The sequence below is a fragment of the Hordeum vulgare genome, chromosome 6H (assembly GCF_904849725.1).
Source record: "Hordeum vulgare subsp. vulgare chromosome 6H, MorexV3_pseudomolecules_assembly, whole genome shotgun sequence".
Taxonomy (NCBI): Eukaryota; Viridiplantae; Streptophyta; class Magnoliopsida; order Poales; family Poaceae; genus Hordeum; species Hordeum vulgare.
Genome location: NC_058523.1, coordinates 19,730,957 through 19,803,045, shown reverse-complemented (window position 1 = coordinate 19,803,045; position 72,089 = coordinate 19,730,957). Strand labels below are relative to the sequence as shown.

The following is a 72,089-nucleotide window of genomic DNA, read 5'->3' as shown; positions in this document are numbered from 1 at the left end:
CAGGCAGGCACACAACCGGCTACAGACAACAACTGGACGATGGCGGGCACGCGGGGATGGAAGGGATCGGCACCTACAGGGGGGCTTGGCACGGGGCTGGGCTCCAGCGTGCCGCGGTGACCCCCGGCGAGGCAGCGGACTGCGCAGGGTCGGCAGATACAGGGGGGCGGCTCCAGCGACGATGGCCGTCGGGGAACTGACAGGGGCCCGGGGGGAGCGGCATCGCGCCGGCGGCCATGGCCGGCAGGCACCGAGGCTGGGCCGCCTGAGGCTGCGGTGGCTGGATCCGGCGAGGGGTTGGGCTGAGACCGGGTTCAGGGGCGGCACCAGCGACGACGGGAGGCCGGCGGGCAGCGGCCCATCGCCGGTATCTGGTCAGGGTTGGCCGGAGCGCGCGGAGGCGGCGAGCGGCAGCGCGGCGAGGGGAACCTCCCTGGTGGCGAGCGAGGGGAGGCTACACGCGCGGGGCTGCTCGGCCTGGGCACCTCGGGCAGGGCATGGGCGCGCGGGGGAGAGGAGGCGCGCGAGGAAGAGGAGGCCAGGGTGAGCGCCGACGAGAGCGATGCAGGCGGCGACGGCGGGGCGCGACGCACCGGCGAGGAAGAGGGCGAGACGGCGCGCGGGGCGGCACGGCGGCGGCGCAGCACGCGGGAGGAGGAGGCGGCGGTAGGAGGGGCGAGCGCGTGAACAGCGGCGGCGGCTCGGGGAAGCTGCTGCGGCAGCTCGGGCGCCTCGGGGCTGCAGCAGGCGGCCATGGCGATCGGGGCGACGGGAGGCTGCGCGAGGAGGAGAAGGGGAACGAGGAGAGGAGGAGAAGGCGCACGGGGGGAGCGGGCTAGGTCAGGGAGGGGAGGCTGGGCCTTGGGCCGGCTGGCCTGGGGTGGCTCCTGCCCCATTTGGGTTTTTTTTTAAACTTGATTTTTTCCTTTTTTGAAAAAAATAGAAAAAATAGAAACTCACAAGAAAAGGTTTTAACAGAAAAATTAAAATAAAGAAAATGTCTTTTAACTACTTAAAAACATACCCCACTATAAGAAATAGTTTTGGGCATCTTTTAAAAACGAATAAAATAAAACCTTTTGAAGAATTAAAATAAAACCCTTTTTTTACAAAAGAATAAAATCAAACCCCTTTTATTTACAGAATAAAATAAAACGCCTTTTGTAAATAAAAAATGAGGTCCTATTTTGAAAATAGACAAAAGGAGAATTGAAGGAAACCCAAGGGGTTGCCCCCACATTTAATAAAAGGAGTTTTAAAAGAAGACAATTTTTAAAAAGGGGTTAAAACGGAAACTTTTACACAACCCCAAAACAAAATCAACAAGAAGAGAGGAGGGGAGAGAAGGTTTAGGTCTGCGGTGCAACGGGGTTAAAACGGTGGCTCTCACGCACGCACTCTCATCATGCCAACAACCGACGCCACTCACGAAGCACTAACACCCAACAACACGGAGCAACAGGCAACACCGACAAAACACGGTTTACATGATGCCATGCATGGTGCGATGATGCAAACTACATGACGATGCAACGAATAAATCTAATCACACGAAGGAAACGGAATAGAAGGGGAAATCTTCTGGAACGTCGGCGTCGGGCTGTCACAACTCTCCTACACTATAAGAAGATCTCGCCCCGAGATCCAAGAATGAAAGGGGGAGAGGATGAGAAAGAACGAGAGGTAAAAATTTAGTCGCTTCTTGACAAAGAAGTGAAACCAACGATCCTTGAAGGTAGCAAAGCGATGAGGAAAGATATGAGAAGAAGCAAGAATTTACGGAAAATTTCGGCAGCACTTCTGTAGGAAAAAGGGACAAAAAATTCGACAAGAAGAGAGAATTAGACAATATTCACAACAAACAAGTAAATAGAACAAGGGAACACCATGATCTTGATAGAACAACAAGATTGGCCCAAAAGAGCAATATCACAAAGCCTCCGGAACAAGAGAATAGGAACTAGCTCAAGCGGAAGAAGAGAAAGAAGAAAAGAATGGCAACTATCATCACAATAGAATTGAAGAGCCTCCGGTCATAGAATTGACGTAGTAGATGGAAAATCAACAACGAAGAAGAAGACAGTAGTGGGCTTATGAAGATCATCTCAACATATATGAGGTGACAACCAACCACTAAAAGAAACAAGGATAGATTGGGAGAAACAAGATATGAACAAATCTTACACCAAGAGGATACATCAAGAACTTGGATTAATGACAAGCACCATGATAGCAACAATCCATAGGAAAGGCTTTAGGTGAAATCCAAACCAAGATAGCTCAATGAAGAAATCATGGGTTGAAATATCTCATGATCATAGAATTGGTGGGTTTAATTATCTCATTCTTGAGAGGAAAACTCTTCGAGGCTCCTACACTAACAAGAATGCTATAATACCACCTCAAAGGATAAAGGAGAACAAACGCATTGGAAATGCAAGAGAAGAATACTTGAGGTACTCCAACAGGAATCTTGAAGAACACTTGAGAATGGATTGAAACCTTGATGCACCACCAAGAAGGACCTCCGTATACAAATGAACGATGCAAAGATATGAAGGTAGAAAAGAATAAGATTATGACCTTGTCAAGATTTAGATGAAGCTTCACAAAGAGATACTGATAGACTTGAAACTTTGGAAAAGAAAGATAAACACTTGAGAAAAGAATTGATATCATGAGCCACTCCGGAAGAAGAATTGAAATCTCTTGGAAGAAGGAAGGATAATAATAAGAATTATGTTATGCTTATCCTTCATCAAGTTAAATTGATGACAAGCAACGGATCTAGCATACCACTTATTCCTCTTGAAATGATTAAGGAGAGATATAAGCACAAACTAGAAGAAATCTTGAAAGAGGCACCGGTGAGAATTGAAATGAATGAGGCAACCATGAATGACTGGAGATACATGAGAATGAAAAGATCTTGAGCCACCTAACAGAAAACTTGAATAAGGCACCGGAATAATCAAGAGACGAACGAAGAGGCAACAATTGAGAAGATTTGAGGATGAAAGCTGAAAGCTGAAAACGAAGAATCTTCTGAAATGATGGCCTTCGGAGGAACGAGAAAGATAACAACTCAGCACTGCACAGGATAGCAAGAAAGGAATACACATGATTGACAACAATTAAGATGATGTCACAAAGCTAAAATGACGAATATCCAAGAGAATGAACCAAGATTCGAGAGAAACACTCCTTCGAATTGCAAGCTGAGAATGATGACGAGAACAACACCACCAAGAATTAATGAGACACCCCGGAATAAAGAAGAATGAAATGTTGAGCCAAATATGAGAATTAATTCCGATTGATCTTGACGAAGGAATATGACTGATGAAAATCATACTTACGTCATAGTTGAAAAGAATTAATGAACTTCGGGAAAAGATTAGAAGAGACATATAAGATCCTGGGAAAACCTGTGGGTTATGGGCCCACTCAAATAAACCACCATTAGAAAAGATTGCTAGAAAGAGAGATATTGCACCGGTATAAGAGAACTAGATGAGGTTAGCACCTCGAAATAACTGAAGGATCGAGAATCAGGACTTCTGAAATATCTTCAACACTCCGGATAGAAAAAGAGAGGAATTAATAATCAAGATAGGCTGAATAATTTCCAACATGGGAAAGAATTACAAGGACGAAAAGGATATGATGAACACGGAAAACTGAATTGAATTCACCGGGAAGGAACAAAATGAAGAAATGATGAACTTGACTCCTGAGAATCTTCACAATGAATCACCGGTTACGAAAAAGAAGAAAAGATATCGGAAGCACAATGAAAAGAAAATTGAACCACTAAAGAAAAGGGTGGGAGGGCGGGAAAAACAAAGACAACTTGCAACAGACGAGATGAACTCCGGATGGGATAAGAGAATGATCTGCAAAAATTAGAGAGGATTGAATTCACTCAAGAGAAGCGCGCCGGTTGGAAAATAATTAACATGACGACTCCGGTTGACAAGAATTGATAAGACGATCTGATTGAGCAAAAGAATTAGCACTCTCATAAAAATATAAGAACACCACTTAGAAAAGATCTGAAATCACCACTTGCCATCGAAGCAACTTGAATTACCATATTCAACAAAACAAAGGGAGAGGCTTATGAAACAAGCCAGAACAAACTCATGAGAGAGATTTCGTCCGATATTTTCGTGGACAGGATCGCATGGGCTCGATTTTACAGTAGCCATCAAGTGCAAGGCAGTGCACCCGACATACGAAGCGTCCCCGAGTCGTAGCAAGCTACAAGGACTCTTTAAGACACAACGTGTACCGCTGTAAGTCGACCGTGAACAAACGAATCCACTAGATGTCGAACCCCAACCTAACATCATGCGTTTGTTGGAAGATAGTCCTATAAGCAACTACTTGCACTCCCACCTAAGAATTCCCGAAATATCTGGTCATGCAATCTGGTACACAGATACAAGGAGTAATAACACACAACTCCTATAGTAACCCGTCACCTGTATCACATCGTCAACACACAACCAGAATCTCGGACCTTCATCTACAACAGACCCTCGTGATCACAATGATACAAAGTATGGTAGTACTCCCGAACAATCTGCACCAGTACTGGGGACATCGGGGTTATCTCGCCACTACTAGTATTGAAGCAATTACGAACATCCTTCGTTCTGAGATACTAAGAAATCTGAATGATAACGATGTGCTCAAGAATCCCCTGGAGCTCAACTCCCCTGAGACTTAGAGCAGATAGGAGGCACCAAGACAGAACTCCGTCACATCGGCATCATATAGATACCAAAATATCCGCGTGATCCTAAAAAAAAATTTTGAGTGAGAAGAGGAGTAGAATAAATTATTACGTCAAGATTCCTCACCAGAGCATAGAAGAGGAGAAAAAAGAATCCTACTCTCCGATATATAACTAGACTCAAATAGTTTTTCACTAGACTCGACTCGGCCAAGTTCGATCAATCAAGGGGCCTCCTAGGTCGGTCCTTGCTCTGATACCAACTTGTCATGCCCAAGATGCGACCCTATCCTCAATTTGGCACGAAGGCCTCGTCAGGGATAGAAGCGCATCTCGTCATGTCGCAAGAATGGATATCATCACAAGTACCTGTACTGAAAAGAAGAGATATATAATAGAATTGGCTTACAGTCGCCACAAGCTACATCAGAGTCACATCAGTGCATTACATAATCATCAAGAGTAAGAGCAGGGTCCGACTACGGATGAAAACAAACGACAAAACAAGAACGACGTCCATCCTTGCTATCCCAGGCTACCGGCCTGGAGCCCATCCTAGATCGATGAAGAAGAAGAAGCAGCAACTCCAAATGAACAATCAACGCGCTCGCGTCGAGTAACCTTTACCTGTACCTGCAACTGGTGTTGTAGTAATCTGTGAGCCACAGGGGACTCAGCAATCTCATTTCCGAAGGTATCAAGACTAGCAAAGCTTACTAGGTGAGGTAAGGTTAAGTGGTGAGGTTGCAGCAGCGGCTAAGCATATATTTGGTGGCTAAACTTACGAGTACCAGAATTAAGAGGGGGAAGATCTACGCATAACGGACGTGAACTACTGATGACCAAAAGAATGATCCTGAACACCTACCTACGTCAGACATAACCCCACCGTGTCCTCGATCGGAGAAGGAACTCACGAAAGAGACAATCACGGTTACCCACACAGTTGGCATATTTTAATTAATTAACTTCAAGTTATCTAGAACCAGTGTTAAACAAAGTTTCCACGTTGCCACATAACCGCGGGCACGGCTTTCCGAAAGATTTAACCCTGCAGGGGTGCTCCAACTAGTCCATCACAAATTACCACAAGACGCATAGAAATCCTCAATCACGAAGCTCGCGATCTCATCGGATTCCCTAGTGGAAAACCTCAACTCTGAGATTACCCAAAGCATCACCGGAATCCCGATGCACAAGATATTTCGCCAAAGGTAAAACTAATCTAGCAAGGACGCCCGACGTGTCGACGATCCCGATAGGAGTCGCGTACCTCGTTCTCAGGACACGACGGATGAGCTAGACGCCGGGATCGCTAAACCTCCGGGTGACCAGAGGGGCGCCGGACATCGCTCAGGTGGGGCCAACACTCATGAGGAGCACTGGCCCGGGAGTTGATTAAATTTCCTCGGGTTAATTACTCCCTATGTAGTTCATTAGTTATTAGGCAAATGTAGTACCAAAGTTGGGCCCTGCCAAACCAGCTTTAATCTAAAACGAATTATCAAGGGGGTCCCCATAACAACCCTGATCGTGTTAGGAGCGCTCGTTTATGGAACATAACACCGGTAGCCGAAACTAAGGGGGCAAAGGTGGAACAAAACACAAGGCTAGAAAAGGCCGAGCCTTCCACCTTTTACCAAGTATATAGGTGCATTAAATTAAATAGCATTTTAAATATGGTGATATGACAAGGAACCCATGTTATCACATGGAAGCATCTGCACCTGCAACTAGCAACGCTAACAACATGGTTAAGCAAGCAGTAACATAGCCAAACAGTGGTTTGCTAGGTTGAACAGTTGGAGGTTATCATGGCATTGTTGAGAGGCTGATATTTAACATGTGGTAGGCAACGAGACATAAACGATAGAAGCGGTAAACTAGCATGGCGATGATAGTAATGGTATCTGGGGAAATGATCATCTTGCCTGAGATCCCGCGTGGAAGAAGAACAACTCCGTGAAGTCGGCGAACCAACGTAGTCGAACGGGTCCTCACATTCCGACACGCTTGCGGAACTCTATCGAGACGGAGGGAAATGGAAACAAGCATCAACACACGATATTCACCACACGATGCACAACATGAGGCATAACCTACTATGATGCATGTTCAGTTCACGCATACTCTACACATTAAGTGAAGCTCGATATGCAACGGGTTGCATATCGATGAAACTCCACGTTTAATTATTTAATTCACTCCCGTTAATTATCACGGCAAATATTACATTGTGGTTATCATGGCAAGGGTGAAGCTATGATCCTACAAGTCATCCTAGTCGGTTACCACGCGAAACATAGATCGGAGCTACGGCACAAGAGACATGCAACACAATATATCATGCCATGAATGCGTCATGCATGCAAGATACAACAACACGGGCAAGGAGAGAAACAATCAAGTGTCGCCACGGCGAGCGAGAGGGAACCATGGCGGCAAAATGGAAACGATGCCACGGCAACGTTCCTATTCCGGTAACTCGTCGAGATATCGTGCCAACGTATATGAAGCGTGTGCGGGAACGTTAATTAAAGAATGGGGTGATCCCGTATCTCGGGTTCCCATGTGTTGAGCACAACATAGAGGGACAACGTGCAATGGTCAAATATACGGTGCAAACATACGGTGCAACATACATACAACTCATACATCACATGCATACGGTTCTCGGCCAAGTCTCATCGTTATACCTTCGACGCGTGTGAATCGGAGGGGATCGGGTCGTAGCGGATCAACGGTCGTCGTGGAAGTCGTGGTCGTCGTGGAAGTAGTCGTACACGCGCCAGTAGTTGAAGTAGTGGTGCGTCCTGGTTCTCAGATGTTCGGCATCGGTAGTCGATCACGTCTCCGTCGATGCTCGGGGTTCGTCGAGGTTGTCGTTGTACTCGCCGATCTCGTCGACGACTCACGGTAGGCGGGGATGGTCTATGCGGCGACGCAAGCGGCAGCAACACGGCTAGCGTAAGCGGACAAACCGCAAGCCACTAGCAACCTAGACTAGCATCTAACAACAAAAGCTTCAGCTAGCAAAGCAGCAGCATCTACGGCAGCTAGCAACACCATGCAGCAACCTACAACTAGCAGCAAAGCAAAGCAGCAGCAAACAACAACTAAGCAGAAGCAAGCTAGCAGCAGCATAAGCAGCAGCTAACTATAGCAGCAAGCAATGACATCAGCGGTAGCTATAGCAATAGCAACAGCAAGCACAGCAATAGCATGCAACGGCCAGGCTAGCTACAACTAGCAGCAACAACGAGCTATGGCATGCATCTAGCAAAGCAGCAGCGATACGGCACGCATCAGGCAGCAGCTAGCTACAGAAAGAAACGACAGCGACACCTCGCAATGGCAAAAGGCAGCAGCACAGCGACGCGAGCAGGAGTGCAGCATCAAACTAGCAGCAGGCAGCAGAGCAACAGCGGCGGCAAGCAAGCAAGGCACGCAACGGCAGCAACACAGGCAGGCACACAACCGGTTACAGGCAGCAACTGGACGATGGCGGGCACGCGGGGATGGAAGGGATCGGCACCTGCAGGGGGGCTTGGCACGGGGCTGGGCTCCAGCGTGCCGCGGTGACCCCCGGCGAGGCAGCGGACTGCGCAGGGTCGGCAGATACAGGGGGGCGGCTCCAGCGACGATGGCCGTCGGGGAACTGACAGGGGCCCGGGGGGAGCGGCATCGCGCCGGCAGGCACCGAGGCTGGGCCGCCTGAGGCTGCGGTGGCCGGCTCCGGCGAGGGGCTGGGCTGAGACCGGGTTCAGGGGCGGCACCAGCGAGGACGGGAGGCCGGCGGGCAGCGGCCCGTCGCCGGTATCTGGTCAGGGCTGGCCGGAGCGCACGGAGGCGGCGAGCGGCGGCGCGGCGAGGGGAACCTCCCTGGTGGCGAGCAAGGGGAGGCTACACGCGCGGAGCTGCTTGGCCTGGGCACCTCGGGCAGGGCATGGGCGCGCGGGGGAGAGGAGGCACGCGAGGAAGAGGAGGCCAGGGCGAGCGCCGACGAGAGCGAAGCAGGCGGCGACGGCGGGGCGCGGCGCACCGGCGAGGAAGACGGGCGAGGCGGCGCGCGGGACGACACGGCGGCGGCGCAGCACGCGGGAGGAGGAGGCGGTGGCAGGAGGGGCGAGCACGGGAACGGCGACGGCGGCTCGGGGAAGCTGCTGATGCGGCTCGGGCGCCTCGGGGCTGCAGCACGAGGCCATGGCGATCGGGGCGACGGGAGGCTGCGCGAGGAGGAGAAGGGGAACGAGGAGAGGAGGAGAAGGCGCACGGGGGGAGCGGGCTAGGTCAGGAAGGGGAGGCTGGGCCTTGGGCCTGCTGGCCTGGGCTGGCTCCTCCCCCATTTGGGTTTTTTTATATACTTGATTTTTTCCTTTTTTAAAAAAAAATAGAAACTCACAAGAAAAGGTTTTAACAGAAAAATTAAAATAAAGAAAATGTCTTTTAACTACTTAAAAACATACCCCACTATAAGAAATAGTTTTGGGCATCTTTTAAAAACGAATAAAATAAAACCTTTTTGAAGAATTAAAATAAAACCCTTTTTTACAAAAGAATAAAATCAAACCCCTTTTATTTACAGAATAAAATAAAACTCCTTTTGTAAATAAAAACTGAGGTCCTATTTTGAAAATAGACAAAAGGAGAATTGAAGGAAACCCAAGGGGTTGCCCCCACATTTAATAAAAGGAGTTTTAAAAGAAGACGATTTTTAAAAAAGGGTTAAAACGGAAACTTTTACATAACCCCAAAACAAAATCAACGAGAAGAGAGGAGGGGAGAGAAGGTTTAGGTATGCGGTGCAACGGGGTTAAAACGGTGGCTCTCACGCACGCACTCTCATCATGCCAACAACCGACGCCACTCACGAAGCACTAACACCCAACAACACGGAGCAACAGGCAACACCGACAAAACACGGTTGACATGATGCCATGCATGGTGCGATGATGCAAACTACATGACGATGCAACGAATAAATCTAATCACACGACGGAAACGGAATAGAAGGGGGAATCTTCTGGAACGTCGGCGTCGGGCTGTGACACCCCTCCTCGAGATCCGTCGGCTTTGACGCCGACAGAGGCCCCATGCTCTTTCAATGCCGATGCAACAGATAGAGATGGATATTGTAGTCAAATTAGAAGAGAGAGAGAGAGAGAGAGAGAGAGAGAAAGAGAGAGAGAGAGAAGGGCCATAGATTAGAAAAAGTGATTTTCCACGGGCATTTTTGCAAAATGTTGATTACATGCGGTAGTCAAAGTGTCACGCTAAAAGCATCTACACTCGCGTGCCCAAACCCGCCTCAAATGCCCGAGCGGACGACCCATCACTCACCGGTCACAAAAAGTACCCAAATTTTCTCCTCAAATGCCCGGGCTGACCCACACTCCTCATATCCAGCCCGAATTCGGGGGGGATATGGGGGCGCCCGGGTGCATGCGCCACGTCAGACTAACGATGGGGGACCACACAGGATCTCTCGGAAACCCGACTGTCCAACACCCGTCTCGTTTGTCCCTGCGTGGTGCCGCTTCGGCAGACCATGTACTTCCCTAGCCAAGCTATTTAAGTCGACCACCAACAACAGACACTAACCATTTGCATTTCCCCCCTCCTGTCCACTGTCGCCACCACTTTCCTTTTGTCGTCCGCCACTTAAGGCTCATCGTCCGCCAATTTCCGCTAGTATCTATGCCCCCACACCACCGGGCAACTTATCTAACGTTAGAGCGCCGACTGAAGCTCCTTGAGCGGGTCCTCGCAAGGCGCGAAGCCCTGATAGTCGCGGGCTACCTTCGGATGCCATAAATCCGGAGGAGGAGGAGGAGCACGAGAACAGTGAGAGAAGGAGAAGGATGAAGCAGAGGAGCGGGAGGAGGACGCGAGGGACGCTAAGGCCACGGATCTGCACGCGATACTTTATTACCTTTGTTGTATGCACCGGTGGAGGCGAAACAATGTCGTCTCCAGGAGGCGAAGGTGAAGCACGACGCAGACAGTGTCGAGGTGCCCGTGGCAATGGATGAGGAGTAGGAGGAAGCGGAGGAGGGGGAGGAGGACGCGAGGGACGCTAAGGCCGCATATGTGCACGTGATACTTGATTCCCTCCATCGGAAGCGATGTTGAACACGAAACGACATCATTTACAAGAGGTGAAGGTGGAGCATGCTGCACACGGGGTCGAGGTGGCTATGGCTATGGATGGTAAGGAGGAATAGGAGGAGGAGGATGTGAGGGACGCTAAGGCCGCATATGTGCACGTGATACTTGATTCCCTCCATCGGAAGCGACGTTGAACACGAAACGACATCATCTACAAAAGGCGAAGGTGGAGCATGCCGCACACGGCGTCGAGGTGGCTATGACTATGGGTGGTAAGGAGGAATAGGAGGAGGAGCCGGAGCCCTCCTAGGCGCCCATCTACTCGGACGTCCGACACAAACGTCGTGGACTTCTCCAATGATGAAGCTTAGTTTAGGCTAACGTAGTACGTATGCTATATTTTATATGATTTATATGGATCTAGAGGATGGAATATGAATTATTCAGATGCACAACACCAAATATAAAGTGCGACCGATCGTGCGGACGCACCCAAACGCATCCGCTGACGATCGAGTTCCACACGAGTTTCAGCAGACTGCTTCCGAACCGTTGGATTGGTATCCAGTGGCTGGGACATCGTCTTCCTCCTCTAGTAGATGGTCTTCCACCAATTCGGTTTCCTGCGCAAATTCGGTTTCCTGCGCAAGTTCGGTGTTCGGCTAGTTCGGTTTCCGATCGATGGCCACCACTCCACTCTTTTCCCTTGGCCACGCCGCGCCCCCAAATCGGCCATTACACATTTGCCCTAACCTAACCCCCACGAGACGGGAAGCCCTCGACCAGCAGTGGCGGCGCGGCGGCTGCCTCCCCCGCTCCCCCCACTGCCACGGCCGCCCCCGCCATCTTCCTTCCTCCTTCCTCTTCAGCTCTCCCGGTGCTCCCACCCGGGCCCGCTCCGTGACCCCAGAGAAGAAAAAGGGGGCGCGCCGCCCCGCTGCGCCGGCCTGGGTCGTCACGCCACCGCGCCACGCCGGTCGCCGGAGCTGACAGCACCACCGCCATGGCAACGAGCCACGGATCCTGCAATGTAAGTCCCCTGATCCGCAGTTTCCACTGCATTTCCGCAGCAGATTGAAACTTCCCTGAATGGATGATTCAAAGCGCTACCAACTTCCCCTGATTCTTTGCTACTCTGCCACCTCTGTTCCATCACTCGAAACTTCCCCTGATTCTTGCTTGCTCATGAATACACCCGAAAACCATCGATTTACGTATATCATTTGCATAAGTTCAAAGTTCGGATACGACATTTGTTCCCCTGCACGTTCTGGAATCAAAATTTTACGTGACCTTAGCTCGCTATAACACAACAGATACGACATTTGTTCTTCCAGCTATGGTGTACAGCTCTGCACAACTATGGTTTCGTTGGCTCATTTGTTGCCTTGTTTGCTCTTTGTAGATGCTTGAACCAGAACAAAACGGTGGCAATGTCATACTAGGTTCTCAGCTGTCATTAACAATGAGCTCTGAGGATACAGAGAAGGGCAATAATGTCAAGGAGGAGGTCGAAGGAGAAGAAAAGAAGCACCAGTCCCAGAAGGAGGCCAAGAAAAGGAAGGAAATGGAGCCAAGGTAAGATGTTTCGGAATCTTTTACAAATATCTTTGAGGTATATGTTCTGAAGAAGAGCTTTGCTGCGAATCAAAAATAATAATGGTAAATCATCCTTGCTGAAGCATTTGACCACCTGCAGGAGTAACAAGCTGCTAACTGTTGAAGCTTCAACAGATGAGGAGGACAGCACTAAGTGTGCACTCACTGCTTGGGCGTTTGAACCTGAGAAGATGAGATATGCTCTTGCTAAAATGATAATTCTGGATGGTCTCCCATTTGCATTTTCTGAGAAACCAGGATTCAGAAAGTTGTTGTCAGAGGCATGTCCTTGGTTTAACGTTCCATCTAGGAGAACCACTATTAGAGATTGTGTCTCCATTTATTATCGTGAGAAACAGAAACTGAAGAAGTTCTTTAAAGAAAATTGTGAAAGAGTCAGCCTAACAACCAACACCTGGACATCTATGCAACAGCAGAGCTATATGTGTGTTACGGCTCATTTCCTTGACACTGACTGGAAGCTACATAAGAGGATCATTGGGTTCTTCTTGATTAGTTGTCGTAAGGGGGAAGAGATTGGGAAGGACGTCAAGAGGTGTTTGGTGTATTGGGGCTTAGAGAAAGTGTTCTCAATAACTGTTGACGATGCATCGGCAAACGATGGCACTATAAGTTACTTGAAGATGGTTATGAACAATGCTAAAACCAGCATAGCAAAAGGACAATATATTCACATGAGATGTGCAGCCCATGCCATAAACTTGATAGTTTCAGATTGCCTAAGGGAGTTGGATATCCCAGTGAAGCGAGTCCGTGCTGCTGTCCGTTTTATCAGAAACTGTCCATCTAGAATTACTCAATTTAAGAGGTGCGCTGACTTGGAGAAGGTGGACAGCAAAGCATTCTTACCACTTGATGTATGCACAAAATGGAACTCCACATACCTGATGTTGAAAACTGCAGCCACATATGAGAAGGTGTTCGATAGGTATGGCGATGATGACCCTTACTTTGCAACTGAGTTAAATAGCGAGGAAGAGCCAGGAGTTCCTGAAGCCTTAGATTGGGAGTATGCAAGGAAGATCTCAGAGTTTCTTGAGCCTTTCTATAACCTCACTGTTCGTGTTTCAGCCTATAATCATTGCACATCTCACATTTTTTTCCATGAAATTGCCGATGTTTATATCTTGTTGACAGAGTGGTGTGAGAGTACCGATGCCTTGCGGAAGGAAATGGCTGAAAGGATGATTGCTAAGTACAACAAGTATTGGGGTGATCATGAGAGCTTCAACATTCTGATCTTTGTGGCTGTTGCTCTTGATCCAAGGTATAAGTTGTCCGATTACACAAGGTTTGCTACTTATGAGATGTTTGGTGAGATCAAAGGAGAAGAAGTTTGGAAAAAGATGAGGGAAACACTTAATGACCTGTTTAAGGAGTATGTCAAGATGTATGCTTCAAGTGAGAAGAAGGAAATGGAATCCGATGTGGTGCAAGGCATGAGCTTGATGAGGTCCCTAATTGCCAAGAGGATGAGAATGAACAACACTGCGGTCGATCTTACCAAGTCTGAACTTGAGAAATATCTTGCTGAGGAGACTGAAGCAGACACCACCAAATTTGATATTCTCGAGTGGTGGAAGGTCAAATCTTCTAGATTCCCAGTGTTATCACGGCTAGCTCGTGATGTCTTGGCTGTCCCAATATCTGCAGTTGCCACTGAGTTCGCCTTCAGCACTGGTGGACGTATCCTCGATGAGTTTAGGAGCTCCCTTACTCCATTCATTCTCCAAGCACTCATTTGTGCTCAGGACTGGATGCTGGGATCAGCTCCTGTCAATGATGAAGAGGATACAGAGCAGTTGACGGAAGTAGTCGAAGGTATGAAAATATGTCCATTCGGTGCTTCCTTGGTTTTCCCTAGTTCCTTGCTGAATTTAACTGTTTTCTGGTTGCTTTACTTTAATCTCAGAATTACTTGAAGAAATGGTTGGCCTCAACTTATCTGAGACTAGCTCTAGTTATGATAATTCCATCTCCGATGATGCATGATTCCGCGTCATAAATCTGGGTGAGTAATACTTACTTCCCTTGATAAGTACATGAATGACTTGCAACTTGGAGAGTATAAGTGTAACCTCATGCTACATTATTTGCTAACCTGCAGTTTGTAGATTTCGGAGCCTTGGGAAATCTTGCTGCCTCGCTGATATGGAGAGACGGAGTTGGAGTGATGGTGCAAAACTACATATCTTGTTGTCGGCTGAAGTCGTTCTGTCATTGTTTCATTTTGGTCTATGCTTCATGTTGGAACATCTATCTGTTTTATTTTGGTCTATGTTTCATGTTGGCACATCTATCTGTTTTATTTTGGTCAGTTGTATGAACTTAATCTGTGTCGTGTATGAGACTGATGTGCTGCTGCTAGTATGAACTCTAGCTATTATCTACTCCTCCGTTTTTACGGGCCTGTTTGGGACCGCTCTGCTTCATCAGTATGGACTACATACTTTAGAGTGCTTTTTAGAGATTCTAGTATGGATTACATACGGATGTATATAGACATCCTTTAGAGTGTAGATTTATTCATTTTGTTCCGTATATGGTCTCTAATGGAATCTCTAAAAAGACTTGTATTTAGGGCCTGATGCATTGTCTGGTTATTATCTCTGTCAACTTCAGTGTTACACATATTTGGGTGCATTATGTGGCCTGATGACTGTTCGGACACCGGCAAACCTTCCCTGGTTTGGTACCGGTATATGTGGATTTGGTATATTTAGGGTTGTTTTGATGAAGCGCGTTAGAGTTGCCCTAACAGCCGTATGCGCCTGACTAAGATGAGGATTTTGCTGATGGGACGGAAGGACCTGTGAGGAGCTCCGACTGTCCGTCCAGTACCATTCTCACATCAGAATGGGGTGCTGTTGCTGCGGCATATGAATGGGGTGCTGTTGGCTTTACACTTATATTTGTATTTGCACACCATAAACAGCACATCAGAGATTACATTACCATTTTCTGACTACCCAATAAATAAAACCATATAATAGATAAAACCGCAACTCCCATTGCTGCTATTGCTGGTCCAAAGGCTTGCTATGCAGTGATAGGTAGCATCAGGCAGGTAAGTGTAATCTAACATTCATCAGCCAAAATCAGATAAAAAAGTCAACACGTGCACACAATGGACATAAGCAAGAATAATCTCCCGACCTATTACAACACGAAACATAATCAAACGGAAACGGAGAGATGATGAACACACACATGACGTAAGCCAAGATCATTAGGCAGGCAAGCTTTCTTGGAAACCATAAAGCAAATGTAGCCCAAATGCTAATTAACCAAAGCAAGTGTGTATCTTCAACAAGCCAGTTGGCTAATTGTGCCAAGAATTTATATAACAGAGGGATGTTAGCAATGAAGGATTAATCCTACAATTCCACTTCCCAGTTGACCATGCATGCGGCATAGGGGGTTGATATCTCCGTGTGAAGCATACAAAATGGATGAACCCACAGCAAGAAGTCAATTCCTGCATCTTCCCAACCAGAATACAATTATAGGTACCTGTGGAGAAACCAATGCCATTAGCCAAACCATTTTGTACTACTAATCCATGGAAAAGGGTTCATATCTACCCAGACAATCGTCTTATGTACTGTGCAAAAGTTCAGCTCCATCATGTCCACCACCAATGCTCCTCCCTACAAGCATATAAGAAGTCAAACACCGAAACAACCAATGACATTCCGAAGTGGAATAATCCTACTGTCTAATATCGGTTGTACCAAGGTCATAAAGGATTCTAATGGCATATAAACGCTTTGGAAACAATTTCGTACTCGGAAGCATTCATGGGTCCTGATGCTCCAATCATCACTGAAGCCACTCTCTTAACTATGGAGTTCTCTGACATTACTTTTGTCCGCTGTGTCAGGGAAGGAAACTAGTAGCGAATAGTTTAACTAAGCATTGTTTTAGTTTAAATGTGTCAGAATTTTGGGACGGGGATGCCCCTCACTTTATTCTTCCTCGGATTGTAAATGACATGGCTATTATTTGAGGAATAAAGTTTGATTTGCTCAAAAAATAAAACCAATGGCATTCCTATGGGAAGCCAAATAGATACGAGAAGGCATCATTGAAGATATTTAGTTAAACTCGCATGTGAAACATCAGAAAAAATAACTAATGGCCTCTTCAGTTCAGAGGACCTTTGAAGGATTCTCCTAAAAAAAAAACTCATGCGAAGTTCGTAGGAATAGCAAGTTGGAATACATAGCCCCCTTCAACATGATCTACTTCACATGCAATTCCAAAGGAAAATCTACATTGAGTCCAACCTCTTGGAATTTATTTTTTTGTTTCGGACTTCGGATGACAAATACGGCACCCACCTAGCCCTTGAAAAATGGTCTTGGGTTTTTCCCTATGGCACAACCAAACGTCATCTATTACACATTTATGTGCTCTCTATTTCTATAGGATTGTTAGCAAGATCAGCAGAGATAGCAATATATTGTATTACACAAGTAAGCCTCCAAATGTACGTTTTGAGCAATGTATTTGATGTGTTAGTCGCATCACGTCAGTTTTCATGTATCACACAGTTTAATGATAATGAAAACTAACAATGTCAGAGTATTCGAAACAACACCATCCATCTCGAAATTAGGTACCACGAACAAATATTTTTCCAGTTCATAACCATTATATATAAAACACCGAGACACAAGCATCTGGACCAGACAACACAACATCACGACTTCATTATACGTTAAAGGCATGCTATTTACCTGCAGAATAGACACTTTCGAATTGATGATGATAAAAGGAGTTGGTAGTCTCGTAAAATTTCTTGAACTGCAATGACTCAAGCTGCAGCATGATGATACCATCACCACCTGTCGTGAGGAGAACCACATTATTGTACTCGGCAAGCCCTACTATCAGGGGTCGCACTCTCTCTTTCTCTGGATTCATGGAAAGTAGCTTGTCCAGTTCAATAGTTCTTCCCATCGCCCACGACGCAACGCCATGAGAATCAGTCTTTCTCTTCCATAATTGGGCGGTGAAGCCTAATATGGAGAGTAAACCCAGTCCACCACCCTCAGCCCGAATAGCCGCGAACTGGAGAAGATCCTCTTCAGACAGACACGCCGGTACTTGGATCACAGCTAGGGTCTGCCTCTCCAAATCAAACTCGAGAATTGCATCCGAACGACCGCCGAGACACCAGTAAAGGGAATTCCCAACCAGCAGAGACGACAAGCCCTTGAAATATCCTTCGAACTGAATCAGCGGTGAGATGAGACTACCCCAGACGCCTTTCTCCGACGAGTAAACGCAGGCGAGCAATGGCATATTTGTCTTGTCTTCTCCACCAACCCATACCAAGATCACCTGAAAGTGGCGGGCCTCGGCAGGGCGAAGCACCGCCCCGTGGACCGAGTTTGCGGCACCGACGAATCCTGGCGGGAAAGCAATGTGGTGCTGCTCGCCGGTGACGGGGTCCCAGACCAGGACCCGCTTCCGAGAATCGGGGGAGATGAGCACGAGGCCGTGGCGGCAGCCGAGGACCCAGGAGTGGCAGGTCTCGTTGAGCTGCAACGAGAAGCGCTCGGCGGGGATGCGGTCGGGGGAGTGCATGATGGGCGTGTAGGGGACGCATCGGTCGCCTTCCACGAAGCAGCCGAGGAGGGGAGGGCTGTGGCGGTGGTGCTCCCGGAAGCGGCGGAAAAACCCGATGTCGGAGACGAGGTGGCGCCAGCGCTTGCAGACGAGGGAGACGCGGGGTAGGGTGGATGGCAGCGCGGGGAGGCGGAGGAGGATCTCGGAGAGTAGGTTTTCGTCGTCGAGCGGCGCCGGCGCCGCCGGAGACATCTCGCCCTCCTTCCTCAGAGGTCGTGCGGTGCTGGACTGGAGGACGATGGGAGTTTGTGAGATTGAAAGCCCAATGGAATTGGAGGAAGCCCACGATAAGTAAAGTACACGGAACCGGCCTACCTCTTCTCAAAGAAAGAAAACATACACGGGCGACCCAAAAAGGGGAGCTCCTATAATAAGACGCTCTCTGCGAAAAACAGACACTGTTTCGCATAGAGTATCCCACCGGCGGGCCGTTTTTTCTTCACTACTGCTTCTATTTTCGGTAATACTCTGTTCTTTGGAAATTAAATAAGTTCCCAAAGATTAGCTGTACGGAATAGAAGCCCGGTTTATATGAACTGTGTACAGAATTTCGAACGTGGTTTTATTTTTGATACTTACCAACAAATTTAAAAGCTCTTAAATCTTGTGAGAACACGTTTTTTCAGGATCTCAAACATATTTACAAAAAAGGAACAAATTAGAAATATTTTGGAACGGGGACAGCTTTTGTATTTATGAACAAAATTTTAAAATGGAAATATTATATGAATTTCTGACGAATTATTTTATAAATGCAATTTATCTTTTCTAAACTTGGATTTCTGAATAATTTTACAAATACAAAATCATTTTTTCTAAATTCCAGAGAATTTTTTCAAATTCCAAAATATTTTTCAAATTCCGGAACATTTTTTGGAGAATCCTAAACATTTAGATAAAATTTCCAGAACATTTTATCAAATTCCGAGTTTACAGAACCTTCTAGTAGTTTCCCAAAACAAAAAAACCGGCTGGAACCTCTAAAAGATTCCCAAAACCGAAACGCTAGAGCAGTTTATATGGGCCGGCCTGTTGCGTCGCTGCTCGGTCGCTCGCCTGTGCGAAGCGCCGACTGCTTGACGCAACGAACGGCAAATAGGATATTCTCCTAAAAAGACCTACATAGAGTATTCCTAATCTACAAAACTAGACTAAAAAAATTTCCTAGATTTCCCTATTCGGGATTGTTAAATCTTAGTCGACTGAGATTTAGCCAAGTCTCGATCGATGCTATATTCATGAGATCACATATGGAGATACATGTATTTTTTTCTTTCTTCTTTATATTTTATATATCCTGTCATTTGACTTCGACTTGATTAAGTCCCAGCCGATTGAGATCTAGCCATACCTAACTCTGGCGGTGCAGGCTTGAGTCAAAATAAATCAGAAATCTTCACGTCGGATGATGAAAGATGAACTTGTGAGGTGATCTAGGGTCGCGAAAGATGGCGGAAACAACAAACAACGACAGGATACTGATGGCGAACAGTGCTTGTGATAGTGGTGAAGATAGTTCACTTCACAGGATCTGGAAGGGTCAGCAGGCTAGGGATCTTTAGGTTCATACACGAAAGACCTTGTGTCATGTTGGTCTGTTTAAAGCCATGCACAATGCTTGGGTCGCAACACAGGATGCCACGTTCAATAACATGAGATATACTCTCTCCCTTATGGTTTACAGGCTCAATTCAAAAATCTCACCAAACAGGTAAATGGTAAGTGGTGGAATACATTTTGTAGTTTACAAAAGTACTCAATTAATATGCTTGTTTTTCTTCAAAAAAATGTGTTTACCAATGCTTTAATTGCAATGCATGCATGTGTGGCCAATAAATAACCAAGACTTTTTACATGCATTTGCTAGTTTTATCTTAAGCCTCGCATGCGGCAATTTCATGCATCTTGAAATCTGAACATGTGATGAAAAACAATAAAAACGAGACTTATAACACAGACAAAATGCAAATTTTAAGATAATCCCTATAACCCAAAAATAAGGTATTAAATTATATAATATGCCCCTCGTCCAATTCCTTTGTCTTGGGATTGGAACAGAGTCATAGGTTGAGGTTCTGGAGCAGGGCCGACCCATAGGCCGGGGCAACGGGGCGCCCGCCCTGGGCCCCTGAGAGGTAGGGGCCCCGGCCTACGTAGTATATCACAATATACGTTTTGCGATATTTCTTTCTTAGATCCAGAAAAATAAGAGGAAAAAAAATAAGGCCCAAGACACTACCTAGTTAGCACGGACGGATCGAAAGAATCGGTCGCTAGTTAACTATTCTATCAATTACCTAAAAAATAAACTACGCTCATGGAGCACGCCATCGGTCTCCTCCCATCTCGTCTCCAGCCTCCGCCTCCTCCTCAAAATTCATCTATCCCAAAGAACAGCGCCCCAGCTCCCGTGCACTTCCAAATACGAGGAGCCGCTCCGTGCATCCATTTATAGAGACCAAAGGTGCTATTCCCTTCCCAGTCATTTCTCTTTGCATCCTCAACGTTCCCCACCAACTAGATTTATGAGGCATCACCGCATTAGAGATGTTCGTCTACCTCATTTATACCCTAATCGAGTACTACTCTTTTGATTTGTTGTCAAATAGTCCTGTGCTCCGCGTCTGATTGCTCCATCTGACATCTCTAATTCTTCTCTTCCTTGTTCCTACTCTTCTGTTGGCCTATTCTTAGAAGGTTACATGGATCCAGGGATGAGAAGGGGGCACGGGGAATAAGTGTCGAAGACTTCCACATTGGGAAGCTACACCAACAATTTGACATCAAGCCATATGCCGATATTCAGGTGCTTTTGTTCCCTGTATTGACTGTTTTTCTGCAATTGTATTGTGACATGTCTTCTAATTTTTTTTTATCAGTGAGAAAGGAAGTAAAAAAATATGCATTGAGAAAGAAAAGTTTGATGAAATAAATACTGATGTGGTTATTGATGACTTTTCTTCGAGAAGTGTTAGGAAAAACAACAAGACCTGATGTGATTTTAGTTCAAAGACCATTAATCTATGCTATGCTCTTGAAATACAATATATTCTGAGCTTTTCTTTGCCCACAAGAGCCCCATTTTGTTTTCTCGCTCAAGGGCCTGAAATATGTATGGACTGGTCCTGTTCTGGAGGAGTACAATAGTTTTACTAATGTGCGAGTAGAATACAAATTAGATAGAAACACACTGTAGGCAAGGATCATGGGAATACCAAATGAGGGAATGAAGAATACATAATCGGCTGATAAAGTGGGAAAGAAAGTAGGGATCCGCCATTTACCACCAAAATCAATCATGGGCACATTGATACGTCTCGAACATATTTACTTTTTCAAACAGTTTTACTACTATTTTGGACTATAATTTGCATGATTTGAATGAAACTAATCCAAAACTGACGCTCTTTTAAGCAAAACTATCATGGTGTTATTTTTGTGCAGAAATAGAACTTCTCGGAATTGGACAAAAAAATTGTGAATTATTTCTGAAATATATAATGAATTATGGAGCGAAGAACCACCAGAGGGAGGCTATCGGTGGGCTACAAGGGCGCGCCCTAATAGCTTGTGGGGCCCATGTGTCTCCCGCGATCCTAATTGCACTCCTATAAATTCACATATTCGAAGAAAAAATCATAGAAAAGGTTTTATCGCGTTTTATGAGATGGAGCCCTCCTGTTCTTCCTTGAGAGTGCTGATCTGGAGTCCGTTTGGGGCTTCAAAGAGGGGGAATCATTGTCATCTTCATCATCAACCCTTCTCCATCGACAATTTCATGATGCTCACCACTGTGAGTGAGTAATTCCTTCATAGGCTTGCTAGACGGTGGTTGGATTGGATGAGATTGATCATGTAATTGAGTTAATTTGTTAGGACTTGATCCCTAGTATCCTCTATGTTCTGAGATTGATGTTCCTATGACTTTGCTATGCTTAATGCTTGTCATTAGGGCCCGAGTAACATGATTTAAGATTTGAACCTAGTATACTTTCATAAATATAAGAGTGATTGGATCTTATCTTGTAAGTCGTATGAACCTATTACGTGTCTTGATCGACATTCCCAAGGTGACAATAATTGGAATTCTTTCAGGTGATTGCGTTGTTTGAGGAGTTCATGTGGTCATCATGTTTTAATGTTTTTGTTCCGATTCTCTATTAAAAGAAGACCTTAATATCCCTTAGTTTCCATTAGAACACCGTTGCCATGGGCTGGTAGGATAAAATATGTCATACAAGTTCATATCGCAAGCACTCATGACTATATACGGAATACATGTCTACATTATATTGATGAATTGGATCTAGTTCTATGTCGTTCTAGTGTGTAACTGCTACATGATTGATGTCATATAAATCATAATCAATCATCAATTCATGTGCCTATGCTTTACACCTACTGAATCTTGCTAAATTACTACTGCTATTGTTACTGTTACAGCTGCTACCAAGTTGCTATTGTCACAACTGCTACAGAATTACTAGTATCGCTGTCACTGTTACTACTACTATTTATCATGCTACTAAATCTTTGTTGCACAGAGATATCCCAGGTATGGTTGAATTGACAACTCAACTACTAAGGACGATAAATATCCTTTGGCTCCTTGTAGGATTGAAAGTATGTCTAGAGGGGGGTAATTAGACTACTTGGCAAGATAAAAACTTAGCCTTTTCTCAATTTTAGTTGTGTGTCAGTTTAAGCAAATATGACTAGTCAAGTTCACCCTACACATACACATCTAAGAGTATAGCAACGGAAAGTAAAGACATGCAAATGTAATGTAGATAGGGATGATGAAACTTGTGGGTCTGCCATGACTTGTGTGTATCGCTATTTTCGAGATTTGATGATATTTGTGTTGGATAATGATGATGATGGTATAAATAAAGAGACTACTTTATGTGTATGATGTGATGAAAATTATGCTACCCATGAAGACTATCGCGACCCCCTATACTTGTGGGTTATCACACATCAAACTATCTATGCACCTTAGGCTAGTCATAGTGGGAAAACTTAGACTAGTGTCATGCATATAACAATACTCTAAGTTACTACCTTCATAGTATAAAGTGTCATAGAAGTAGTGTCATACATGGTTGCATTTATTAGCTTGTAGACTCAACTTGTCTTGGAAAGCTCTATGTGATGGTAACATAATATGTTACTCTAAACACATCTTCGCTCATTAATTAGGTGATACAAGCAAACTTATCTTGGTATATGTTATGTTACTAGCTAAGTTACTCCCACTATGACTAGCCTTAGAGCTCATGTGCATATCAAGCTGGAAAATGCGCTCATGCGGTGTGTGCCGATCATGCGTAAGGACATAAAGAAGTACCTAGTGAAATATGAGAAACTATCAGAATTTTTGTGACTTTTGTGTCATGTTGTCACCGTTCTGGAGATGGAATACATAAAGCAAAAGAATGTGAATGGGCAAGCTTCCTGTTGGTTAGTTATGGTACTTATGATGCTATAGGCCCCTCTGGGAGGGGAGGTCCTCGTGGTGGAAGTTTTGCTAATCGGGAGGTGGCTTTGGAAGGAGGAAATTGCATAAACCACCCACTTTTGATGCTAGTGTTGCACAAAACACCTACTTTACAAGATTGTTGCAGAAAACACCACATATTTGTGTAATTCATTGCAGGTAGGTCTAATCCTCCATTTAAATTTATTGATATGGTTTCTCACATGTGGGTCCAGTTTGTAAGAGCACCAGTGACAAAAAACGGCCACATCAGCACCCAACTGGAACTGTCAATATCTCACAATCCTTTGCTCGAGTTGAGATAATTTTTCCACAATATTAGGAATGAATTTATGATTTATTGGAGTGTTTTCTCATTTACCCGAAAAAACACCCCGCGAAGTGGCCGCCCATGATGGATCCCAGCTCTCCTTCGTCGTCGGGTAAGCTTGTGTCCACCCCCACCCAACTTCCCTCCCAACCCCTAGCTTTGCTTGTTAGTTAGGTATTCTTCTCCCCTTTAAACCCTATGTTTTTAGGCGGAAATTTTGTCCTCGATCGACATTTATTTTTTAGGAACCTAATATTTTTGTTCATTTGTATAATAACATGAAACAATAAAAAAATGTATATATCACATGTTATTCCCCTACCTCACCCCCTTGGGCCGGGTCTGTATTAGAGATATTTCCACACACTGTAAGGAACAAAAATATAGTTCTAGATTTCATGTATGGACAATCCGTCCTATCAACAAACCTAAAAACCAAGGTTTCATGGTCTTTTCTTTGGTCTATATGCGTAAATCAAGGGTTTAAAAATGGATGTAGGCCCTTTGTTAGTAAATATCTCATCTCCACTCGAAGGGTTTAAGAATGGATGCAGGATTTTTATTGATCATTTTTTTGTTCAGAAGTTGACATTTAAAAAAAACAAAAATAGTCTAGTAAATCATAAATGTTCTCACTAATATTCTGGGTAATATTCAGCTCAATTGAAGAAAAGGATTGTGAGATATTGACAGTTCTAGTTGGTTGTTGATGTTGTCATTTTTTAATCACCCGTAAACTTACAAACTTGACCCACTTGTGAGGTGTCATGTGAACACACCTAAATGGTGAATTAGATCTAGCTGCAATTATTTATCCCAACATTTCGAGTTTTGTGCAACATACATGTAAAGCAGCTGTTTTGTGCAACACTAGCATCAAAAGTAGGTAGTTTTGCAATTTCCTCCTTTGGAAGGGGTAGAGGAAGTAATATCGGTGAGCCCAATGAGAATGAGGCGACATAGATGGATGATGGGACCGATGGAAGGACAGGGGCAGGAGGATAAATAGTACCAGGTGCATGAAAAAGCCTGGCAAAATTGACAAAATTGACACCTAGACGAAACAAATACACAAACTCGATTTCATTCAAAAAAATCCACTCAGCTAACCCTTTTGTGTGGCGCCCAACAGTCAGGCGTCATACTACATTGTGTGATGCGTTAGGCAAAGGCGCCACACCCCCGGCCACGTTGGCGCCCCCTGGCGGTCCGCCCCACCCCCCAGCAGTGTTGCGCCCAGCCTTTAGGCGCCACACGGCCATTTACCAGACCCATGGGCCGGCCTCCCCCACCCCCTCCTCATTCACCTCCATCAACCAGAACAGAGAGAGGCCCCCCTCGAGTTCCCCTCTCCCCCTTCCTCAAATCCCTTTCCAAATCAAGCAGATCTAAAGGTTTTGTCCGGAGATTTAGACCCCAATTCCTCCCTTAAGGTAATCTCCCCCGATCCCCTTCCTCTCATAGAAAAAAAATCTCATTTGCTCACTTTTTTGCAAATTTGAGCAAACCCTAGTTTTTCATGAAATTTGGGATGTGTATGATTTTGTTGCACTTGTTTGTATGTTAGGATTAGGGTTCTTTGTATGTAATATTGATGGTTGTGTTGGGGTTAAGGGTATGATGGGGTTAGGATTAGGGTTGTTTGGATGTTAGGATTAGGGTTCTTATGATTATGCAAATTTTGTAGTATTTGGATGATTGCTTATACAAAATATTTTATGTTGTGTTGTTTAGGGATGGTAAGAACATGTGTTTATGTTCATCACGTGGACAAGGATGCCTTTTTAAAAGAAAATATTGACCCGGACCCGGATGAGCTTGACATGGTGTTTGAGTGTTGTCCTAGCTATGCCAAGTTGTTGGAACAAGTTCGAAAGGATTTGAATTGGATGAACCCAAGGGCTGTTGTTGAGTTTGATGGTAGGCATAATGTGGGATTTGGAATGCACATTCATTGGAAGACCATGCGTGTCAACCCCGAGCAACGTTGGCTTGCATACAAGTAGAAGGTCGCCGAATCACTAGACTAGGTTCTAGAGTTATTTGCCATAAAAAAAGTTGATGGTAACTTGCACTTGGATTTGAACCGGGTTGCCTCTCCCATTGTTGATGGTAGTCCTCCACGCATCAACGAAGAGGCCAACATTAAAGCTCTTTTGTCCCAACAATCGAGGCCAACATTGACCGAGGATTCAAAGATCCAACATGAACCATTGCAAGAGGAGAATAATGAGCATGATGATGATGAGAATGATGATCTTGTTCTCCATGACAACAACCTTGATGATTTGGAAAAATATTATTTGCAAGATACAATGGACCATTCCATTCCTTACTCACGTGGCTATGTATCGGAGTCGGACGATGACGGTCCCGGTGAAGGAGTTGATGAGGAAGGGTTCATGGAAAAGGAGGCTGAAGCTTTCACAAATGTGTTAGGGTGGGATCACCGGACACCATTGTTCGAGGATCTTAGTCTTGCGGATGAAGCCGTGGCTGACGGAGGCGAATGCATATTCTTTGGAGTTAGGCCAACTTCTCATCGGGACAAACACGGGAAGAAAATTATTTTGCCCGGGTCAAAGTTTGAAACATTCCTGGAACTGAAGATGTGGTTGGATGACTATTCGGTTACGCATTATCGTCCACACAAAGTTGTTCATTCAAACGTGAAGGTGCGTTACATGGTTACATGTGAGGATTCAGGATGTCCATGGATTGTCGGTGCAAAACCATGGAAAGGAGGGACCGAATGGAACTTTGTGAATTGTATGCCTCACCTGTGCCGAGGCAAGTGGGTTGATGACGAGCTTTTGTCCCAAAACCACACACAACTCACCTCCAACTTCATCTACTCACAGGAATACTCATTTGAATAATCATCTACTCATATAAGAATACTCATCTAACAATTTAAATACTCATCTAGCAATTATAAAATCAAAAAATATTATAAATTATGAATCCTAAATACTCATCTACGAATCCTAAATACTCATCTCCTCATTTAGGAATCCTAAATCACACCTAACTCCTCATATAAATTTCGAATCCAAGCAAAACATGGCTCTCATCCTAACTTATACAAATCTAAAAAATGTGCAATATTTTTTGGATAGAAAGATGGGAAATGGAGGAGAGTACCTTCTAGAACGATTTGGGTATAAATCCACGGAAGAAATCCACAGATCTGGTGGATTTTGAAGAGGGGATTGCGAGGAGGAGAAGAGGCGGCAGCCACCGGTCTGTGGAAGAAGAAGAACGAGTGGAACTGGGGGTGGGGGAGGGCCGGCCCGCGGGTGGATATCTCAACTGTGTGGCGCCTAAGGGCTCGACGCCACACATCGCAAGTGCAACGCCTCCGGCTTAAACGTCACACTACTGGGGGTGGGGTCGGACCGCCACGGGGCGCCAGCGTGGCCGGGTGTGTGTCCCCTTTGCCTAAGGCATCACACAATGTAGTGTGGCCCCTGGCTTTCACGCGCCACACAAAAAGGCTAGTTGAGTGATTTTTTTTCAATCGAAGTTCAGTTTATGAAATACTTTCATCCTTGGGTCAATTGTGTCCATTTTGCCAAAAATCCTAGTAGGGGAGGATGGCAAGAAAAATTCTTTTGGAGCTCGGCCTCCATGGTGGCCTTTAAATTTGAAATCCAAAATTCATAAAATTTCATATTTTTATATTTCAAAAAATTCTGAAAAAATACAGAGATAAGTGAGGACGTAACACATACACTAGTGGAAAACGGGCCTTTGGCAGGGACCCTTTAGTCCCGGCCTGCCTCTGGGCCGGGACTAAAGGCCCGGCCACGTCGCCCCAATTCTCAATGCCTCCCTCGAGGCTTTAGTCCCGGCCTGTAAGGATCCTTTAGTCCCGGTTCATGTCCCAAACCGGGACTAAAGGGCTACGCGGTGGGCAGTGGTGGTGGCAACCGTTCGTATCCCCCTTTAGTCCCGGTTGGTGGCTCAAACCGAGACTAAAGGTCTGACACGTGGCCTGCCATAGTGGTGGCAACCGTTGGTATCGCCCTTTAGTCCCGGTTGGTGGCTCAACCCGGGACTAAAGGCCCAAACGGTTTGCATCCCGCTGCCCAAAACCACAACCGAAGCAGAGTCTCTGTCGCGTCGCCATTTCTCTGTTCTTCTTCCTCTCTCGCTTCCCCTCTCTGTTCTTCCCCTCTCTTCTTCCCTTCTCTTCTTCCACCATGCCAACTCGCTTTGGAGAGGTGCTCGCACATGGCAAGACCAAGCTCGATGTCGTGTACACGAACGAGAGCAGGGAGGTGCCGCATTTTCTTAGACAGTTGAAGGAACGATGGCTTGACGCCGCAGTGGATCATGAGAAGTTCTTGGGGCTTGATCTGGAGTACACGGCCGATCAACGCGGTGTTGCCGTCATCCAACTATGTTTCAAACACCATGTCTTGATCTTCCAATGGGTGAGGTAAGTTTCGAGGCTTTCTTTGATCCAAGGTAATGACATTGTAAGTTTATTTGTTTCAATCATAGTTGGTTCCCTTCAAATAGTTGTAGTGAAACAATTTTGATTAGTTGAAGGGGAACACAATCTGATTGGAATAGTGTTCCATAATCTGAAAAATCGTATTAGAATCAACTAGTGTTTAATATTTCCATTGGAATCATAGTTGGTTCGCTTCAAATAGTTGTAGTGAAACAATTTTGATTAGTTGAAGGGAACACAATCTGATTGGAATAGTGTTCCACAATCTGAAAATTTTGATTGGTTCAATATGTTCCATTGAAATCATAGTTGTAGTGATACAATTTTATGCGGTGTTCTTTGATCCAAGGTTATGAAAATTGCATATAGCTAGTGATCTCTCTTGGTTCCATTGGATAGCAATATGATATGGCATAGTCATGAAAATTGCATATAGCTAGTGATCTCTCTAGGTTCCATTGGATAGCTATAGTGATCTCTCTAGGTTCCATTGGATAGCAATATGCAATATGTCTAGATTATTGAATATTTGCAAAACCGTGGGAGAATACATATATATATATATGTCATAGTTAATTTACGGTTTCTTGATCAATTCATAGGATATGAAAATTGCATAGGATAGCAATATGTTCTATTTGAATCCTAAAGATAACTTTCTCTTTAGTTGTAGTGAAACATGTTTCCTTATTGCAGCAGTATGTAATATTTGTTCCATTTTAATTTGTTTCTATTGCAGTAGTGACAAGCATTGTCCAGAACTCATGGACTTCCTTCGCAGCGGCATCACTTTTGCTACCGTTGACATAACGAACGACAAGCTGAAGATGAGGTACAACTTCGGTATTGAGATACCAACTGGTTGCCTCATTGATCTCCAAACGATATTCAGACTTCGACATGTCAGGACTTCGATGGCTCATATGGCAGTTGCCTTGATCGACGAGGAATATGGTAATATGAAGACCAATTTCCCAAAGTCTCAGCACAAACTTTGGGAGAAGGCCCCACTTGATCGTATCAACATTGAGTATGCAGCAAAAGATGCATACGTTTCATACGAGTTGTACCGCAAGATTCGAGTCGTCAACTATGGCCAGCGTCACCTCGAATAAGGTGGACATTCTGATTCGAGTCGTCAGCTATGGCCAGCGTCACCTCGAATATATATATATATATATATATATATATCTATGATAGCTATTATTATGTACTGTTTGGACTAGTATCATGTACTGCTTGAACCAATTTATATATGTCTAGTTTCTGTTTGTGCCATTATAGTTTTCAAATTTGAACGGTTTAGCCTTTTCTAACTTCATTTGCTACTTTTGAATGGTTTAGCCCTTTCTAACTTCATGGTATCATGCATTTCGACCACATATATATACAAAAAGTCTTCAGTTCAAATAAGTTCAAAAAATCAGGTGGGGGTTGCTTCTCCTTCTTCTCTTTGTGCATGAGAGAAGAAGAATGCCGACTGTTGTTGTGGGGGTTGCTTCTCCTTCTTCTCTTTGTGCTATATATTTGTTATGCACTAGGGGAAGAAGGAGTAGCGACCATCATCGACGGTCGAAAAATCAGGTGAGGGAGTGTCCACCATACATGAGAGAAGAAGAATGTCGACTGTTGCTATGGGGGGTCGTTTCTCCTTCTTCTCCTTGTGCTAGATATTGGTTATGCACTAGGGGAAGTAGGAGTAGCGACCATCATCGACGGTTGAAAAATAAGGTGAGCTAGTGTCCACCATATATGAGAGAAGAAGAATGTCGCTAGCCCTCTCAACTTTTTAACACATGCTATGTGGGTGAAATGATGATAGCATGCCAACTTTCAACATTTTCAGAGTTCATTTGTAGTGCTTTTCAATTTCAGGGTCAACTAGCTCAAAAAAAATAAGTAAATGCACGAAGAATACCAAATGAAGTCAGAAATTGTTAAAATTTTGTGATGTGCCTTTGAATGGTGCATTTTGAACACACAAAAATTATGGAGTTCAAATAAGTTCAAAAAAATGAAATCCCTTTGTAAGAGATAAGTTCTCGTTCGAAACCCTGATACTTCGAGAGAGATTGTCCGTTTTGTACACGAAGTGCATCCATTTTTTGTCGTAGCCCTCTCAACTTTTTAACACATGCTATGTGGGTGAAATGATGATAGCATGCCAACTTTCAACATTTTCATAGTTCATTTGTAGTGCTTTTCAATTTCAGGGTCAACTAGCTCAAAACAAATAAGTAAATGCACGAAGAATACAAAATGAAGTCAGAAATTGTTGAAATTTTGTGATGTGCCTTTGAATGGTGCATTTTGAACACACAAAAAGTATGGAGTTCGAATAAGTTCAAAAAAAAAAAGAAATCCCTTTGTAAGAGACGAGTTCTCGTTCGAAACCTTGATACTTCGAGAGAGATTGTCCGTTTTGTACACGAAGTGCATCCAGTTTTTGTCGTAGCCCTCTCAACTTTTTAACACATGCTATGTGGGTGAAATTATGATAGCATGCCAACTTTCAACATTTTCAGAGTTCATTTGTAGTGCTTTTCAATTTCAGGGTCAACTAGCTCAAAAAAAAAGTAAATGCACGAAGAATACCAAATAAAGTCAGGAATTGTTGAAATTTTGTAATGTGCCTTTGAATGGTGCATTTTGAACACACAAAAGGTATGGAGTTCAAATAAGTTCAAAAAAATGAAATCCCTTTGTAAGAGATGAGTTCTCGTTCGAAACGCTCATGCTTCGAGAGAGATTGTCCGTTTTGTACACGAAGTGCATCCAGTTTTTGTCGTAGCCCTCTCAAATTTTTAACACCTGCTATGTGGGTGAAATGATGCTAGCATGCCAACTTTCAACATTTTTAGAGTTCATTTGTAGTGCTTTTCAATTTCAGGGTCAACTAGCTCAAAAAAATAAGTAAATGCACGAAGAATACCAAATGAAGTCAGAAATTGTTGAAATTTTGTGATGTGCCTTTGAATAGTGCATTTTGAACATACAAAAAGTATGGAGTTCAAATAAGTTCAAAAAAATGAAATCCCTTTGTAAGAGATGAGTTCTCGTTCGAAACGCTGATACTTCGAGAGAGATAGTCCGTTTTGTACACGAAGTGCATCCAGTTTTTGTCGTAGCCCTCTCAAATTTTAAACACATGCTATGTGGGTGAAATGATGATAGCATGCCAACTTTCAACATTTTCAGAGTTCATTTGTAATGCTTTTTAATTTCAGGGTCAACTAGCTCAAAAAAAAAGTAAATGCACGAAGAATACCAAATGAAGTCAGAAATTGTTGAAATTTTGTGATGTGCCTTTGAATGGTGCATTTTGAACACACAAAAATTATGGAGTTCAAATAACTTCAAAAAAATAAAATCCCTTTGTAAGAGATGAGTTCTCGTTCGAAACGCTAATACTTCGAGAGAGATTGTCCGTTTTGTACACGAAGTGCATCCAGTTTTTGGCGTAGCCCTCTCAACTTTTTAACACATGCTATGTGGGTGAAATGATGATAGCATGCCAACTTTCAACACTTTCAGAGTTCATTTGTAGTGCTTTTCAATTTCAGGGTCAACTAGCTCAAAAAAAAAAAGTGAATGCACGAAGAATACCAAATGAAGTCAGAAATTGTTGAAATTTTGTGATGTGCCTTTGAATGGTTCATTTTGAACACACAAAAAGTATGGAGTTCAAATAAGTTCAAAAAAATGAAATCCCTTTGTAAGAGATGAGTTCTCGTTCGAAACCGTGATACTTCAAGAGAGATTGTCCGTTTTGTACACGAAGTGCATCCAGTTTTTGTCGTAGCCCTCTCAACTTTTTAACACATGCTATGTGGGTGAAATGATGATAGCATGCCGACTTTCAACATTTCCAGGGTTCATTTGTAGTGCTTTTCAATTTCAGGGTCAACTAGCTCAAAAAAATAAGTAAATGCACGAAGAATACCAAATGAAGTCAGAATTTGTTGAAATTTTGTGATGTGCCTTTGAATGGTGCATTTTGAACACACAAAAAGTATGGAGTTCAAATAAGTTCAAAAAAATGAAATCCCTTTGTAAGAGATGAGTTCTCGTTCGAAACCGTGATACTTCGAGAGAGATTGTCCGTTTTGTACACGAAGTGCATCCAGTTTTTGTCGTAGCGCTCTCAACTTTTTAACACATGCTATGTGGGTGAAATGATGATAGCATGCCAACTTTCAACATTTTCAGAGTTCATTTGTAGTGCTTTTCAATTTCAGGGTCAACTAGCTCAAAAAAAAGTAAATGCACGAAGAATACCAAATGAAGTCAGAAATTGTTGAAATTTTGTGATGTGCCTTTGAATGGTGCATTTTGAACACACAAAAAGTATGGAGTTCAAATAAGTTCAAAAAAAATGAAATCCCTTTGTAAGAGATGAGTTCTCGTTCGAAACGCTAATACTTCGAGAGAGATTGTCCGTTTTGTACACGAAGTGCATCCAGTTTTTGTCGTAGCCCTCTCAACTTTTGAAGACATGCTATGTGGGTGAAATGATGATAGCATGCCAACTTTCAACATTTTCAGAGTTCATGTGTAGTGCTTTTCAATTTCAGGGTCAACTAGCTCAAAAAAAAGTAAATGCACGAAGAATACGAAATGAAGTTAGAAATTGTTGAAATTTTGTGATGTGCCTTTGAATGTTGCATTTTGAACACACAAAAAGTATGGAGTTCAAATAAGTTCAAAAAAATGAAATCCCTTTGTAAGAGATGAGTTCTCATTCGAAACGCTGATACTTCGAGAGAGATTGTCCGTTTTGTATACGAAGTGCATCCAGTTTTTGCCGTAGCCCTCTCAACTTTTTAACACATGCTATGTGGGTGAAATGATGATAGCATGCCAACTTTCAACATTTTCAGAGTTCATTTGTAGTGATTTTCAATTTCAGGGTCAACTAGCTCAAAAAAAATAAGTTAATAGTTTGGATAGTCAAAATAATTACTTTTGAAAATAGAAAATAGTTTTGCATTATTTATTCAATTTCAAACACTTTTCATTATCATAGTTTTGTTAAATTCTCAAATATGCAAAAAGAATTTTAATAAACATAGTTTTTAATTGAAAATAACAAAATAGTTAATAGTTTGGATAGTCAAAATAATTACTTTTGAAAATAGAAAATAGTTTTGCATTATTTATTCAATTTCAAACACTTTTCATTATCATAGTTTTGTCAAATTCTCAAATATGCAAAAAGAATTTTAACAAACATAGTTTTTAATTGAAAATAACAAAATAGTTAATAGTTTGGATAGTCAAAATAATTACTTTTGAAAATAGAAAATAGTTTTGCATTATTTATTCAATTTCAAACACTTTTCATTATCATAGTTTCAACAAATTCTCAAATATGCAAAAAGAATTTTAAAAAAACATAGTTTTTAATTGAAAATAACAAAATAGTTAATAGTTTGGATAGTCAAAATAATTACTTTTGAAAATAGAAAATAGTTTTGAATTATTTATTCAATTTCAAACACTTTTCATTATCATAGTTTTGTCAAATTCTCAAATATGCAAAAAGAATTTTTAATAAACATAGTTTTTAATTGAAAATAACAAAATAGATAATAGTTTGGATAGTCAAAATAATTACTTTTGAAAATAGAAATTTTTTGAAACTATACGAGAATTTATAGAGAAAATTCAACCTACTCACTTTGAATTCAGGTTGAATTTTCTCCATAATTTCGAATATAGTTTCAATTTTCAGTTAGTTTAGAGAGGAGCTCGATGGAGAAGCTGCGACGGGGCTTATAAACAAGTGTTAGTCACCCTCGCTGGGCGAGGTGGGACTAAACTTATCGTGCAGCCCAGGAGGGCTTTAGTCCCGGGTGGAGCCACGCCCCGCGACTAAAGCCCCTCGCCTGCCGCTTGTTGAGGAGGGGCTTTAGTCCCGGTGCGGGGCTCCAACCGAGACTAAAGGCCCCTGCTTCCCGCCTTCTGGTCTGCCCGAAAAGAGGCCTTTAGTCCCGGGTCGTGGCTCCACCCAGGACTAAAGGGGGTCTTTAGTCCCGGTTCGAGCCACGAACCGGGACTAAAGATCCACCTGTATAAGCGGGAGTTAGAAAAATTCCAACCCAAATCGTTCGTTTCTCTTTTTCTTCCTCTCGTTCTCCTGTCCAGCGCGGCACACCGACGACCTCAACAACGCCGTCAGGCTACCCGCCGTCCTCCTCGCTGCCGCCGTCCTCCTAACCGTGCGCCGCCCTCCTCGCCGCGTGCTGTCGACACCTCCGGCCGGTAAGCCCCCCACCCCCTCCTCCCCAACACTCCGGCCAGTAGAAGGAAAGAAGAAAAAGGAGAAGAAAAGAAGAAAAAGGAGAAGAAAAGAAGAAAAAGGAGAAGAAAAGAAGAAAAAGGAGAAGAAAGGAAGAAAAAGGAGAACAAAGGAAGAAAAAGGGAAGGAGAAGAAAAGAAGAAAAAGGAGAAGAAAAGAAGAAAAAGGGAAGAAAGGAAGAAAAAGGAGAACAAAGGAAGAAAAAGGAGAAGAAAGGAAGAAAAAGGGAAGAAAGAAAGAAAAATATTTTTTTTGTCATTTAATTCTTATTGTTATTAGGTTTGTGCTAGATTATTAGGGTTAGTAATATTTAGAATTAGGAAAAAGGAAAATAAGAAGAGGAGGAGAAGAAAAGAAGAAAAAGGAGAATAAGAAGAGAAGGAGAGGAGAAGAAGAGGAAGAATAGAAGAAGAGGAGAAGTAGAAGAAGAGAAAAAATTAGAAGAGGAGAAGTAGTAGAAGAAGAGGAGAAGTAGAAGTAGAAGAAGAAGTAGAAGAAGAGGAGAAATAGAACAAGAGGAAAATTAGTTTAGGGTTACAAGAAGAAGAAATATTTTTTTTGTCATTTAATTTTGCTATTGTATAGTGTATATGCTTAAGTGTTAATAGTGTTTCTTAGATTATTGCTTAATTTTGCTATTGTATATGCTTAAGTGTTAATAGTTTAATTTTGCTATTGTATATGCTTAAGTGTTAATAGTTTATTTTTAGCAAGAAAATTAATAGAACTAGTTTATTTTTTAGTTCATTTTACGATGCCTATCCCGCATCCTCATCGTCGACTCGACGGAGGACACCTGCTTGATCAGAGGGGCCCTGTCCGGGACTGGGCTCCGCCCGGCTGGTATTGGGAGGTGCTACCTTCCGGGGGGCATAGGTTGGTGAGGAGCCAGCCCGTCGTTGACCCAATCCTTGTTTGGTGGCGGTCGCGTGGGCCAGTGATGGTGCCGAGGCTTCCGGACACCGCGGAGGTGGTACGTCACCGTGTCAGCGAGGAGGATGAGCACGTCTGTCGCTACATGGTTTCGTTGGAGGGCAGGTTCGAGCATACCTGGCAGGTTCTTCGGGGATCTCACTGGAGCTATGATCCTGTGATGGTTCCTTCTCTTTGGGTGTCCACCGCCCGCGACGATACCCGTCGGGCACTACGGTTCTAGATGTATCAGTGATGCTATATGTACGATAGTATTCGAGGAGTATTAGTGATAATATTCGACGATGTACAGACAAAAGAGATGATGTATTTGCTTATAATTGAATGCATGCTAATTTGAATACTACTTTATTTTACGATTTGGTTTTGCTTATTGAATGCTCAAATTGGAAAAGTACTCCTACTTTGAATACTATGCAGAAATCTAGGAGTCACGGGTGGAGCCACGACTCGGGACTTAAGTTGTTTTGGAACGGAGTTCCTGATCAAATGTCCGTTTTTTGCAGAACTATGGATCCACATATCAGGAACCTCGAAGAGGAAGAACTTCTCGAAGATATAATCAAAGACGGCCCCGACGTTGAACCAGCTGAATCTCCGTCGTCATATCTAAACCCCTTCGGATATGGAATGGAGGTCGAGCGACACGAAGATGAAGCCGATGGGGCAGGAGATAGGTCCAATGACGGAGAAGGTGATAGCTCCACTGATGGAGAAGCCGGTGAAGAAATAATAAAGTCCGGCGAGGTATACATATGAAGTTCGACAATCACTTGTAATATGTGAAAAATATTGGAGATAGCTCTATATTGTATACATATACATTCATTTGACGAATGTTTCTCCCTCTTAGGCCTGCACATCGAGCAAAGCTACGAAACGAGGCCCGACTAGAAAGTTGGATGCACGGACGCATTACACCTTTGAGGTGATATTGCCTACGGGCAAACCCAAGCTTCCTAAGAATGCTGCTGACACATTCTAGAAGCAATGCGGAGTTCTCGTTAGGGATCACGTCCCGATCAGCGTTCGGGAGTGGAACAAGCGCAAAGGGGCAGCCGATAGTGACTATGTCGCCGAAAGGTACAAAGATAATCTATGGAATGATCTCATGTCACATTTCAACCTGCCAGAATGTGAGAATGAAGACTCCGCAGACAAACTGTGGGCCAAAGTCAAGCAGTGGACTCTAAAGAAGATGGTCGAACTGTTCCGTAGCTGGAAGAAGAAGATATGGAAAAACTATCTGAAGACAAAGAAAGTGCCAGTATTCGAGGGGTATCTAGCCAAGCAGGCGAATCACTGGAAGGCATTTCAAGAGTACAAGGAGTCAGAAGATGCCAAGGCATTATCAGAAAAGAACAAGATAAATGCCGACAAGAAGAAATATCACCACAAGCTGGGGCCAGGGGGCTATGAGACTGCCATCCCAAAGTGGGATAAGAAAGAGCAAGATCTGCTAGCTAAAGGCATCGTACCTGAACCACTCAGTGATGAGTGGGAATTGAGAGCAAGAAATTGGTTCCTTGCACATGGTGGTTCGTACGACGAAGAAACAGGGGACCTCATCTGAAGTGACGGTCTTAGGATACCCAGGGAGAATTGGAAAAGGATAGTGAAAGAAATTAAGGAGGGAAAAAGAAAGTTCACTGCAGATAGAGATAAAGATTTGCTCACACTGGTCCTCGGCAATGACTAACATGGAGGACGAACGCGAGGCTTCGGTCCTTCTTACCCGTGGTGGCTTGGGTTAGACACTTACAGAAGCCGAGAGAGAGCAAAGAAGCGGCAGCAGGATGAGGAGAATGACAAGTTCAACCAGTTGCTTGCGAGGATTAACGAGCAACAGAAGCAGATTGATGAGCTTAGAGGAGTAGCGCGCCAGGAAGATCCTGCATTTGATATTACCGGCGCCCCATGTAAGCGGAAAAGCAGTGTGGCTGAATCTGAGGCCCCGCCCGACGATGCACGAAGAATGATAGAGGGCGGTCCCGGCTACCCCGTGGATGGAATCAAGGAGTCAACATCATGTGAACTCCATCAGAAATTCAAGAACATATCCATGAAGGTGGCCGTCGGACAAGCTTTACCTTCTGGCCCTGATGCACGCTGGCATGGCCGTGAGATTCCAACTGGCTTTGCTAAAGTCGGGGTGGATGAAATCATGGCGGGGTTTCATGATATGGAGCTCGACATAGCTGGACCCGAAGATGAGAGGACACTCGGAGAAGTACTGGGTGGAGTCATCCTATGGAACAAGAACTACATCAAGCTTCCAGGCTCGCCCCCAAGGACAACACCGCCTCCGAGTCGTCACAGGTCACCTACACCTCCATTACCTCCAAGCCCTCCACATGACGTCGGCCAGCACAACACGAGTCCATCTCGATCACCGCCGCCGGACTTGGGTCGTCCGTCTCCGTCGCCGTCCGCTCCGGATACTAAGCCGAAGCGTGCCAGCAAGAACACTCCGCCGACGATTTCTAAGCGACGGAGCCCCCCAAAGCGCAAACGGTCGCCCCTCCCAAAGGTACCTCATGCTAATCTTCCTATCAGACCTTATGATTGTACCCCCGAGGAAAACGCCAGGATAGCAAAGGAACATCATGATGCGCAGATGAAAAAGAAGGAACCCGAGCCCCACCCGGAATACACCGAGAAGCAAATAGCATTTGCAAAATACTTCACGACCCTTCCATCACAGTATGACTTACACCATAAGCCTGATGACTATACACGCACATTGCAGAAGGAAGTGAAAAAGAGCAGATCACGTGCAAGTGCAAGTGGGAGCAAATATAGTTCAACTACAAGCAAGAAATAATCAGACGTTCCTCAGCTTGGACAACAGGCCAAACAGTCGATCCCACCCCTCAGGGTGTTAACCGAGAATGTCTCCCCTCCGGTGCAGGGGCAATATTTCGAATTAATAAAGAAGTGGGTGGCTGAATGGGGTATCCCGGTTGAAGACATTTTGGCTTCCCAAGACGACAGGTTACCCAAGGCTGTGGTAGCCCCTAAGCTACAGTTTGTCATGGGAGCGCCTTTGGTCAGCAAAGATGATCTTCCAACAAATATGCGTTACTTGCATACATGGTACTTAAGTGAATCAAAGAATGGGAGAACGATGATCGTGGTGAGTGTCCCACGGGAGTACTACGGCCGCCCCGAAGAAATCCATATCGACTTTGATGAACTCTTCCAGATGTACAATGACGACGCCCTCGACAAATGGCTTATGAGTTGCTATTGTCTGTAAGTTTTTCAATTCGTTGTCTACATATAACTAGTTTAGTTATTTCAATTCATTGTCTATATATAACTTGTACTCTATTATGCAGAATGAAGATTCTGGATTGTAAAAGTAGGAACATCATAAATATTGGGTTTATTGACCGAGATAAAATACATATAGCGACGCTAACTGATAAACCCAAGGAGACGGAGGAAAACCTTCTAAGGTTTCTAACAGATCAAAATTTCTGTGACCACATACTGTTTCCATACAACTTCAGGTGAGGGTCTTTACTCTGTTGTGTCCATTCACTTATAAGTGTAATTGATAAGTTACTGACACACACACACACACACACACATATATATATATATACATGTGCAGCTTCCATTGGATTCTGTTGAACATTCAAATTGATAAGGGAAGAGTTGATGCCTTCGACCCATTATCGAGACCCTTGGAACAGTTCCAAAGCCTGCAGGACATGCTCTAAGGGTAATTTCAATCATTGATGGGGTCATAGTCCTAGGGTAGGGTCATAGGCCTGCCCTACACGTCCTACCCAAGGACTACCCCACACAAGGGACAGGACCTTAAGTATGCCCCGACTAAATTAAGGTGTCCCCATCATCCAGTCGGTAGCAGGAATCATCCAGTCGGAGACTAACATTCGGAGAACACCGGGCCTACTGACTGGATACACTCGGAGCGCCGTAACCTCTCTAGAGGGAAACTGTCGTACGTTTCCGGGTGTATTTATTAGCATTTAGAGCATACGTTACCTGTAACGTACGCGTTCAATCGCCACTACTCCACCCTTGAATCGAAACCGTTGTGGAGGGCAGCGGACTCTATATAAGCCGCCCTCCCCTAATGGTAAAAGGGTTAGCAAATCTTTGTACTCCATATCACACTCGGTAACAAGCTCCGAGAGCACTGAGACGTAGGGCTGTTACCTCCACCGCAGAGGGGCCTGAACTCATACAACCTCGCCGTAGCTAGGACTCTGCCCATCTCATTCGTACCCTACACATCTACTGTCAAGCTTATACCCACGACAGTTGGCGCCCACCGTGGGGCAGGCGTCTAAGCGACTTCCGGCGGGTTTGCGACTACTTCCTTTCGTCATGTCGTCCGGTGGAGGTTCGAGCATGGGTCACCAGATCCTCTTCGGCGCTCTCTCCTTCGTCATCGACGATTCGGCGTGGCTTCGGGAGGCACCTCTCGACGTCGAGGCGCTTCCCCGTCGCGGGGCCACACACTTCCGTGCCGGCGCTCGCGGCGTTCTTCTTCTCCAACAATCGGCTCCATTGCCGGCTTGCACCTTCGTCGCGCGCCGCAGCAAGTGATCTCGCAGTCCGCGTTTAGAACGTTTGGTGCAACATGCCCGAGCGCGTCAGTTCGCGTCCTCTCAAGTGGCGGTTCTGGAGTCTGTTGTGGTTGCCCCGCGTCCCCAGTGCTCAGGCTCGGTTCTGACTGAGCTCCCTTCCGAGTACATGGGCTTCGGGCTTGCAGCAGAAGTTCACATGGCCAACACCCATGAAGATCCCCATCAGGCGGGCCGGAACGAGCGTGAAGCCGGTGAAGCATCCGGTGCACGCCGTCCGCCGCGCCGTTCTGCCAGTCGGCATACCCGGCAGAGCAACGTAGAGTTGTTCCGCACACCTCTCCTCAACTTGGCTGCGGCAGCCAAGATCGCCGATTCCCTCCAACCGGCTGATTCAGAGGCAGGAAGAGGAATCGAGCAGATCCATGCTCTGTTGCACACAGCACAGCAGCAGAATTCGGCAGTCTCCCAGTCGCACAATCGGATCCACAATAGTTCCGCCCATGCGAACACGCATCGGTCGGTTCACAGCCCTGGCTCCTATCAGCACCACAGGGGAGGCAGTCGCTCCATGGTCCGTGAAGATCGCCGCCGTTCGCGCACCCCTCCGTGGGGTGGGCCCTATGGGTCCCGACATCATGATTATCGGCGTTCAGTCGGCGACACTTACGACCCAAGACCCGACGCAAGAGGGCGAATCGCCCAGCAAAGAGTCGACAGGGGTCGAGCCCACCGCGATGGCCACGATCTGGATCGTCCGAGTGGCAGCAGGACCATCGTGTCCGGCCCCGAGTGTTTTAGTCGAGCCATCCGCTCGGCTGACATCCCGCCCAACTTCCGATTGGCAGCGGGAATCGGCAAATTTACGGGGGAATCCAAGCCTGAAACATGGTTAGACGACTACCGAGTGGCAGTCCAGATCGGAGGAGGGGACGACTATGTCGCTATGAAGCACCTCCCTCTAATGCTCGACGGCTCGGCGCGAGCTTGGCTGAACCAGTTAGCCCCCTCAAGCATTTACAGTTGGGCAGATCTTGCCCGAGTGTTCATCAGGACCTTCGAAGGGACGTGCAAACGCCCTGCAGGCCTTGTGGAGCTTCAGCACTGTGTCCAGAAGCCGAATGAGCCCTTGCGCAACTTCATCCAGCGATGGACGACTCTTTACCACACGGTAGAGAGCGTCACCGAGCATCAAGCAGTCTGCGCATTCAAGGCAGGCGTACGGTACCGAGAGTTGTACCTAAAGTTCGGCCGGACAGGCGACATCTCCATGAGCAAGATGCTGGAGATAGCTGATCGTTATGCAAATGGCGAGGAAGAAGACCGCATCCGGAGCGGCAAACACAAGACAGTCGGCGATGCCGACGGAGGTAACACTCGGAAGCGGAAACAGAAGGTTCCACCCACGCCGCAAGCAGAAGCTGCAGCTGTAACCAGCGCCAAGTTCAAGGGCAAAGGGAAAGCGCAATCTGCCCCCAAGAAGAAGCCGTTCAACAATCCCATCCTGGATCAGCCCTGTCCAATACACACGAAGGTGGACGAAGAAGGCAATCCCATATACGCGAAGCACACCACTCGGCAGTGTCATCTCCTGATCCAGGGGTTCAGCGAAGGACAACCGAGTGAGAAGAATCCTGAACAAGATGAGGAGGATAAGGAGGATCCGTTCCCCCAAGTCCATGCAACCCTCATGATTTTTGCTGATGTCGAAAGCAAGAGTCGCCTGAAGCTGGTGAACAGAGAGGTCAATATGGCCGTTCCGACTGCTCGCAGGTTCCTTAAGTGGTCTCAGACTGCGATCACCTTTGATCAGTCAGACCATCCAACGCATGTACCCACTCCAGGAAGACAGGCTCTGGTCTTCGACCCGGTGGTGGAAGGAGTCCGACTGCGCAAAGTCCTCATGGACGGCGGTAGTGGACTGAACATCATGTACGCCGACACCCTCAAGGGAATGGGCATTTCGATGTCCAGACTCAGCGAGAGCAATATGCAGTTCCACGGAGTCGTCCCCGGACGGAAGGCCAAGTCACTCGGCCAGATCGCGTTGGACGTCACCTTCGGCTCCGACAAAAACTTTCGTAAGGAGAAGCTCACGTTTGAGGTGGTGGATTTACAGAGTGCCTACCACGCAATTCTGGGCCGCCCGACGTACGTGAGTTTCATGGCACGCCCGTGCTATGTGTACTTGAAGTTGAAGATGCCAGGCCCAAAAGGCGTTATCACCATCACCTGCAACCGTCAGCGAGCCGAGGAGTGTCTGCAAGAGGGATCAAGGATCGCCGATCAGCAGATGGCTGTACTCGAGCTCGAAGAGTACAAGAAGACAGTCGACCCTGCCGACCTGATGCGCTCGAAGAAACCAGCTTCTGAGTCCGCGTTCCAGTCGGCGGGAGAGACGAAGAAAATCAGCATCCACCCGACGGACGAGTCTGCCGCCCCGACGAACATCTCCACCACCCTCGATCCTAAATAGGAAGCCGAGCTCACCCAATTCCTCCGTGAGAACTAGGACATCTTCGCATGGAAGCCTTCTGACATGCCGGGTGTACCCAAGGAGTTGGCTGAGCACCGACTGCATGTGGATCCCGTCGCTCGGCCCGTCCGAGAGCGCCTACGTCGGTCCGCCGCGCACAAGAGGAAGGCAATTGGAGAAGAGGTGGCCAAGTTGTTGGCCGCCAACTTCATTCGCGAGGTTCACCACTCCGAGTGGCTCGCCAATGTCGTCATGGTGCCTAAGAAGGACAAGTCACTCCGAATGTGCATTGACTTCAAGCACCTCAATAAGGTCTGCCCGAAAGACCATTTCTTCTCCCCCGCATAGATCAAATTGTCGATTCGACTGCGGGGTGCGAGTGTTTGTCATTTCTTGATGCCTACTCGGGTTATCATCAGATCCGTCTGTATGGTCCCGATGAGTTGAAAACAGCCTTCATCACCCCGTTTGGGTGCTTCTGCTACATCACTATGCCTTTCGGTCTGAAGAATGCAGAAGCTACCTTTATGCGCATGATCCAAAAATGCCTCCTCGACCAGATCGGTCGCAATGTGGAGGCATACATGGATGATATCGTAGTCAAGTCACGCAAAGGTTCAGACCTGCTGACTGACTTGGCAGAAACATTCGCCAACCTTCGTAGGTACGATATCAAGCTAAACCCAGCCAAATGTTCATTCGGTGTTCCCAGCGGAAAGTTACTTGGTTTCTTCGTTTCCGAACGAGGGATCGATGTTAACCCCGAAAAGATTGGGACCATCGTCCGAATGGAGAGGCCGGTCAGAATACACGGTGTTCAACGGCTCACAGGTTGCCTAGCGGCTTTGAGCAGGTTCATCAGTCGACTCGGCGAAAAAGCACTTCCTCTGTACCGACTCATGAAGAAGTCAGATACCTTCGAGTGGACAGACGAAGCCCAAGTCGCATTCGATGACCTCAAAGTCCTACTTTCCACCCAGCCGGTTCTTACTGCTCCGCTCAGTAAAGAGCCCCTTCTTCTATATACCGCGGCTACAAATCAAGTCGTCAGTACTGTTCTTACAGTCGAGCGAGAAGAAGAAGACAAAGCATACAAAGTTCAGCGGCCAGTGTACTACGTCTCCGAAGTCCTGACCCCTTCCAAGCAGAGATATCCCCATTACCAGAAACTTATCTATGGGATCTATATGACTGCAAAGAAGGTGGCCCATTATTTCCAAGACCACTCGGTATCTGTCGTTTCTGATGCTCCGTTGTCGGAAATTCTCCACAGTCGGGACGCATCAGGCCGAGTGGCGAAGTGGGCGATGGAGATGCTGTACTGCGATATCAAGTTTGAGGCCAAGAAAGCTATTAAGTCTCAAGCCCTGGCTGACTTTATAGCAGAATGGGTAGAACAACAGCAACCGACTCACATCTACTCGGCTCATTGGACAATGTTCTTCGATGGGTCTAAGATGTTGAATGGATCTGGCGCTGGTGTTGTGATCATATCGCCAAAGGGTGACAAGCTCAAGTACGTGCTTCAGATACACTTTGATTCCTCTAACAACGAGGCAGAGTATGAAGCTCTTCTCTACGGATTGCGCATGGCCATCTCACTCGGCGTCCGTCGTCTGATGGTCTACGGCGATTCGGACTTGGTGGTCAACCAAGTGATGAAAGAGTGGGACGTAAGGAACCCCACCATGACAACATACTGCAATGCAGTCAGGAAGCTGGAGAAGAAGTTTGAAGGTCTAGAACTTCATCATGTTCCAAGACTGAAGAACCAAGCAGCTGACGAGTTGGCGAAACTCGGATCCACTCGGAGACCAGTCCCAAGTGATGTCTGCCTCGAACACCTCCATCTTCCCTCAATCAAAGAAGATCCCTTCACGGAAGAACCAGTATAACCCAAGAGCACAACAGATCTGACTGAAGTTGATGTACCTGCCGTGGTTGATCTGGTCACAGAGATTCTGGTTGCCATTCCCGATTGGACTGTGCCGATCATAGCATATATCCTAAGACAAGAACTTCCAGAAGATGAAGTCCAAGCCCGGCAGATAGCTCGCAGGTCGAAGGCATTCACGGTCATTGACGGTCAATTGTACAAGGAGAGTGTTTCAGGCGTTCTTCAACGTTGCATTTCCCCGGAGGAAGGACAATTGATCCTATAGGATATCCACTCGGGAACCTACGGCCATCACGCTTCTTCGAGAGCAATCGTCGCCAAAGCATTCAGAGCTGGATTCTTCTGGCTGCAAGCCAACAAGATGGCCAAAGCTATGGTCGACCGATGTGAAGGCTGTCAGTTCTACTCCAATAAGTCCCACAAGCCAACAGCTGCACTAAAGACAATCCCACTTGTGTGACTATTTGCAGTTTGGGGATTAGACACAGTCGGACCATTCAAGACAGGCCAAGGAGGCTACACACATCTGTTGATGGCAGTCGACAAGTTTACAAAATGGATAGAAGCCAAGCCCATCAAGAAACTCGACGCCTCCACAGCCGTTAAGTTTGTCAGGGACATCATCTCCAGATTCGGAGTGCCTCACAGTATAATCATGGACAACGGGACAAACTTCGACTCGGACAGATTCAAAGGTTTCTGCATGAGTCAGGGTATCCGAGTGGATTTTGCTTCTGTAGCACATCCACAATCCAATGGACAAGCTGAGCGTGCGAATGGACTTATCCTTCAAGGTTTGAAGCCCCGACTCTTGCGCGAGGTAGGACATGCTGCGGGTGCGTGGGTCACCGAGTTACCTTCAGTGCTTTGGGGCCTCCGTACCACTCCGAACAGATCAACGGGGCGTTCACCGTTCTTCCTCGTTTATGGGGCAGAAGCGGTCCTTCCGAGTGACCTGCTTCACAACGCCCCGAGAGTTGAACTCTTCTCCGAAACCGAAGCTGAACAGGCAAGGCAAGACAGAGTCGATCTTCTAGAGGAGGAACGTGAGATGGCACTCACTCGTTCGGCAATTTACCAGCAAGATTTGCGACGCTTTCACGCACGTCACGTCAGGAGTCGCACGTTCCAAGCTGGCGATTTGGTGCTCCGAGTGGATCAGCAAAGACCACACAAGTTGGCTCCGGCCTGGGAAGGGCCTTTCATCATTTCCAAGGTGCTGAACAACGGAGCATATAGACTCTACAATATTCAGAGGGAGATAGACGAGCCGCGCGCATGGAACGGAGATCTCCTCAAGCATTTTTATATGTGATCGTCGACTGAAGCAGTGTAACAAACAAGTTTGAAGAAATAATATATTCAGCAGATTCAGTTTTGCGCAGATTCAGAGTTCCCACGCACAAAAAAAAACTTAGTTGCGATCCTGAATCGCCTAAGTATTAACCTCCTCCGAGTGTGCACTATACGTCGCACTCGGGAACTTAGCTGCGATCCTGAATCGCCTAAGTATTAATCTCCTCCGAGTGTGCACTATACGTCGCACTCGGGGACTTAGATGCGATCCTGAATCGCCTAAGTATTAACCTCCTCCGAGTGTGCACTATACGTCGCACTCGGGGACTTAGCTGCGATCCTGAATCGCCTAAGTATTAACCTCCTCCGAGTGTGCACTATACGTCGCACTCGGGGACTTAGATGCGATCCTGAATCGCCTAAGTATTAACCTCTTCCGAGTGTGCACTATACGTCGCACTCGGGGACTTAGCTGTAATCAAGAATCATCTAAGTAATAACTCCTTCCGAGTGTGCACTATACGTCGCACTCGGGGACTTAGCTGCGATCCTGAATCGCATAAGTATTAACCTCCTCCGAGTGTGCACTATACGTCGCACTCGGGGACTTAGATGCGATCCTGAATCGCCTAAGTATTAATTTCCTCCGAGTGTGCACTATACGTCGTACTCGGGGACTTAGCTGTGATCAAGAATCACCTAAGTAATAACTCCTTCCGAGTGTGCACTATACGTCGCACTCGGGGACTTAGCTGCGATCCTGAATCGCATAAGTATTAACCTCCTCCGAGTGTGCACTATACGTCGCACTCGGAGACTTAGATGCGATCCTGAATCGCCTAAGTATTAATTTCCTCCGAGTGTGCACTATACGTCGTACTCGGGGAATTAGCTGTGATCAAGAATCACCTAAGTAATAACTCCTTCCGAGTGTGCACTATACGTCGCACTCGGGGACTTAGCTGCGATCCTGAATCGCCTAAGTATTAACCTCCTCCGAGTGTGCACTATACGTCGCACTCGGGGACTTAGATGCGATCCTCAATCGCCTAAGTATTAACTTCTTCCGAGTGTGCACTATACGTCGCACTCGGGGACTTAGATGCGATCCTCAATCGCCTAAGTATTAACTTCCTCCGAGTGTGCACTATACGTCGCACTCGAGGACTTAGATATGATCAAGACTCGCCTAAGTAATAACTTCCTCCGAGTGTGAACTATAAGTCACACTCGAGGACTTAGCTGCGATCCTGAATGTCCTACGAGTGTGCACTGCACGTCACACTCGGAGACTTAGACGTGACCAAGAATCACCTAAGTCTTAACTTTATCCGAGTATGCACTAAGTGTCGCACTCGAAACAGCATTCAAACAAAAGAATAAATGTTATCATTCCGACAACATAAGTTCAAAAATGATAGCTGACTCGGTGCGGATCAAGCTTACCCGCACCGATTTAAAAGTACGACCGCCAACAGAAGTGGCCAGAGTATATTACAGGTAAACACTCGGCATACCGAGGATAAAGTTTGATCACGCGTCAGCTGGGCCGGCATCAGGACTAGAAGGCTCCACAAAAGTGTCCAAGTCGATTACATCAGCGATGCGGGTAGCAGTCTCAAGGAACGTCTCCATGAAGTCTTCGAATTGAAGCTTCTTCGTGTTGGCGACCTTCAATGCTTTCAGCTTATCTTCCGGCACCTCCTTGTAATGGACTCGGACCAAGGACAGCGCCACGTCAGCACCGCAACACGCTGCCGATTTCTTCCAGGACTGCACTCGGGCCGGAATCTCCTCCAGTCGCCCCAACAGAGTCCCCATCTCCTGCCGCGACTCGTCTTCCGGCCAAAGCTCCTTCTCAATGCGGCCGAAGACTTCTCTCAATCGGCTGATGAAAGGACCCACTTTGCCTACGCGGATATGCGCCCGGAGCAGATCCCGGTTGGCGTCCTCGCCGAGTGGCACATTGTCCTTCATGGACCGTTCCACAGCCGCCGCTTCAGCTTCGGCATCAGTACAAAAATCTGCACCAAACGAGCAAACAGACAGTAAAAACCGAGTGTTCGTCACACGGTATAAACACTCGACAAAGCATAAGACTTACCTGCCAGACGAGTCATCATCTGGACAGCCCAGTCGTTGACATACTTCTCCTGAGCTGTCCATCGTTTGTTCCGAACAGCCATTTGATTGTGCAGTTTAGTCCTCTGTTTCTTCAGTCTCTCCACCTCCGCCACCAACACCCTGTTTGCCTCCAGCGCCTCCTCCAAGGACTTCTCTCGAACTTCCTGCGCGTCCTTCATGCCCGCCATGGCGAGCATTGCAGCTTCCAGTTCACCAGCATACTGGTTCCTCTCCGCTCTCAAGGCTTCATAAGCAGTTCCCATTTCGCAAGTTTTCTGCACCAAGAAACAAAGGGTTATCAACAAGTTTGTCAGTTCACAGGCTAAGTTCTTCAGACCCCTGCCGACGCAAGCAGTAGCGGTCTCGGGGACGACACCCAGTGGGTTCACTAAGAGTGACCCCACTGGCATACACCTCAAGCAGGCCCGCCCTATTGAGATGCATGTTTTCACCTACGCCTCATAGGCCAATACTACTCGACCTGCGTGCAACTTACTTTCGGAGACTCTTACCACAAGAGCGCTCCGACTGCAATAAGTACTCACACTCGGAAATATTGTCTACGGACACAACTAAAATAAAGACCAAATGTATAAAGACAACTGTCGGTGCAAGCACTCGACAGAAGTCTCGGGGACTACACCCACTGGGTTCACTCGGAGTGAACCCATTGCAAACAGCAGACAACACCCAATGGGTTACAGAAGAAAAGTGAGTACTTACTAGACTACTTACTCGGATGTCATCGCGCAACTCCAAGCTCTGCCAGTACAAGGCCGCAACGGAGTCATAAGCCCTCTTGGCCTCTCCGGCCATCAGCTCCACCTGGATCATGGCCCCCTTGGCCGCCCCCACCTGCTCCTCTGGGGCACGCCGAATGCTGAATTCATCACTCGACGAACCGGGAATCGTGGGAAGTTCATGGGGCATCCCAAGGTTCGCCCCAGTAGGTTCCTCACCCACCGGCACCGGTTCAGTCGGTGGAGGCACTTCAGTCGGTAGAGACACTTCGGTCGGGGGAGCGTTGGCGGCAGGGGCAGCAGCAGGAAGAGTGGCCTCAAGGACAGGCTCCAGGACAGGCTCCTGGACAGGCTCCACGATGGGGTCAGCTCTCCCCTGGCCGCCCTCGTCCAGGCAGATCGCCCCTGGCATGCCAAATAACATAACGCTTCAGAAAAAGAAAAGGATGGCGCAGTCTACAGGAATAAAATACCCGACTCTCCCACAACACACCTGGCTGAGACGAAATGACGTCGTCCGTGTCCATGGGGTCATCCCCTTGGCGGGCCGGCGAGGTCGCAGAAGTGGCAACCCTGTCGAGTGAAGTCCATTCGACTTGTAAAGCAGGTGTTCACTCGGTCAACAGAAAGAGCCGAAAGTTAGATTCACTTACGTGGAGGTGACGGGGACGGCCATCCTCATCCGCGGCAGAGCCTTCCTAGGTTTGGGCCCACTCGGCTTGGGCGCCCTAGAGGACTGGCCTGCAAGTTCAGCGGCTGCGTCCCTGGCCCTCTTGGTGCCCCGAACACTCGGTACCGCTGGGGCAGTAGGCGGAGCACTCGACGACGTAGGAGGGGCTGAGGGGACGGCAGGCTCATGCCGACGCTTACTCCGATGCTCTGGCCACAGAGGTGGCGAATCTGGCTCTTCATCCTCTTCCTCTTCCTCTTCCTCGCTGTCTTCCTCCTCCGACTCCCCGCTGTCAGAGACGTATTCGGCGCTCTCCACGCTCCCCTCCTGGCTGCCTTCTTCCTTCTCCTCCTCCGGGTTCCCGTTCGAGACGGGGGAAGACCAGTTGGTCCACTCCTGCATGAGGTTCAGTCGGAAACATTAAGCATCACACGGAGATATAAATAAACGACTGAAATCAAGACAGTTCAATGCACTCGGCTGATGCTGCTCACCTGATTTGGTGGAGGGTTGTCCGCGCTGTAAGGCGTCACTCGGCGGGCTCCTTTGGGGTCCTCCCAGGGACCCGTGATTTGGAGCACCCATGAGGTCACCTTCTCCTCGAGAATGCCCTCCACGTTGGTCCGAGTGGAATCCTCGGGCCCTCTGTAGTGCCACATAGCGTGGTGGCGGGCCTGCAGAGGCTGGATTCGCCGACCGATGAAGACTTCTAGCAGGTCAATACCGGTGACCCCCCTCCTCACAACATCCACGAGTGCCTCGACCAAAGGCTGGATGTCGTTCTTCTCGGCTTTCGAGAGGGCGAGTTGCTTGGGTGGAGCAGGGCGGTCTAGACTAAATGGAGGCAGCCCAGTCGACACGTTCGGACAGGCTATGTCCTGGCAGTAGAACCACGTCGACTGCCAGTTCCTAACCGACTCGCTCAACTGGAGAGCAGGGTAGCTGCTCCGACTCTTCTTCTGAAACCCTAAACCCCCGCAGAGCTGGAGGAGATGCGTCTTGTCATCCGACTGACTAAGACGTTTGATGGTTTGAGAGCGGGCGGAGAAGATATGTTTGAATAAACCCCAATGGGGGGGCAACCGATAAAGCACTCGCACAAAACAATGAAGGCAGAAAGGTGGGCGATGGCATTTGGAGGGAAGTGATGGAGTTGAGCACCAAAATGATTCATGATACCTTTGAAGAAAGGATGCGGGGGCAGAGAGAAACCTCTGTGAACATGGCTGAGGAGCAAGACGCGCTCCCCCTCCCGTGGCGCCGGCTCAACCTCGTCGTCCGCCGGTAGCCTCCAGGACTTATGCACGAGCTGGTCGTGCTCTACCAGCTCCAGCAGGTCCCCCTCCGTCACCGTGGAGGGCAGAAAGTCACCCTGGATCCATCCCGCCGGCAACGGTCGCTGCCGCCGCTGAGCAGCCGCCGCCTTGTTCTTCTTCTTCCTCGCCTCCATCATGCTGGTCTGACCTTTGGTCATGGCGGCGACGGTGAGCTCTCGAGAAAGAGGGGAAGGGAAGGACGTACACGCGCAGGAGGTGGCGAGGAAGACGGAGCAGGCAAGAGCAAAATATTCGGCGAGCGTAACCGAAAGGTCTCGTTGCCCAGAGTTAAATAGAGCACCGACTGGGTCGCTGGCGAGCGGGCCCGGAATCTTATCTGCCCAACTAGCTGCGGCGATATCAGTGGAGGAGTTGAAGGCGCGAGGATCGAGGAGTCAGGCGCTACTCGACGCGCTGACGTCGTCCCCGCTAAGAGCGCGGAACCCGAAATTTGAGATCCCGGAAAATCCGCCGCTGTCAGTTGACCGGTCGCGTCAAAAGATGCCGTGGAAGCACTCGGTCCCCGACAGTTTGTTTCTCAAGCACTTCCACTCGGAACGTTGGTCGAGAGAGAGATAAAATGGATAAGGGCAAGCAACGCCCAAGCCGAACCTAGTTCAGTCAGATCTGAACCTCAAGCTCTGCTTCGACGTTTCAACCCCAATCCATTCGGGGACTAATGATGGGGTCATAGTCCTAGGGTAGGGTCATAGGCCTGCCCTACACGTCCTACCCAAGGACTACCCCACACAAGGGACAGGACCTTAAGTATGCCCCGACTGAATTAAGGTGTCCCCATCATCCAGTCGGTAGCAGGAATCATCCAGTCGGAGACTAACATTCGGAGAACACCGGGCCTACCGACTGGATACACTCGGAGCGCCGTAACCTCTCTGGAGGGAAACTGTCGTACGTTTCCGGGTGTATTTATTAGCATTTAGAGCATACGTTACCTGTAACGTACGCGTTCAATCGCCACTACTCCACCCTTGAATCGAAACCGTTGTGGAGGGCAGCGGACTCTATATAAGCCGCCCTTCCCTACTGGTAAAAGGGTTAGCAAATCTTTGTACTCCATATCACACTCGGTAACAAGCTCCGAGAGCACTGAGACGTAGGGCTGTTACCTCCACCGCAGAGGGGCTTGAACTCATACAACCTCGCCGTAGCTAGGACTCTGCCCATCTCATTCGTACCCTACACATCTACTATCAGGCTTATACCCACGACAATCATTCTTGCGCTCTATCGGTCTCTTTCGATGATTTTCTGATATATCAATTAATGAAAAACTTAGCAAATCATTATCCTTGTCGGGCAGGGTTTGGAAGCGGTTCAAGTGCGTGACTCTCGGTATTGAGCCTGAGAAGTTGACCTTTAGAGCGGCTCAGGTAAGTAGCAGTATGATATACTTCTATTTTCAATACATTTATGATGCTAGATTATTATTTTGATTATATATATTCTATTCTCGTAAAGTGCGACCAGCAGCCATGGGACGCATCTATGCGGATACTATGTTTGCGAGACCATTCGCACGTTTACCTCTGAGCACAAGGATCACAGATTCGACGTAAGCAATGAACATTCACACCTCTATTTTTACCCGTCATTCTTTGTTATCATGATTGATATTCATATTCATCTCCTCTTCTTATATAGTACACGGCCATGAGGACGAAGGTCCTACCAGAGCAACGCGCGATTGCTGTTGCAGAGGAGCTTGCAACCTTTCTGAGGACGGAAGCTATAGATGACAAAGGACAATTTAGTGTAGCTAGGGGCCATTACTGATGTTCGTCCATGTAATCTAATAGACGGGCTCTAGTCCCGATAATTCAGATCTCCATATAATTGTATATATATGCTCGCTTCTAAGATAAGTTAATCTTATATATATATGCATAATTATTTCTATTTAAATTATATGAAAACTAATTCCCAAACACCAAACGAGGCATCACGTTAATCTCCCGAACACCTAAACCCTAAAACCCTAAAACCCAAAAATAATTTAATTCAAAAAAACCCTAAAAAATAAACAAAATCTGAAACTCTTTAGTCCAAGGGCCTGCCCCTAGGGCGCTACGAGGCGCCCACGTGGAGCACCTTTAGTCCCGGCTTGGAACAGGGCCGGGACTAAAGGTTAGGCCTTTAGTCCCGCCCCTTTAGTTCCGGTTGGTGAACCGGGACTAAAGCCCCTTACGGGCCGGGGCTAAAGGCCCCGTCCCCACTAGTGATATGTATGTAAATTTTTAGAAAAAAATATGTTGAAATGAGACATGTAAAAAAAGACAAATCTAAGGTTTTTTAACACATGATGCTATTTATCGACCCGGACCATAAATTTTTCTTTTCTGTACAGATTGTATTTCAAGGTATTTCATCTTAAAAAATTATACACATACACATAACATCCTTCTTTACTTGCATATTTTTTCAGATTTTTTGGAAATCCTAAAAATTTACACACATACACATAACATTCTTCTTTACTTGCATAATTTTTCAGATTTTTTGGGAAATGAAAATTCTGAAATTTGAATTTTTCAAAAAAATCGAGCTCAATGGAGCTCAGCCTCCAAACGTCCGTTCTCAGGATGATATAGTATTATCAAAAATTTTGGGGTGTCACTGCTTACTGCACCTCATGGCTTTGTTGCAGACTTTTGGAGAATATCACAAGAAAAGGAAATGAAGAGAAGCAAAGGCAGATTTTTTGCCCGTGGCGCCATCATATGAATGGGGTGTTGCTGGCTTTACACTTCTATTTATTTGCACAATGTAAACATCACATCAGAGAATGCGTTACCATTTCGTGACTGCAGACAATTAAAACCAGGATAGTAGATAAAGTTGAAACTTCCCCACGGAAAAACAAAAGCATTAATTGCTGATATTTCTGGTTGTAATGAACAAGTAGCACCAGGAACGCAGGCGTGATCTTCATCACCCAAATTAAGATATTCTGCATTGCAGTTGCAGGTGGTAAGTATCACTCCTATATTTTTTAGGAAATAAGAATAATGGACGGATGACATACATTGGGCATTGACTGAGCACTTTGCAAGCCCCACAAATGTCGTGAACATGAACAAATGGCTTATCTAAATCCTGAACAAATGTGAAGTATCTACAGTTAATTAGGCCGCACACAACCGCGCTACTGTAAGAGAACAGAAAACATAGAATTAATAGCTCAGAACAGGAACGGGCTGATGTCCTGCTCCATCTTCATCGTGGCCACTGGCGACAGGAAAGAGGCGGCGTAGGAGTCATCCCAGGGCAGCATCAGGGAGCCTGGGCCCTGCAGGTCATCGAGGCTGATCCCCATGAGCCACTCGTCAGTGTCCAGCTCCAACTCCTGCACCTCCTCCTTCGGCAACATCGCCGCGTTTGTCGTCTGGAGTGTCGGCGGTAGCGAATCCAACTCCGGGAACGCATCGTTGTCGACATCGGACTCCGGCGTCTGCATCTCGCCCCACGAGACCGACCGTGACGCCGCAGCCTTGACCGCCGCCTCCTGCAGCTGCTGCTGCATCTTCTCCCACTGGTTCTTCTTATCGTAGAGGCGGCAGAGCACCCAGTCGTCGAGCCTGAGCGAGGCGCCGTCCCTCTTCTTCGCGGCGCGCCCCTCAGCGCCGGCGAGGCGGTACTCGTGCATGATCCAGTCGGTCTTGACCGCAGCCCCCGGCCTCCCATGGTAGAAGACGAGCGACTTCTTGACCCCGACAGTCCTACCGGCGCGCGCGACGGGCTTGTCGGCGCCGGTGGCCTTCCAGTAGCCGCCCCCGGCGGCCCTGCTAGGGCGGGAGCCGTTGGGGTACTTGCGGTCCCGCGGCGTGAAGAAGTACCACTCCCGCACCCCGAAGAGCGCCCGCTCCGGTAGCTCCCACGGGTCGTGCCGGTACAGGTCGACCTCGGCGATGACGTGCGCCGGCGGGGCCCGGCCGGCCGCGCGCGCGCAGAGGTAGTCCCCCACCAGCTCCTCGTCCGTCGGGTGGAACCGGAACCCCGGCGGCAGGCTCAGCTCCGCCTCCGCGTCCCGCCGCCGCGCCATTGCCGCCTCCGGCCTGGCCCTGCTTCTCCGTCGATGGGAACGAGGTTCTCGGGCGCGCGCTGGCTGCTGGTGGACGTACTTGGGTGGTGGACTGTGTTGAGTGTGTTCGAATGGATGCTGGGAAATGGCGTGCGCGGGGATAAATAGCGCGCGGGGAGGAGGAGGAGGAGGAGAAGGTTCGTGGGGAGGTGTTGGTGGCGGGAAAGGAGTCAAAGGGTGGGTCAAGAGGCGACGGCGGATCGTCCGGGAGATGGAGCACGTGTGGCGACGGCTGAGGAGGAGCAGCAGCAGGCGGCAGGCAGGCGACGAGATGGTAACGGGGTCCGTCGCGGTGGTGGTTCATTCATTGTACCTGGCCTGAAGCCAAAAAAAGAAGAAAAAAAGGGTATGGAAGCTTTTTGTGATGGCGACTTGGCCATGGCCAGGGCCATGAGGTCATTGCCCACTTCATGTTCATTTGCCCGGCTCGGCTGGATATATATATATATTGCCTCTAGGTGGTTCTTCTGCGGGAATGGAGGTGTGTGTGCGAGTGTGTGTGGTTTGTAGTTGTACGTGGCTGCCACGTTTGCTCGCTGAAGACACCACGTTTAAAATGTTGGACTAGGCATTCGGATCCTTAAGCACATCAAGCAACTCTTTTTACGTTTTTACTGCGGGCATGGAGGTTTGTATTGCGTCAAAGTAGTGCTTCCATAGCAGAAAATGACCGCTCTCTCGGTTACGATTAAACGCCGGAACATGGCTCGGAATCCAGCCCCGAAACAGTGACCGCTGCCTATTAATGTGGTTATAGACCAACACGGCAAGCAACATCTCCTCATCGTCAGATGAGGAATCGTTAGAGTCGCACATAACATTATGAAAAAAGAACTCGTCGACAAAGTCCATTTTGTACCTTGAGACAAACTGTCGGACGACTTAGTCATGGACGACGTAGCTGACCGGCAACAGCGGGTTGGGGTCGGGGAAGCTGCGGTGCCCCGGCGGCGCTGCGGCCGGCGGAATGGGGTAGGCGCTGCGGTACGGGAGGACGCAGCCGGAACTGGGCAGCGACGTCGGCGGCGGTGGCGGCGAGGGGACTGGGGGCGAGGCGAGGGCTAGATGGGGGTGAAAAACGACCAATGTGCTACCGACTGGCGGGCCAGGGAATGGTCGAAAAAGAATGGATTCGATCTTGCACATACGTGAGGAAGGTAATAAAAAAAGAGAGAAGACGAGTTCTTCATTCTTTTATCACTCAAGAGCTGTGCGAGATGAAAGTCTCGTGCATGGTTTTGCATGATGGAAAGAAGCGAGGCCTTGAACTTTTACTTTCGTTTAAAATTTAGGCAATATTTTCCTCCTTGCTTTTGAAAAAAAAAAGTCAAAAAACACTAATGACAATCCTTTGAGTCGACGAAATTCATAAAATTCTCCGCGGACGTATTGAACAATATAATAGGAAAATAGGGATTGAGAATATAGGTCACGTTGAACAATATAATAGGAAAGTGTGTCTATATACATTCATTTCTAGTCCTTTAGTGTAATTTCTAAGAAGAATTATATTTAAAAAAGGAGGAAATAGTAATCATTTACTAGCATTGCTTATAGATAGTAGGAGCGATTTTCTCAATGCAACTTGCATGTGAGTCGGTCTTTCAAGGTTCATCATCAATAGTGAGTTGTGTGAGACATGTCATTGTGCCACTTGTGTGATTTGACCCTATTTTCATTCTCACACTAGTGGAAAATGAGCCTTTTGGCCGGGACCCTTTAGTCCCGGCCTACCTCTGGGCCGGGACTAAAGGCCCGGCCACGTCGCCATAATTCTCAATGCCTTCCTCGAGGCTTTAGTCCCGGCCCGTAAGGAGCCTTTAGTCCCGGTTCGTGTCTCAAACCGGGACTAAAGGGCTACGCGGTGGGCAGCCCGCATGTGCGCCACCTTTAGTCCCGGTTTGTGTCTCAAAACGGGACTAAAGTCCTCTGCCTATATATAGCACACCCCCCCTCTTCCCTCTTCCTTGCATTTTTCTTGGATGGAGGATTGTGGGTGTGTGATAGCTCTCCACTTTTTTTTATGCACTAGAGGTGTTTGTTGAAATGTGTGTTAGAGCGATGCCGCTTCAGTTCACCGAACACAACTACGATATGAGATGCCTGAGCCACGCTTAAACCTCTTCCTCTTTATTTCTACTTATTCTAAAAGGTTAGCAACTATATTTCCTCGTTTAGACCGTGCGGTACTAATTTTTAGGATCGTGATTGTATTTGATATACTGTCGTATAACACAGATGAGCCATCCATGGATGTACGGTGATCGACGCACAGCCGCTTACAGAGAAGGCGTGCATTCTTTTCGAGATGCAGCCGATGCGAACAAGCATGGTGGTGGCTATATGTTTTGTCCATGTGTTGAATGTCGGAATGAGAAGGATTACACTTCTTCAAGAGTCATTCAGAGCCACCTGCTTCGGTCCGGTTTTATGTCGGGCTATAATGTTTGGACCAAGCACGGAGAAAGAGGGGTTATGATGGAAGACGACGATGAAGAAGAAGAGAACGATGATGACAACTACCGATCTATGTTCCCTGAATATGCTGATACCGCAATGAAAGACAATGAAGAAGAAGATCAGGATGAAGAACGGGAACCAGATGAGCCCGCTGATCATCTTGGCCGGGTCATTTCTGATGCACGGCGAGGTTGCGACACAGAAAAGGAGAGGTTGCAGTTCGAGTAGATGTTACAGGACCACAACAAATTGTTGTACCCAACTTGTGAAGATGGCCAGAAGAAGCTGGGTAGCACACTGGAATTGCTGAAGTGGAAGGCAGAGACCGGTGTGACTGACTCGTCATTCGAAAAGTTGCTGGTACTGATGAAGAAGATGCTTCCAAGAAAGAACGAATTGCCCGCCAGCACGTACGAAGCAAAGAAGCTTGTCTGCCCTCTAGGATTAGACGTGCAGAAGATACATGCATGCCCTAATGACTGCATCCTCTACCGCGGTGAGAAGTACGAGAATATGGATAAATACCCGGTATGCACTGCATTGCGGTATAAGATCAGAAAAGATGACCCTGGTGATATTGAGGGCGAGCCACCCAGGAAGAGGGTTCCTGCCAAGGTGATGTGGTATTCTCCTATAATACCACGGTTGAAACGTCTGTTCAAAAATAAAGATCATGCGAAGTTGTTGCGATGGCACATGGAAGATCGTATGAAAGACGATAAGTTGAGGCACACCGCTGATGGTTGGCAGTGGAGAAAAATCGAGAGAGAGTTCCCGAGATTTGCAGCTGACGCAAGGAACTTATGGTTAGGTCTGAGTACAGATGGCATGAATCCTTTTCGGGATCAGAGTTGCAGTCACAGCACCTGGCCCGTTACTCTATGTATCTACAACCTTCCTCCTTGGTTGTCCATGAAGTGGAAGTTCATTATGATGCCAGTGCTTATCCAAGGTCCAAAGCAACCCGACAACGATATTGATGTGTACCTAAGGCCATTAGTTGATGAACTTTTACAACTGTGGGCCGAACCAGGTGTACGTGTGTGGGACGAGCACAAACAAGAGGAATTTGACCTTCGAGCATTGCTTTTCATAACCATCAATGATTGGCCTGCTCTTAGTAACATTTCAGGACAGTCAAACAAGGGATACAATGCATGCACGCACTGTTTGGATCAGACAGAAAGTATATATCTGGACAAATGTAGGAAGAATGTGTACCCGTACAATCGTCGTTTTCTTCCGCCCAAGCATCCCTTAAAGAAAAAAGGCAAGCATTTCAATGGCAAGGCAGAACCCCGGGGGAAGCCTGTCATCCGTACTGGTGCTGAAGTATTTGATATGGTCAAAAAGTAATCTTTGGAAAGGGTCCTGGCAGCCAACCTGTTCCTAACGGCCCTGATAAGCGCGTACCCATGTGGAAGAAGAAATCTATATTTTGGGAGCTACCCTACTGGGAAGTCCATGAGGTCCGCTCGGCAATCGACGTGATGCACTTGACGAAGAATCTCTGCGTGAATATTCTAGGCTTCCCGGGCTTGTATGGGAAGTCAAAAGATACACCGGAAGCACAGGAGGACCAGGAACGTCATAAAGGAAGAGATGGCATGCATCCAGGGCAGTTTCAAGGGCGTGCCAGCTACGCTCTTACTAAGGAAGAGAAGGAAATCTTCTTTGAAGTCCTTTTCAGTATCAAGGTCCCGACTGGCTTCTCGTTGAATATAAAGGGAATCGTAAATATGAAAGACAAAAAATTCCAAAACCTAAAGTCTCATGACTGCCACATGCTTATGACGCAATTGCTTCCGGTTGCATTGAGGGGAATTCTACCGGAAAATGTTCGTCTGGCAATTGTGAAGGTATGTGCATTCCTCAATGCAATTTCTCAAAAGGTAATCGATCGAGAAAGTCTATCAGGGTTACAGATTGATGTGGTCCAATGTCTGGTCAGCTTTGAGTTGTTGTTCCTGCCATCCTTCTTCAATATAATGACACACCTCCTAGTTCACCTAGTCGAAGAGATTAGAATTCTCGGTCCTGTGTTTCTACACAATATGTTCCCCTTCGAGAGGTTCATGGGAGTCTTAAAGAAATATGTTCGTAACCGTGCTAGGCCAGAAGGGAGCAGCTCCAAGGGCTATGGAACAGAGGAGGTCATTGAGTTTTGTGTGGACTTTCTTCCTGACCTTAAGCCGATTGGTGTTCCTGAATCTCGGTATGAGGGTAGGCTGACAAGAAAAGGCACACTAGGAAGGAAAGCAAAAGTATGTACGGACGGGCATTCTTTCTCTCAAGCACACTACACAGTTATACACAATTCCACCGTGGTGGCTCCGTATATCGTGAGACACAAGAATATTCTACGCTCCGAAAACCCGGGTAAGGCTGACTCTTGGATTAAAGGGGAACACGAGAAGACTTTCGGTAGTTGGTTGCAGACACATCTCATGAATGACGACACCGTTGGAGATCAGCTGTACTGTTTGGCCAGGCCACCATCTTCGACTATATGTACTTTCCAAGGGTATGAGATAAATGGGAATACATTTTACACGGTTGCCCAAGATAAAAAGAGCACCAACCAAAATAGTGGTGTCTGTCTTGATGCAACAGACGAGAATGGGCAATTTTTGGAAACATATTACGGGTACATAGAGGAGATATGGGAACTTGACTATGGACCTACTTTTAAGATCCCTTTGTTTCGGTGCAAATGGGTGAAGCTGACAGGAGGCGGGGTAGTTGTAGACCAAAAGTACGACATGACAACAGTGGATCTCAACAATCTTGCATACATGGATGAACCATTTGTCCTAGCCAATGATGTCGCTCAGGTTTTCTATGTGAAGGACATGTCTACAAAAACGAGAAAAAGAAATCAGCAAAAGAAGATATCGTCCGATGAGACAAAACGCCACATAGTTCTTTCAGGGAAAAGAAACATCGTGGGAGTAGATGACAAGACAGACATGTCAGAAGATTATAATAAGTTTCATGAAATTCCGTCCTTCAAAGTAAAAACTGACCCAAGCATCCTACTGAATGATGAAGATTCTCCATGGCTACGACCCAGAAGAAAACAGAAATAATAGATAGGAATATTGGTGCAATAATGTAATAATGTATTAAACCTTTTATTAATGCATGTATGGAATGTACTAAATTTCAAACACTTTTCATTTTCATAGTTTTTTCAAATTCTCAAATACGCAAAAAGAATTTTAATAAACCTTTGTAAGAGATGAGTTCTCGTTCGAAACGCTCATACTTCGAGAGAGATTGTCCGTTTTGTACACGAAATGCATCCAATTTTTGCCATAGCCCTCTCAACTTTTTAACACATGCTATGTGGGTGAAATGATGATAGCATGCCAACTTTCAACATTTTCAGAGTTCATTTGTAGTGCTTTTCAATTTCAGGGTCAACTAGCTAAAAAAAATAAGTAAATGCACGAAGAATACCAAATGAAGTCAGAAATTGTTGAAATTTTGTGATGTGCCTTTGAATGGTGCATTGTGAACACACAAAAAGTATGGAGTTCAAATAAGTTCAAAAAAATGAAATCCCTTTGTAAGAGATGAGTTCTCGTTCGAAACGCTGATACTTCGAGACAGATTGTCCGTTTTGTACACGAAGTGCATCCAGTTTTTGTCGTAGCCCTCTCAACTTTTTAACACATGCTATGTGGGTGAAATGATGATAGCATGCCAACTTTCAACATTTTTAGAGTTCATTTGTAGTGCTTTTCAATTTCAGGGTCAACTAGCTCAAAAAAAATAAGTATATTGGAGATAGCTCTATATTGTATACATATACATTCATTTGACGAATGTTTCTCCCTCTTAGGCCTCCACATCGAGCAAAGCTACGAAACGAGGCCCGACTAGAAAGTTGGATGCACGGACGCATTACACCTTTGATGTGATATTGCCTACGGGCGAACCCAAGCTTCCTAAGAATGCTGCTGACACGTTCAAGAAGCAATGCGGAGTTCTCGTTAGGGATCACGTCCCGATCAGCGTTCGGGAGTGGAACAAGCGCAAAGGGGCAGCCGATAGTGACTATGTCGCCGAAAGGTACAAAGATAATCTTTGGAATGATCTCATGTCACATTTCAACCTGCCAGAATGTGAGAATGAAGACGCCGTAGACAAACTGAGGGCCAAAGTCAAGCAGTGGACTCTAAAGAAGATGGCCGAACTGTTCCGTAGCTGGAAGAAGAAGCTATGGAAAAACTATCTGAAGACAAAGAAAGTGCCAGTATTCGAGGGGTATCTAGCCAAGCAGGCGAATCACTGGAAGGCATTTCAAGAGTACAAGGAGTCAGAAGATGCCCAGGCATTATCAGAAAAGTGTTGGGGAACGTCGCATGGGAAACAAAAATTTTCCTACGCATACGAAGACCTATCATGGTGATGTCCGTCTACGAGAGGGGATGAGTGATCTACGTATCCTTGTAGACCGTACAGCAGAAGCGTTAGTGAACGCGGTTGATGTAGTGGAACGTCCTCACGTCCCTCAATCCGCCCCGCGAACTATCCCGCGATCAGTCCCACGATCTAGTGCCGAACGGACGGCACCTCCGCTTTCAGCACACGTACAGCTCGACGATGATCTCGGCCTTCTTGATCCAGCAAGAGAGACGGAGAGGTAGAAGAGTTCTCCGGCAGCGTGTCGGCGCTCCGGAGGTTGGTGATGATCTCGTCTCGGCAGGGCTCCGCCCGAGCTCCGCAAAAACGCGATCTAGAGGTAAAACCGTGGAGATATGTGGTCGGGCTGCCGTGGCAAAGTTGTCTCAAATCAGCCCTAAAACCTCCGTATTTATAGGGGGAAGAGGGGGAGCCTTTCCTTGGGGTCCAAGGACCCCTAAGGGCTTCAGCCGAGCCAAGGGGGGGAGATCTCCCCTTCGAAACCGAGTCCGACTAGGTTTGGAAGGAGGAGTCCTTCCCCCTTTTCCCACCTCCTCCTTTTTTTTCTTTTCTCTTTGATTTTCTTCCAATGGCGCATAGGGCCTTCTTGGGCTGTCCCACCAGCCCACTAAGGGCTGGTGCACCACCCCCAAGGCCAATGGGCTTCCCCGGGATGGGTTGCCCCCCCCCCCCCGGTGAACTCCCGGAACCCATTCGTCATTCCCGGTACATTCCCGGTAACTCCGAAAATCTTCCGGTAATCAAATGAGGTCATCCTATATATCAATCTTCGTTTCCGGACCATACCAGAAACCCTCGTGACGTCCTTGATCTCATCCGGAACTCCGAACAACATTCGGTAACCAACCATATAACTCAAATACGCATAAAACAACGTTGAACCTTAAGTGTGCAGACCCTGCGGGTTCGAGAACTATGTAGACATGACCCGAGAGACTCCTCGGTCAATATCCAATAGCGGGACCTGGATGCCCATATTGGATCCTACATATTCTACGAAGATCTTATCGTTTGAACCTCAGTGCCAAGGATTCATATAATCCCGTAGACATGACTATAAAGATTCGATCGTCAGTATCCGTATACCTATTTCAATCTCGTTTACCGGCAAGTCTCTTTACTCGTTCCTAATACAAGATCCCGCAACTTACATTAAGTCACAGTAATTGAAATTCTTGTGTGTGATGTTGTATTACCGAGTGGGCCCCGAGATACCTCTCCGTCACACGGAGTGACAAATCCCAGTCTTGATCCATATTAACTTAACGAACACCTTCGGAGATACCTGTAGAGCATCTTTATAGTCACCCAGTTACGTTGCGACGTTTGATACACACAAAGTATTCCTCCGGTGTTAGTAAGTTATATGATCTCATGGTCATAGGAATAAATACTTGACACGCAGAAAACAGTAGCAATAAAATGACACGATCAATATGCTACGTCTATTAGTTTGGGTCTAGTCCATCACGATTATATGAATCCTTGGCACTGAGGTTCAAACGATAAGATCTTCGTAGAATATGTAGGATCCAATATGGGCATCCAGGTCCCGCTATTGGATATTGACCGAGGAGTCTCTCGGGTCATGTCTACATAGTTCTCGAACCCGTAGGGTCTACACACTTAAGGTTCGACGTTGTTTTATGCGTATTTGAGTTATATGGTTGGTTACCGAATGTTGTTCGGAGTCCCGGATGAGCTCACGGACGTCACGAGGGTTTCCGGAATGGTTCGGAAATGAAGATTGATATATAGGATGACCTCATTTGATTACCGGAAGGTTTTCGGAGTTACCGGGAATGTACCGGGAATGACGAATGGGTTCCGGGAGTTCACCGGGGGGGCACCCACCCCGGGGAAGCCCATAGGTGTTGGGGGTGCTGCACCAGCCCTTAGTGCGCTGGTGGGACAGCCCAAAAGAGGGCTATGCGCATTGGGAAGAAAATCAAAGAGAAAAGGAAAAAAAAGGAGGAGGTGGGAAAGGGAAGAAGGACTCCACCTTCCAAACCAAGCAGGACTCGGTTTGGGAGGGGAATCCTTCCCCCCTTGGCTCGGCCGACCCCTTGGGGGTTCTTGGACCCCAAGGCAAGTCTCCCCCCTCTCTCTCCTATATATAGTGGGGTTTTAGGGCTGATTTGACACAACTTTGCCACGGCAGCCCGACCACATATCTCCACGGTTTCATCTCTAGATCGTGTTTCTGCGGAGCTCGGGCGGAGCCCTGCTGAGGCGAGATCATCACCAACCTCCGGAGTGCCGTCACGCTGCCGGAGAACTCTTCTACCTCTCCGTCTCTCTTGCTGGATCAAGAAGGCCGAGATCATCGTCGAGCTGTACGTGTGCTGAATGCGGAGGTGCCGTCCGTTCGGCACTAGATCGTGGGACTGATCGCGGGACGGTTCGCGAGGCGGATCGAGGGACGTGAGGACATTCCACTACATCAACCGCGTTCACTAACGCTTCTGCTGTACGGTCTACAAGGGTACGTAGATCACACATCCCCTCTCGTAGATGGACATCACCATGATAGGTCTTCGTGCGCGTAGGAAAATTTTTGTTTCCCATGCGACGTTCCCCAACAGTGGCATCATGAGCCAGGTTCACGCGTAGATGTCTTCTCGAGTAGAACACAAAAGTTTTTGTGGGCGGTGATGTGCATTTTTGCTGCCCTCCTTAGTCTTTTGTTGATTCCGCGGTATTGTTGGATCGAAGCGGCTCGGACCGACATTACTCGTACGCTTACGAGAGACTGGTTTCATCTCTACGAGTAACTCCGTTGCTCAAAGATGACCGACGAGTGTCGGTTTCTCCAAGTTTAGTTGAATCGGATTTGACCGAGGAGGTCCTTGGATGAGGTTAAATAGCAATTCATATATCTCCGTTGTGGTGTTTGCGTAAGTAAGATGCGATCCTACTAGATACCCATGGTCACCACGTAAAACATGCAACAACAAAATTAGAGGACGTCTAACTTGTTTTTGCAGGGTATGCTTGTGATGTGATATGGCCAACGATGTGATGTGATATATTGGATGTATGAGATGATCATGTTGTAATAGATAATATCGACTTGCACGTCGATGGTACGGCAACCGGCAGGAGCCATAGGGTTGTCTTTATAACTAACGTTTGTGCTTGCAGATGCGTTTACTATTTTGCTAGGATGTAGCTTTAGTAGTAATAGCATGAGTAGCACGACAACCCCGATGGCGACACGTTGATGGAGATCATGGTGTGGCGCCGGTGACAAGAAGATCGTGTCGGTGCTTTGGTGATGGAGATCAAGAAGCACGTGATGATGGCCATATCATGTCACTTATGAATTGCATGTGATGTTAATCCTTTTATGCACCTTATCTTGCTTAGAACGACGGTAGCATTATGAGGTGATCTCTCACTAAAATTTCAAGACGAAATTGTGTTCTCCCCGACTGTGCACCGTTGCTACAGTTCGTCGTTTCGAGACACCACGTGATGATCGGGTGTGATAGACTCAACGTTCACATACAACGGATGCAAAACAGTTGCGCACGCGGAACACTCGGGTTAAGCTTGACGAGCCTAGCATGTGCAGACATGACCTCGGAACACATGAGACCGAAAGGTCGATCATGAATCATATAGATGATATGATTAGCATAGGGATGCTTACCACTGAAACTATACTCAACTCACGTGATGATCGGACTTGAGCTAGTGTAAGTGGATCATGAACCACTCAAATGACTAGAGAGATGTACTTTTTGAGTGGGAGTTTAGCGAATAATTTGATTAAGTTAAACTCTAATTATCTTGAACATAGTCTAAGTCCACTTTGAATATATTTGTGTTGTAGATCATGGCTCACGCGACAGTCATCGTGAATTTTAATATGTTCCTAGAGAAAGCTAAGTTGAAAGATGATGGAAGCAACTTTGTAGACTGGGCTCATAATCTTAAGCTAATCTTACAAGCTGGGAAGAAGGATTATGTCCTTAATGCTGCGCTAGGAGATGAACCACCCGCTACGGCTGATCAGGATGTTAAGAACGCTTGGTTAGCACGTAAGGAGGACTACTCAATAGTTCAATGTGCAGTCTTGTATGGCTTAGAACCGGGACTTCAACGTCGCTTTGAGCGTCATGGAGCATTTGAGATGTTCCAGGAGTTGAAGTTTATCTTTCAGAAGAACGCCCGGATCGAGAGGTATGAGACCTCCGATAAATTCTATGCTTGCAAGATGGAGGAGAACTCGTCTGTCAGTGAGCATGTGCTCAAAATGTCTGGGTACTCAAACCGTCTAGCTGAGCTGGGGATTGAACTCCCGCAAGAAGCTATCACTGACAGAATCCTTCAATCACTGCCGCCAAGCTATAAAGGCTTTGTGTTGAACTACAACATGCAAGGGATGAACAAGTCTCCCGGCAAGTTGTTTGCGATGCTGAAAGTCGCAGAGTCGGAACTCCATAAAGAGCATCAAGTGTTGATGGTGAATAAGACCAGTGGTTTCAAGAGAAACGGCAAAGGCAAGAAGGGTAATTCGAAGAAGAGCGGCAAGCCTGTTGCCAATCCGACGAAGAAACCCAAAGCTGGACCTAAGCCTCAAACAGAGTGTTAGTATTGCAAGGGTATGGGTCACTGGAAGCGCAATTGCCCCAAGTATCTGGCTGATAAGAAGGCGGCCAAAGAAAAATTAGGTATATTTGATATACATGTTATTGATGTGTACTTAACCGGATCTCGTAGTAGTGCCTGGGTATTCGATACCGGTTCTGTTGCTCATATTTGCAACTCGAAACAGGAACTGCGGAATAGACGAAGGCTGGCGAAAGATGAAGTGACGATGCGCGTGGAAAATGGTTCCAAGGTTGATGCAATCGCCGTCGGCACAGTCTCACTTCAGTTACCGTCAGGATTAGTTCTGAACTTAAATCATTGTTATTTAGTGCCTGCGTTGAGCATGAACATTATATCTGGATCTTGTTTATTGCGAGACGGTTACTCTTTTAAGTCAGAGAATAATGGTTGTTCTATTTCTATGAGTAACATCTTTTATGGTCATGCACCCAATGTGAGAGGATTGTTCATATTGAATCTTGATAGTGATACACACGTATATAACATCGAGACCAAAAGAGTTAGAGTTAACAATGATAGCGCCATATTTTTGTGGCACTACCGCTTAGGTCATATTGGTGTAAAGCACATGAAGAAACTCCATGCCGATGGACTTTTGGAGTCACTTGACTTTGATTCACTTGACACATGCGAACCATGCCTCATGGGCAAGATGACTAAAACTCCGTTCTCCGGAACAATGGAGCGTGCAAGTGACTTGTTCGAAATCATACATACCGATGTGTGTGGTCCGATGAGCGTAGAGGCACGCGGCGGATATCGTTATTTTCTCACCTTCACTGACGATTTGAGTAGATATGGTTATGTCTACTTAATGAAGCACAAGTCTGAAACATTTGAAAAGTTCAAGCAATTTTAGAGTGAAGTTGAAAATCATCGTAACAAGAAGATCAAGTTCCTACGGTCTGATCGTGGGGGTGAATATCTGAGTTTCGAGTTTGGTGCTCACTTAAGACAATGTGGAATTGTTTCACAGTTAACACCGCGTGGAACACCACAGCGTAATGATGTGTCCGAACGTCGTAATCGTACTTTATTAGAGATGGTGCGATCTATGATGTCTCTTACCAATTTGCCATTATCATTTTGGGGTTATGCATTAGAAACAGCTGCATTCACTTTAAATAGGGCACCATCAAAATTCGTTGAGACGACACCATACGAACTGTGGTATGGCAAAAGGCCAAAGTTGTCGTTTCTTAAAGTTTGGGGATGTGATGCTTATGTCAAAAAGCTTCAGCCTGAAAAGCTGGAACCCAAAGCGGAAAAGTGCATCTTGATAGGTTACCCAAAAGAGACAGTAGGGTACACCTTCTATCTCAAATCTGAGGGCAAAGTGTTTGTTGCTAAAAACGGAGCTTTTCTCGAGAAGGAGTTTCTCTCAAGAGAATTGAGTGGGAGGAAGATAGAACTTGACGAGGTTGTCGAACCTCTCATCCCTCTGGATGGTGGCGCGGGGCAAGGGGAAACCTCTGTCGTTGCGACGCCGGTTGAGGAGGAAGTTAATGATGATGATCATGAAACTCCAGTTCAAGTTTCTGTCGAACCACGCAGGTCGACGAGACCACGTGCTGCTCCAGAGTGGTACGGTAATCCCGTCTTATCAATCATGTTGTTAGACAACAATGAACCTGCAAATTATGAAGAAGCAATGGTGGGCCCAGATTCCAACAAATGGCTAGAAGCCATGAAGTCCGAGATAGGATCCATGTATGAGAACAAAGTGTGGACTTTGGAGGTACTACCTGAGGGCCGCAAGGCTATTCAGAACAAATGGATCTTTAAGAGGAAGACGGATGCTGACGGCAATGTGACCGTTTATAAAGCTCGACTTGTGGCAAAGGGTTTTTCGCAAGTTCAAGGAGTTGACTACGATGAGACTTTCTCACCCGTAGCGATGCTTAAGTCCGTCAGAATCATGTTAGCAATAGCTTCATTTTTCGATTATGAAATCTGACAGATGGATGTCAAAACGGCGTTCCTTAACGGTTTCCTTAAGGAAGAGTTGTATATGATGCAACCCTAAGGTTTTGTCGATCCTAAAATTGCTAACAAGGTGTGCAAGCTCCAGCGATCCATTTATGGACTGGTGCAAGCATCTCGGAGTTGGAACAAACGCTTTGATAAGGTGATCAAAGCATTTGGGTTTATACAAGTGGTTGGAGAATCTTGTATTTACAAGAAAGTGAGTGGGAGCTCTGTGGCGTTTCTAATATTATATGTGGATGACATATTGCTGATTGGAAACAACGTAGAGTTTTTGGAGAGCATAAAGGATTACTTGAATAAAAGTTTCTCTATGAAGGACCTAGGAGAAGCTGCTTACATTATAGGCATTAAGATCTACAGGGATAGATCAAAACGCCTGATAGGACTTTCACAAAGCACATACCTTGATAAAGTTTTGAAGAGGTTCAAAATGGAACAGTCCAAGAAAGGGTTCTTGCCAGTTTTACATGGTACGAGATTGAGTAAGACTCAGTGCCCAGCAACTGATGAAGATAGAGAGCATATGCGCTCCGTCCCCTATGCTTCAGCCATAGGTTCTATCATGTATGCAATGTTGTGCACTAGACCGGATGTTAGCCTGGCCATAAGTATGGCAGGTAGGTTCCAGAGTAATCCAGGAGTGGATCACTGGACGGCGGTCAAGAATATCCTGAAGTACCTGAAAAGGACTAAGGAGATGTTTCTCGTGTATGGAGGTGACGAAGAGCTCGCCGTAAAAGGTTACGTCGATGCAAGCTTTGACATAGATCCGGACGACTCTAAGTCGCAAACCGGATACGTATTTATTCTTAATGGGGGTACGGTAAGCTGGTGCGGTTCCAAGCAGAGTGTCGTAGCAGATTCTACATGTGAAGCGGAGTACATGGCTGCCTCGGAGGCAGCTAAGGAGGGTGTCTGGATGAAGCAATTCATGACGGATCTTGGAGTGGTGACAAGCGCACTGAATCCAATAACCTTGTTCTGTGACAACACGGGTGCCATTGCCCTAGCAAAGGAACCACGGTTTCACAAGAAGTCCAGACACATCAAACAACGCTTCAACCTCATCCGCGACTACGTCGAAGGGGAGGACGTAAATATATGCAAAGTGCACACGGATCTGAATGTAGCAGACCCGCTGACTAAACCTCTTCCACGGGCAAAGCATGATCAACACCAGAACTGTATGGGTGTTAGATTTATTACAATGTAATTCGCATGATGATGTGAGGGCTAGATTAATGACTCTAGTGCAAGTGGGAGACTGTTGGAATTATGCCCTAGAGGCAATAATAAATATAGTTATTATTATAATTCCTGTATCAAGATAATCGTTTATTATCCATGCTATAATTGTATTGAATGAAGACTCATTTACATGTGTGGATACATAGACAAAACACTGTCCCTAGCAAGCCTCTAGTTGGCTAGCCAGTTGATCAACGATAGTCAGTGTCTTCTGATTATGAACAAGGTGTTGTTGCTTGATAACTGGATCACGTCATTAGGAGAATCACGTGATGGACTAGACCCAAACTAATAGACGTAGCATATTGATCGTGTCATTTTATTGCTACTGTTTTCTGCGTGTCAAGTATTTATTCCTATGACCATGAGATCATATAACTTACTAACACCGGAGGAATACTTTGTGTGTATCAAACGTCGCAACGTAACTGGGTGACTATAAAGATGCTCTACAGGTATCTCCGAAGGTGTTCGTTAAGTTAATATGGATCGAGACTGGGATTTGTCACTCCATGTGACGGAGAGGTATCTCGGGGCCCACTCGGTAATACAACATCACACACAAGCCTTGCAAGCAATGTGACTTAATGTAAGTTGCGGGATCTTGTATTACGGAACGAGTAAAGAGACTTGCCGGTAAACGAGATTGAAATAGGTATACGGATACTGACGATCGAATCTCGGGCAAGTAACATACCGAAGGACAAATGGAATGACATACGGGATTATATGAATCCTTGGCACTGAGGTTCAAACGATAAGATCTTCGTAGAATATGTAGGATCCAATATGGGCATCCAGGTCCCGCTATTGGATATTGACCGAGGAGTCTCTCGGGTCATGTCTACATAGTTCTCGAACCCGTAGGGTCTGCACACTTAAGGTTCGACGTTGTTTTATGCGTATTTGAGTTATATGGTTGGTTACCGAATGTTGTTCGGAGTCCCGGATGAGATCACGGACGTCACGAGGGTTTCCGGAATGGTCCGGAAACGACGATTGATATATAGGATGACCTCATTTGATTACCGGAAGGTTTTCGGAGTTACCGGGAATGTACCGGGAATGACGAATGGGTTCCGGGAGTTCACAGGGGGGGCACCCACCCCGGGGAAGCCCATAGGTGTTGGGGGTGCCGCACCAGCCCTTAGTGGGCTGGTGGGACAGCCCAAAAGAGGCCTATGCGCATTGGGAAGAAAATCAAAGAGAAAAGGAAAAAAAAGGAGGAGGTGGGAAAGGGAAGAAGGACTCCACCTTCCAAACCAAGTAGGACTCGGTTTGGGAGGGGAATCCTTCTCCCCTTGGCTCGGCCGACCCCTTGGGGGTTCTTGGACCCCAAGGCAAGTCTCCCCCCTCTCTCTCTCCTATATATAGTGGGGTTTTAGGGCTGATTTGGCACAACTTTGCCACGGCAGCCCGACCACATATCTCCACGGTTTCACCTCTAGATCTTGTTTCTGCGGAGCTCGGGCGGATCCCTGCTGAGACGAGATCATCACCAACCTCCGGAGCGCCGTCACGCTGCCGGAGAACTCTTCTACCTCTCCGTCTCTCTTGCTGGATCAAGAAGGCCGAGATCATCGTCGAGTTGTACATGTGCTGAACGCGGAGGTGCCATTCGTTCGGCACTAGATCGTGGGACTGATCGCGGGACGGTTCGCGGGGCGGATCGAGGGACGTGAGGACGTTCCACTACATCAACCGCGTTCACTAACGCTTCTGTTGTACGGTCTACAAGGGTACGGAGATCACACATCCCCTCTCGTAGATGGACATCACCATGATAGGTCTTCGTGCGCGTAGGAAAATTTTTGTTTCCCATGCGACGTTCCCCAACAGGTTTTCCTATGACTCAAAACCCACAAAAGAACCATAGAAAACCACTGTCCTTGAAAGACACCGAGGGGCGCCGAATCGTCTTGTGCCTAGCCATGTATTATCTAAAATGCTTAATGCACACGATTAGTTTGCAGGGTTACTGTCATCAATTAACAAAAACACTTAGGGAGAAATATGCCCTAAGAATCTCCCCCTTTTTTGGTGAATTGATGACAATGCAGGATTTGCACAAAGAAGATATAATATAAACATATGCAAACCCAAAGTCTATAAACTAGGGACTGGCTCCCCCTGGATGTGTGCATGTTTAGAGTAATGCTATGGACATCAAAGCACACGACCTAGGAAAAGCACCCCCCCTAGAAGACGAGACACACCTTGCAACTAGCTGATTAAGCAATAAATGTGGAAGCAAGGCATAGCATGTGAGCATGAAGATAAGGACACAATATAAATATACTCACAGGCTACTAACGAGCTAAATAATAAAGAGACAATAAAGATAATAGAGAGGATAGCATATGTCTCACACCATATGATTAGGAATGAAACTGGGTCTCACACACAAAATAAAACCATCCAAGTTCAGGAAAGAAAGTGACACGGAAATCAACAAAATCAAATCCTACACTCTCTCCCCCTTTGGCATCACGACACCAAAAAGGCAGAGAGGACACCTACGACACAGGTGGTAGCTCAAAATACAGAGA

The 72,089-nt window shown here is 46.4% G+C and overlaps 2 protein-coding genes and 1 pseudogene across 2 annotated transcripts; all 3 read right to left on the bottom strand.

The window, feature by feature from the left end:
• The window catches only part of LOC123404937, a 13,251-nt pseudogene extending 13,013 nt beyond the window's left edge, over window positions 1-238 (bottom strand).
• A 15,308-nt stretch (window positions 239-15,546) lies between these two features.
• On the bottom strand, window positions 15,547-18,419 carry LOC123403899. The gene is made up of 3 exons (XM_045097810.1): window positions 17,212-18,419; window positions 16,054-16,119; window positions 15,547-15,982 (listed from the first exon to the last, which is right to left on the bottom strand). Exons 1-2 carry the CDS (start codon window positions 18,296-18,298, stop codon window positions 16,067-16,069), a joined length of 1,140 nt encoding a protein of 379 aa, XP_044953745.1. The 5' UTR covers window positions 18,299-18,419; the 3' UTR covers window positions 15,547-15,982; window positions 16,054-16,066.
• A 35,360-nt stretch (window positions 18,420-53,779) lies between these two features.
• On the bottom strand, window positions 53,780-54,831 carry LOC123403974 (NAC domain-containing protein 67-like). Its single transcript, XM_045097875.1, has one exon. It carries the CDS (start codon window positions 54,751-54,753, stop codon window positions 53,893-53,895), a length of 861 nt encoding a protein of 286 aa, XP_044953810.1. The 5' UTR covers window positions 54,754-54,831; the 3' UTR covers window positions 53,780-53,892.
• Between the last annotated feature and the right edge of the window lie 17,258 nt (window positions 54,832-72,089).

What these genes read in the sequence shown, in the direction of transcription:
- LOC123403899 (XM_045097810.1), bottom strand. Translation starts at nt 18,298, where the DNA reads ATGTCTCCGGCGGCGCCGGCGCCGCTCGACGACGAAAACCTACTCTCC. An exon ending in CGAAAGTGTCTATTCTGCAG is followed by an intron (nt 16,120 to 17,211) that starts GTAAATAGCATG and finishes ATATGCTTGTAG; the next exon opens with GGAGGAGCATTGGTGGTGGA.
- LOC123403974 (XM_045097875.1), bottom strand. Translation starts at nt 54,753, where the DNA reads ATGGCGCGGCGGCGGGACGCGGAGGCGGAGCTGAGCCTGCCGCCGGGG.